The sequence below is a fragment of the Scleropages formosus genome, chromosome 6 (assembly GCF_900964775.1).
Source record: "Scleropages formosus chromosome 6, fSclFor1.1, whole genome shotgun sequence".
NCBI classification, from domain to species: domain Eukaryota; kingdom Metazoa; phylum Chordata; class Actinopteri; order Osteoglossiformes; family Osteoglossidae; genus Scleropages; species Scleropages formosus.
This window is the reverse complement of record NC_041811.1, coordinates 6,863,395-6,935,195: the sequence shown is the minus strand read 5'-3', so window position 1 is coordinate 6,935,195 and position 71,801 is coordinate 6,863,395. Positions and strand designations below refer to the sequence as shown.

The 71,801-nt window shown below is 41.0% G+C and overlaps 4 protein-coding genes and 1 non-coding gene across 5 annotated transcripts in view; 2 read left to right on the top strand and 3 right to left on the bottom strand.

Annotated features, from left to right (window-relative positions):
* LOC114910767 (actin-related protein 2/3 complex subunit 5-like protein) overlaps nucleotides 1-3,569 on the top strand; it is a 6,630-nt gene extending 3,061 nt beyond the window's left edge. Inside the window, exons 2-4 of the mRNA XM_029253206.1 lie at nucleotides 1,185-1,257; nucleotides 1,637-1,813; nucleotides 3,085-3,569. Of these exons, the coding sequence (XP_029109039.1) occupies nucleotides 1,185-1,257; nucleotides 1,637-1,813; nucleotides 3,085-3,147 (313 nt within the window). The 3' untranslated portion in view covers nucleotides 3,148-3,569. The remainder of the gene's footprint in view (nucleotides 1-1,184; nucleotides 1,258-1,636; nucleotides 1,814-3,084) is intronic.
* A 21,696-nt stretch (nucleotides 3,570-25,265) lies between these two features.
* Nucleotides 25,266-32,366, top strand: LOC108922642 (C-type lectin domain family 4 member M-like). The gene is made up of 6 exons (XM_018732875.2): nucleotides 25,266-25,407; nucleotides 28,001-28,102; nucleotides 28,205-29,197; nucleotides 29,908-30,050; nucleotides 31,724-31,824; nucleotides 32,129-32,366. The coding sequence occupies exons 1-6, from the start codon at nucleotides 25,302-25,304 to the stop codon at nucleotides 32,268-32,270; spliced, it is 1,587 nt and encodes a 528-aa protein (XP_018588391.2). The 5' UTR covers nucleotides 25,266-25,301; the 3' UTR covers nucleotides 32,271-32,366.
* Nucleotides 32,367-34,383: 2,017 nt separating this feature from the next.
* Nucleotides 34,384-45,920, bottom strand: LOC114910694 (guanylate-binding protein 1-like). Its single transcript, XM_029252836.1, has 11 exons — nucleotides 45,746-45,920; nucleotides 45,493-45,620; nucleotides 45,215-45,324; nucleotides 39,546-39,789; nucleotides 38,422-38,641; nucleotides 37,938-38,218; nucleotides 37,530-37,730; nucleotides 35,614-35,716; nucleotides 35,288-35,481; nucleotides 34,832-34,912; nucleotides 34,384-34,413 (listed from the first exon to the last, which is right to left on the bottom strand). Exons 1-11 carry the CDS (start codon nucleotides 45,918-45,920, stop codon nucleotides 34,384-34,386), a joined length of 1,767 nt encoding a protein of 588 aa, XP_029108669.1.
* A 7,874-nt stretch (nucleotides 45,921-53,794) lies between these two features.
* Nucleotides 53,795-53,899, bottom strand: LOC114910783 (U6 spliceosomal RNA). Its single transcript, XR_003797788.1, has one exon. It is a non-coding gene; the product is annotated as a U6 spliceosomal RNA (small nuclear RNA).
* A 7,648-nt stretch (nucleotides 53,900-61,547) lies between these two features.
* On the bottom strand, nucleotides 61,548-70,858 carry LOC114910693 (guanylate-binding protein 1-like). The gene is made up of 10 exons (XM_029252835.1): nucleotides 70,669-70,858; nucleotides 70,354-70,481; nucleotides 70,150-70,259; nucleotides 69,549-69,742; nucleotides 66,613-66,852; nucleotides 66,150-66,430; nucleotides 65,397-65,597; nucleotides 62,862-62,964; nucleotides 62,153-62,346; nucleotides 61,548-61,730 (listed from the first exon to the last, which is right to left on the bottom strand). The coding sequence occupies exons 1-10, from the start codon at nucleotides 70,841-70,843 to the stop codon at nucleotides 61,548-61,550; spliced, it is 1,809 nt and encodes a 602-aa protein (XP_029108668.1). The 5' UTR covers nucleotides 70,844-70,858.
* Nucleotides 70,859-71,801: the final 943 nt, after the last annotated feature.

The following is a 71,801-nucleotide window of genomic DNA, read 5'->3' as shown; positions in this document are numbered from 1 at the left end:
TGTTGGTCCCAGCGAGCTGTCAACCATCACATTTTGTTTGAATTGTGCAATGCATTCCATCAAGTCCCAAACAAGACAGTGATTTGGGAGCTCAGCTGGAAAGGAAAGTAGCAGCTCCAGCCCTCAAAGACTGAGTGGATATCTTTGGTACAGAGCTTTGGCGTGAGGCTTATCCAGGAGGCTTTCACTTAATAGCAAAAAATGTATCCAGGTTTTTGGATACTTTAGACATGCTCTACGACTTTTGTGTTTTTCACAATTCCTGCAAGCCACCTTTGTGTCCACTTTCTGGTATATCTCAGAAGGACAAAGATAGATGGAAATAGAGCCTGTAAAGCTGGGGTTGCCAACATGATTCACTGGGTGAGGTCACTCCAGAGGTCATTATTTAATCACTTTGTTTTATTCTGTTGAAATATATACCTGATACTCACCAAAGTATCTTCATGGGGTAGATTGCTTATTACTTCCAAGGCAGTAGGTCCTATAAGAGCTGAAGAGCCTGGAAGACAGTCTTTTCAACCTCTAAGACCTTTTACTTACGTTAGTACAAAATTCAGTCATGGATTGAAGAGTAGAAGTTTAAAAGCAGGTTTACGTACGTATGTTTATCTATCTGCTCAATGGATGAAGATATAAAGACCTATACTAGGTCATTTCAAGGCAGTTGCATCTACTTGCATGGGCACATTTTCTACTTACGTCTACTACCCCCTCTAGAGCATAGGCTACCAACAAGGGACCTCCATGCATCTCTGTCCTGTGCATTTCTCTCCAACTGACCCCAGGTGTAACCCAGTCTCTTGATGTCAGCCTCCAGCTCTCGGTGCCAGGTGTTTTGTGGTCGACCTCCTTTCCTCTTGCCTTGTGGATTCCACGTGAGGGAATTGTCTGGTGGTGTTTGAAGCTGGCTTACGGAGAGTGTGTCCAATCCACCTCCATCATCGCTTTCTTTATTTCTGGCACATTTTCATCCCCTATAAAATGTAGGGAATTGACAATATTGAAGGAATTTTGAGTAAAATTTAAATTGAAATTTGATTTAAAATTTGAAGTTAATTTTTTCATACAGTCAATGTGGTTTCAGTGCTACAGGTGCCTTTGTCTTGAGCCTGTGTTTGTGACCACAGCAGAATAATTTCCCCCTGTTGACCTCTTTAATTCCTTAACAAGATGCAATGCACAGGGGATATGATGGCAGCTTTTCATGTTGCACTGAGGAACCCTCCAATCAACACGAAGAACCCAGCAATAAAGGTGATCAACCTTCTCTTGGTGTATTGCTGATATTGTGATACCTTGCTGGGTCAGTCTGATGCTACTCAGAGCTTTATTGCAGCACAGATTGTGTGCTTACATGAGTGGAAAAGCCAGTCTCTAGTGGGTGTTGACATATTTCGTCCAGTGGTGCTTCATCTCAAGTACATTTGCCAATTCTTGTGACATGTGAAAAACAATTTTCTGCAGTACACTCTCAGATTTATGGCAGTTTGCAGTGGTCAGACTACTGAGATGGTACCTCGACAGTACAAACCAGACACCTAAATGCTTGAAAGCAGCAAAGTCTAAGAGTGATGTCATGGCAGTCTAACTCCCCTTCCTCTGCTCAATCTATCCTTCTCCACCTTTTCGCCAGGAGCGGGCACAAGCCATCGTGCTGAAGGTGCTCACATCTTTCAGGAGTAGCGAGATCGAACAGGCCGTTCGGTCTCTGGACAGGAATGGCGTGGACTTACTGATGAAGTACATCTACAGGGGTTTTGAGAAGCCTTCAGAAAACAGCAGTGCCATTCTCCTCCAATGGCATGAGAAGGTGGGCACCAGTGGGATGGAAGATACGGGTCTCTGAGAGTCCAACAGGTTGATGGGCTTGACCTCATCAACTGTACTCTGAGTCGGATCGTTCCTTGTAACATCTGCTTTGAACTGAATCATCCTTGGTATGCTCAACTCTGGGTGGGAACACCTCTGTTCTGGGTGCCTATTATTAAAAACAGTCTTGAGTTTTTGCTAAATCATTCCTGATGGTGTTTGTTCATCCCTGGAGTTAGCAGGTGAAATGATCTATACTCATTTCCTGATATCGGGTTTTCCCCACTTAATGCTGTCTATGATTATTAATACTACTTATTGTTAATCGGTCTGGATTTTTTGTTTGTCCTGTTCATGAAATTGAGTTTAGGCCCTGACATTTGGTCCAGCATGATGAACTGAGACCGCGTTTGAAAAATATGCAAAGTGGCTCTGTGAGAGAGACAATGAAAAGCACTGCAACTGTGTACCCATGCTCTTAGCTGTGGTCTGGCATTCTATGGTTTTGCTTGCATATTCAAGGGTTTGTGTTTGCAAAACAGTCCTTGCACACTATCACTGTGAGTTAATTTTATTAAATCATTTTTTACAATTTAGATTGTTATAATAACTGTTATAAATTCTGTGTTAATGTTCCTCTGCTTTTTCCTTAAAAGTATTAGGCATGATTTGGGGTGACTTTAGGATGGTTTTGGAACCAATTGGAATTTTCCTCCCTTAGAAATCATGATATTTTTGTTATTTGTTTTCAGGAACAGAGTAGAATCAGCTTCAGAGTAGAATCATATCGGCGTAACAGTTTAAAAGATTGATAAGCCACTGTGGGCAGCTGTATTTCCGGAAGATCAGAAGGACCAGTTGCAACCATGGTGTGTTCCACTTCATAGTATGGAGCGGAGACTTTGAGCTCTGTCTCTGAATCACAAAGGATGCTTGAATCAAAGAGCTGCTGCTTCATTAATGAAGAGATTCCAGTGTGCTGATGGTGGAGTTTCCTTCCTGGACTTGTCTGTCTGAGTCACATCAAAAGCAAGCAATATTCTGCAGACACACAAGACCTACTTTCTGGCTCCTTTTAAATATGTTCCCATGGGACCAACAGTTATCAGGGGACAGAATCCTAACTGACGGCACAGCCTTCAGAGGTACCGCACCTCCTAGCTGTGTCTCAGGCTGTTGACTCATTGCCAGCAGGTGAGGAGCTGGTGGCACTTGAGTTTCAGGAATGGCTGGAATTTTTATATTTTTCTTCTTTTTTTTTCTTCCCCACAGGCCTTTGCAGTTGGGGGTTTGGGATCCATCGTTCGGGTTCTCACAGCCAGAAAGACTGTCTGAAAGAACTGTCAAGAGAGGACAAATACAGACCGAGTCAAGGAAGACCAAGACAGGATATTGTGTTCTACTGAAGAAGGAGCAGATTGCTTCTCCTCCTGAGGATGTCATACACTGAAAGGATGAAGGAACATGAGCATATGCCCATAAATATAAAGAAATATTATTTTAAGGATAAGAGATGCAAAGTTTATATCTATTACGGATGTGGTGTTGGATATTATGGTTAGCTTTGGTTGTACAAGGTTTTGCACATATTCACATTCTGCCTCGTTTTTTTTTTTGGTTTTAAGACAGTTGGAAGTCAATAATAATTGAGTAAAGAAGATTTTAAAAAGTTAACAGTAAGGCTGCCTGAAATATAGCCTTGAGTGTGTTGGGTAAGATGGTGCAGGGTGAGATGTAGTGTGATGTTGCAATCTACCTTAATTTTATTTGGTGAGAATCATTACTCAAGATTTTATTTTTTTTTTTTTCCCCCCCCCCCATCATTCCCCTATTTGTACAGAGAGAGGAGTATGCTTATTATACAGCAGTGAATATGATTGTGATTTTTTTTTTTTTTTTTTTTTTTTGACGGGTTGCATTGTTGGGGTATGGAATTGTAGTTAAGGGAGGGGTTAAAAGCAGAAGTAGGGTTAGGTGAAGCCTGTTCTCGAGGGACATTGTCTTTGTGATTTACAGTTTCACTCTGCTTAACCTGTGCACCAATTGGATGTGGTTTGCTGTCCCATTAATGACTCCAGTCAATAAACAGCGATTAGTAGTGGACTGAGAACCAGCTAGCAGTGATTCACTCGAGGAATGGCTTTGCCCAGCCTGCTATTAAAGTCTCAACTGCAATAAACCTTCCGGATCATCTTGGAGGAGAGTGCTGTGCTTTCTCACATTCTGCTTTGGCCTGTTGTACTGGTTTCCATTGGTTTTTTTCCCCCAGTTGCTTTGCAGACACCAAAGTAACACACAGCCAAGTTATATCCTTTGTGCAGCTGGATATTTATAAGGCAGTACAGCTTAGAAGCTTTTTTCCAAGGTTTCCAAGGAAGAGCTCCTCCTGGGGTTTTTAATAGACAGACCTATTGGTCTGCAATCTTTTCATATTTTTTAATTGCTATACCACCTGCTGGCCCCATTCTTCTATCGGGGGGTGGTAAAGCTCGACACTATGTGCTCTCTGACCCCCCCTTCCTGACAGGGATGATGGTGAAAGGGTTGCCATTCCAGTATGCTCAGCTGAGGTGGGGCAACCTGAAAAGCATGTTTGTGTTGGTGCAGAGACCAACCTTTCATTCTTATGATTCCCTGGTGGGAAGGATGGAGAAGGATCTGTGCAGTCCCTTCTGCTTGAAGCTTCGAGGGTCATGGGCTTCTATTTTCAGCGCTTTGTTCTTGCCAGGCTGACCAGGAGTGTTGCTTTCCTGTGCTCTAGTGCCATGCGAAGAGTGAGCTGAACCTGTCCTACTTTCCTATTTAGGGTGATGTGGACAGGGTCCAAAGCAACACTCAAGAGCTAAGTGGAATAGAGGGCATCTCCATCAAGCAAAAGCAATTGCCAGAAAAAAAGAAGCAGGTTTCCTGGATTTTACTTTATTAGAGGCAAAGCATAGTGATTGCAACTAGTATCTTGTATAAGTATAAGCAAGCCAGTTTCTGTATGTTTGCTGAGGTATCTGTGTAATGGTTTCTGGTACAAGCATTACAGGAATGTAATATCTTAACTAGCTGATATGGCAATCTGCAAGAAAAAAAAAACCATGAACAGGTAGCTCAGGAGGTTAATTGTCAGTTGAATGGTTTCCCCTCCAATTCTAAGGACCTTTAAAATTCTAATTCTTTTGGAAAAGGCTTGTGTGGAATTTCTGTTGCAGGGTCCAAAAACAAGGTCAAGAGCTAATAAATAATCTATTTATAAAAACACAATACATAAAATGACAGAACAGGACAAACAAAGCATGCCATATGGGAAATCATTCTCTCAGAGTTGCACACCTACATTTATTCAAACATTCTTTTTGCTTACAGGTACTAATCATGTGCCACTCCCATAAAGCCAAACAAGCTACAGTTCAGTTCAAATGCAGCTGAAGGTACTGTGCAATCATTTCCTAAGATGAATTCAAAATGCATGATTTGGGTGCCTCTACACAATGTATACTTTGCCTCATACATGTAGCTTAGATTGATGACAAGATCAGGCAAGGTCATGATTCTTCTCCGACAAGTTGATATCTCACTTTTAAATTTCTGACATAATCTAGGCGTGACTTCTGAAATGACTGCAGATGTTTACAAAGGGTGACTATTATTCGATAAGCAAATTTTCAACATGGGCCAAATACAAAGGTGATTTCTCTGCTGCTGCTAAATGTACAGTAACAGGAATACAGTTGCCTTAAAAGGCCTCTTCAAAACTGTGCTGTAGATTTTGTATGGTTTTCAGAAACCACCATAACATGGATATTTATGTCTTTAATATACAAAGCTCTTCACATTATTGTCTTTCCCCAATGGCAGAATCAACACCCCTTTGGTTACAAATATGGTTCTATAACTGTTAGGCTGCTGCCAGCTACCATGACTGGGCAGAGTGACAAATTTCTTGACTATGAGGCTCTGCAGGTTGTATCCTGGTACAGGACACACTGTCATACAGCATTTGTGGAGGAGGGAGGTAAACTTCAATCTTTTGAATCTTATTGATCCTTTCCTTTTATATAGCAATTTCTAAAGAAGTGTCTGCACTTCAGGAAACTTCTCTTTCCTGGCTTTAGAGAGAATGGCTTTAGATGGTTAGTTTTTAACTCTGGTTTAGCAGGGTGTTTCTTCAAACATTTTCTTCAAACCAACCACTTTATTAGGTACTCATGGCTGGTAAAAACTGGTGGTGGTGGTGTAATGCTGTGGAGAATACTTACTTGGCACATATTAGGTTTTTAGTATCAGCTGAGAGCATTGTTTGAATGCCACAAAGTACCAGAATTTTATTGCTGACCAGATACATCTTTTCATGGCCAGTCTATCCTTTATCAGATTGATATTTCCAGCAGGGTAATGTGTCATGTCGCAAAGCACAAATCACCTCAGGATGGTTCCACAAAGAAAGTGCCTTTACTCCAATGACCTGCATAGACCTCAACTCTACGAAGAAATGGAGCACAATGTTAACAGAATGAATGTGCTACCAAAAAATCTACAGAAACTTTATGAAGCTGTCAAGCCAAAATAAACCAAGAACCCTCTGGGATGAGTCCAGCTACTGAATTCATACTGTTCTGAAATCAAAAGAGAGTTTCACATGGAACTCTCCATGTCCCCCATATGAAAATTTCAAATTCAAACTATATGTCCAGTACTGTACATGTCCTGTAAATATGTACAGTACTGTATATACACACTGTACCTTTGACTTATGATTTCAGTTGAAAAACCACAAATGACATTTTTACAGGAGCTTGGAGATACCGTACTGTCCTCTACACAGCCTTAGTGGTTTGACAGTCAAACTCCCAGCCTTCACACGGCTCTGAAGACAAGTGTTTCTTTTGTCCACAGGTTTAATGGTTTTAGGCAAGGGTGAAACTAGAGACAAAGAAATGAACACATAGTATATCAATAACCCATATCCAAGTGAATATACAACCACTGTACAATACTACTGTACAAAAGTAAATATGCATTACTTAAATTAATCCTTACAGATTCGCCCTGATTTATGAAACATTCTCAGAGAATTTCTAAACAGTACCGTACTTCCAGAAGGTAACACCATCAGTGAGTTAAGATAACTATCCAAATTAAAACATCTCGTGACAAAATAAAGACTATAACATTAATAAATCCATCCATCTCCATCCATCTTCCTCCGCTTATCCGGGGCTGGGTCGCGGGGCAGCAGTCCAAGTAGAGTCTTCCAGACTTCCCTCTCCCCGCACACCTCCTCCAGTTCCTCTGGGGAAACCCCAAGGTGTTCCCGGCCAGCTGGGAGACATAGTCTCTCCAACGCGTCCTGGGTCTGCCCCGAGGCCTCCTCCCAGTGGGACATACCCGGAACACCTCACCAGGGAGGCGTGCAGGAGGCATCTGGAACAGGTGCCCGAGCCACCTCAACTGGCTCCTCTCGATGCGGAGGAGCAGCGGTTTGCCAGAATCTCACCCTATCCCTAAGGGTGCGCCCAGCCACTCTGCAGAGGAAACTCATTTCTACCGCTTGTATCCGCAATCTCATTCTTTCGGTCATGATCCAGAGTTCATGACCATAGGTGAGGGTAGGAACGTAGACCGACCGGTAAATTGAGAACTTCGCCTTACGACTCAGCTCCTTCTTCACCACAACAGACCGGTACAATGACCACATTACTGCGGATGCCGCACCAATCCATCCGTCAACCTGCCGCTCCATTTTTCCTTCACTCGTGAACAAGACCCCGAGATACTTAAATTCCTTCACTTGAGGGAGCAACTCTCCCCTAACCCGGAGGGGGCAATCCAGCTTTTTCCGACTGAGAACCATGGCCTCGGATTTGGAGGTGCTGATTCTCATCCCCGCCGTTTCGCACTCGGCTGCAAACCTCCCCAGTGCACGCTGCAAGTCTTGACTTGATGAAGCCAACAGGACCACATCGTCCGCAAAAAGCAGAGACGAGATCTCGCGGCCACCAAAACAGACACCCTCCATTCCCTGACTGCGCCTAGAAATTCTGTCCATGAAGATAATGAACAGAATCGGTGACAAAGGGCAGCCCTGGCGGAGTCCACCATGCACCGGGAACAGGTCCGACTTACTGCCGGCAATGTGAACCAAGCTCCTGCTCCGGTCATACAGGGAACGAACAGCCCGTAGCAGTGAGCCCCGAACCCCATAATCCCAAAGTACCTCCCACAGGATGCCACGAGGGACACGGTCGAATGCCTTCTCCAGGTCCACAAAACACATATGGACTGGTTGGGCAAACTCCCATGAACCCTCCAACACCCTAGTGAGGGTATAGAGCTGGTCCAGTGTTCCACGGCCAGGGCAAAAACCGCGTTGCTCCTTCTGAATCCGAGGTTCGACTATCGGTCGGATTCTCCTCTCCAGTACCCCAGCATAGACTTTTCCAGGGAGGCTAAGGAGTGTGATCCCCCTATAGTTGGAACACAATCACCAGTCCCCCTTCTTAAAAAGAGGGACCACCACCCCGGTCTGCCAGTCCAGAGGCACCGCTCCCAAGCTCCACGCAATGCTGCAGAGGCGTGTCAGCTAAAACAGCCCCACAACATCCAGAGACTTGAGAAACTCAGGGCGGATCTCATCCACCCCCGAAGCCTTGCCACCGAGTTTTTTGACTACCTCAGCAACTTCAGCCAGGGTAATGGACGAGTCCCCCTCCGAGTCCCCAGCCTCAGCTTCCTCTACGGAAGGCGTGTTGGAGGGATTGAGGAGATCCTCAAAGTACTCCTTCCACTGCCCAAAGACATCCTCAGCTGAGGTCAGCAGCACACCACTTCCACTGTAAACAGTGTTGGCGGAACACTGCTTCCCCTTTCCGAGTCGCCAGACGGTTTGCCAGAATCTCTTTGAGGCTGACCGAAAGTCTTCCTCCATGGCCTCACTGAACTCCTCCCAGGCCCGAGTTTTTGCCGCGGCGACTGTCAGAGCCACGTTCCGTCTGGCCCGCCAGTACCCGTCAGCTGCTTCAGGAGTCCCATGAGCCAGCCAGGCCTGATAGAACTCCTTCTTCAGGCTGACGGCATCCCTTACCTCTGCTGTCCACCACCGTGTTCGGGAATTGCCGCCGTGACAGGCGCCGGAGACTTTATGGTTGCAACTCCGAACCGCCGCCCCGACAATGGAGGTGTGGAGCATAGTCCATTCGGACTCAATGTCCCCAGTCTCCCTCGGGACCTGGTTGAAGCTCTGTCGGAGGTGGGAGTTGAAGACCTCTCTGACAGGGGCCTCCGCCAAACGTTCCCAACAGACCCTCACTATGCGTTTGGGCCTGCCAGGTCTGTCCAGCTTTTTCCCCCGCTATCGAATCCAACTCATCACCGGGTGGTGATCAGTTGACAGCTCAGCCCCTCTCTTCACCCGAGTGTCCAAGACATATAGCCGAAGATCAGAAGAAACGACTACAAAGTCGATCATTGACCTCCGACCTAGGGTGTCCTGGTGCCAAGTGCACTGATGGACACCCTTATGCATGAACATGGTGTTTGTTATGGACAAACCGTGACTAGCACAGAAATCCAATAACAACTCACCACTCGGTTTCAGATCAGGGAGGCCGTTCCTCCCAGTCACTCCCCTCCAGGTGTCACTGTCACTGCCCACGTGAGCGTTAAAGTCCCCCAGTCCCCAGTGGGAGCGCTTTCCAGCACGCCCCCCAGGGACTCCAAAAAGGCCAGGTACTCTACACTGCCACTAGGCGCATAAACACAAACGACAGTGAGAGACTGTTTCCTGACCCAAAGGCGCAAGGAGACGACCCTCTCATTCACCGGGGTAGACTCCAACACATGGCGGCTAAACTGGGGGGGCTATTAACAATCCCACACCGGCCCGCCGTCTGTCACCCTGGGCAACGCCAGAATAGTGGAGAGTCCACCCCTGGTCGAGAAAAGTGGTTCCAGAACCCAAGCTGTGTGTGGAAGTGAGCCCGCCTATATCTAGATGGTATCTTTCAACCTCCCGCACCAGCTCAGGCTCCTTCCCCGCCAGTGAGGTGACATTCCAAGTCCCAAAAACCAGAGTTGGCGCCTGAGGTTTGGGTCGGCTGGGCACTCGGCCCCCACCACCGCCCAAATCACAACGCACCAGTCCCTTATGGTCTCTCCGGCAGGTGGTGAGCCCACCGAAGAGCGGCTCCACGTCATGGCTTCGGGCTGAGCCCAGTCAGGCCCCGTGGGCATAGACCTGGCCACCAGGCGCTGGCATGCGAGCCCCCCCCAGGCCTGGCTCCAGGGTGGGGCCCCGGTGGCCCCATACCGGGCGGGGTAAACGAAAGCCTTGGTTTAACTGTCATCATAAGGGGCTTTTGAACCGCACTTTGTCTCATCTGTCATCCAGGACCTGTTGCCCTACCAGGGGCATATAGCCCCAGGCAACATAGCTCCTGAAATCATTCAAGCACTCAAACCCCTCCACCACGGTAAGGTGGCGGTTCAAGGAAGGGAACATTAATAAAGTGAAACTGAATTGAAACATACAGGCGATGCTGTTGCAGGGCTGAGGATGGAAAAGATTCCGAGAGATTAGGAGAGGAGTTCACCATTTGCACTGACGATAATAACAGAACTACTTCCTACTTCCTGTGAGAGATGAAGCGTAAAAGTCGCAGTATTACGTAAAATATACAAGAACTCACCAGTAGATGGCACCAACTCACATTTCAACTATTAAGAAATGAAAAACAATTTACGTTTGACACTTGCTCGAACTTCAAACCCAAAAAGAACTACAATCAATAGGCTGTAAAAGGGTCAAGTATTGTTTTTTCCATTTGTCCCAGAAGATTTGGTATAGGTGTTGAACCTGACGCCACTGTTGTTTGTGGAGGTTTTTGACCCAATCTCCAACTGGAGCAGTAGGAGTTGCCACTTTCTGTGTGAGAAGTGTATTGGATGTAAGTATGAATGGGTCGTCTGGGTCAGTTGACACATGGATAAGAGGTCGAGCATTGATTATTGCAGCTACCTCCACCATCAGAGTGGAGAGTGCCTTTTGTGTCAGCTCTGAAGGTCCAAGCTGTCTAAACATTGTGTCTAGGATCCTTATAGCAATGCCAATCATCCTTTCCCATGAACCACCCATGTGAGAGGCATGGGGAGGGTTAAACTGCCAGATGCACCTTTGGTCTGAGAGGAATTTCTTGATGTAATTATTATCAATGTTGGAAGAAATGTTGAGCTCTTTACAAGCACTGACAAAATTCATCCCTCTGTCCGAACGAATGAGCTTTACAGGGCCTCTGATGGCCAGGAAACATCTGAGAGCATTAATGAAGCAGGACGTGTCTAAGGACTCAATAAGCTCAATGTACACAGCTCTCACACTCATGCAGGTAAACTATCACAACCCACCTCTTACTACGTGCATGGCCACCTCTAGTACTGTGCTGACACTGTCCATGGGCCGAAAACGTCTAAGCCGACATTTGTGAATGAGGGGTCAGTGGAGACACGATCTACTGGGAGGTCAGCCATCTTTTGGGTTTGTAGCTTCCCACAAAGTTTATGGCATGTGACACACTCATGAATGACGCGACAGGCACACCTTTTGCCACCTACTATCCAAAAGCCAGCAGCACATATGGCACCCTCAGTGAATAGTCGTCCCTGGTGCTGTACTTTCTCATGATGATATCTGACTAATAGGGTTTCAATGCGGTGTTTACCAGGAATAAGAAGTGATTTTTTCACTTGATTTGAGGTCTCCTTCAGCGACCAGCGACTCTCAGAAGGGCATCTTCATCTATGAGGGGTCTAAGCCCTTAAGAGGGCTGGTTTTAGGGAGCTTCTCTTTTCTCTCCAACACAAGTATTCTTGGGCATATTCTTCTCTTTGAACAGCTTGAATGATGATCTTTTCAGCATGGAAGAGCTCTTCAACTGATAATGCTAGGGAGCAGTAATGCCAACCCCTGCAACTTGGTGCTGGTGTTGTTTGGGTTTTGGAAAACTGACAAGACATATGGACAAGATGTGCAACTGCATGTGTCAGTGATTTCCAACTGGAAAATTTGGAGAAGAACTGTGATCCAAGCTGTTTTTTCAACTTAATGGTGCTCATTGTAGATATTTGAGGCCGTATATCGGGATTAGCTGAAGGATCCACAAGTTCATATGTGCTCTCTTTCAGTGGGCTCTGAGAGAGCTCTTGCAGAAATCTTGGTCCATAAAGCCAACTGGTATCTGAGAGATGAGCAGCATTGACAGACCTGGTAGCAACGTCTGCTGGATTTTCTCCTGAGCACACATGGCACCACTGGTTTGGTTGTGAGAAGCAATGTATCTTCAGGACTCGGTTTGTGACAAAGACATAGAAGCGCCTGGCTTCATTATGGAGGTAGCCTAGTACCACCTTACTATCTGTATAGTAAGTGGTAGCATCAAAGTGCATATCTACTTCTTCAGCAATGAATTCCGCAAGCTAGGAATTCAACTGCTAGGACCGCTGCACACAGTTCAAGCTTTGGGACTGTGTGTTCAGGGCGTGGACTGAGCTTGACTTTGCCCATGATGAAGCCAACATTATTGGTTCCACTGGAGTCTGTTAGCTTAAGATAGGCAACAGCAGCTTTCGCCTTAGTTGACACATCTGAGAAGATGCATAGTTCCCTTCGGGCAGCTGTTGAAGGTGATATGTCTGTGTAGTGTCTTGGAATATGAAGGCTACTTAAACCTCCAAGTGAAAGTCGCCATCTGTTCCACACATCTTCCATCTCTTTGGGAAGTGGCGAGTCCCAATCACCATTATGGCTGGTGAGCTCCTAGAGGATAGCCTTGCCCTGAACTGTTACTGGGGCGAGAAAGCCAAGAAGATCGAAGATGCTATTGATTGTGGATAACATGCCACGGTGAGTGAAGGGTTTTGCTTCATCGGCTATTTCAAAGGTGAAAGTGTCCGATCTCAAATTCCAATTTAAACCTAGACTACGTTGTGTGGGCAGCATGTCAGATCCAAGATCAAGGTCTTTGAGGTCACTGGCATAGTCTTGGGATGGAAAAGCCTCTAGAACCTCTCTGCTTTTAGAGGCAATCTTGTAGAGCCGTAAGTTGAAACCAGAAAGGGCCTTTTGTGTCTTTCTGAGGAGATCAACTGCAGCCTCAACTGTGGGGAGAGACCTTAGGCCATCATTGACATAGAAGTCACGATTAACGAAGTGCTTGACCTCAGCATCCCCATCTTGAACAGACTGGCGGAGACAGTAGATGGCCATGGCAGGAGAGGGACTGTTCCCAAACACGTGAACCCTCATACTGTATTCAATAATATCTTCAGATAGGCCATTGTTAGGGAACCACAAGAACCTCAGGAAATTGTGATCATCTTCTCTTACAAGGAAACAGTAGAACATCTGTTCAATGTCTGCTGTTATGGCCACAGCTTCCTTGCGGAAACGTATAAGCACTCTGAGAAGGCTGTTATTCAAATCTGGTCCACACAGAAGAACATCATTGAGCAAGACACCGTTGTAACAGGCACTGGAGTCAAAGACCACCCTGATGTTGCCCAATTTCTTTGAATGATGCACACCAAAGAGTAGTATGTACTCTTCACTTTCTTTGAGAGGGGTGCCACCACAGTGTGGTTGTTACGAAAGGCCTTCTCCATAAAGGTGACGAAGTGCTGTCTCAATTCTGGATTCCTCTCAAAGTTGCCCCTAAACGATAGCAGTCGTTTCATGGTCCTCTTGTCGGGAAGTCGGCTCCTTGGGACTTTTAAAGGTAATGGAGCCACCCAGCTGTTACTTTCATCTTTCTCCAGCCCTTGTTCCATTATGTGAAGGAATTTCATGTCGTTAATAGATGGAGCCACCTTGTCATCATCGGATGTTCTCCTGAACACTGCATGGCCAAGCTGTTCCTGTCTGTGACTGTTGATAAGCTTGTCTGTGGAACAAACCCTATCATTATCAATGTACTGATAGTGTCTAGGATTCTCTTTAACATGAAAGACATACAGACAGGGTTAAAAGATGGAAGGCCATCGCTGTTCTAGCACGTTGGTGCAGAACATACTCACAGTTGTGGACTTATGAATGCCATTCAGATAGACATCACCGACTATCACCCATCCTAGGTCAAGCTTTTGGGCATAAGGGGCATCATGAGGTCCATTCACTTACTTGTGGATCTTATGCACTTGCATAATGTCACAACCCAGAAGAATCATGACAGGTGCCTCTGGCACTAACTCTGGGATGAGGTCTGCCAAGGGTCTGAGGTGAGAGTAGTAGCAAACAGCATTAGGTGTGGGAATTTCTGCTCTGTTGTTAGGGATGTTGTTGCACTCTAGTAGACTTGGAAAAGGGATTCTCACTTTTCCATCTATTAACTCGATTTAGTAGCCAAAAGCTTTTCTTCCAATTATCTTTGTCACTCCAGAACAAGTTCTGAGGGTATATGAAGAAACTGGGCCCTTTTCCTTGAACATGTCAAAAAACTCAGAGCGAGCTAATGACTTGTTGCTTTGCTCGTGAAGGACCACATAGACCTTAAGTGCTTTGTCACGATGGCCATTGGGAAAGATCTTAACTAAACAGATTTTTGAGTAAGATCTATTGCCGAGATCACCTCCACAAACTTCAGTGCAATGAGCTGTCACTTCTGATGTTAACATGGGGTCTTCCTCCCCCCCATGCTTTGGTGAAGGGTTTGGTTCCTGAGTTTTTGGTGGTGGGCCTGGATGTAGTGCAGAAATGTATCTCTCACTTCCACACTCTGAGGATGTGACATTATATTTACAGACCTTAGCTGTGTGTGATGTGTCTAAGCAGCACTTGAAATAGATACCTTTTTCCTTCAAATTTGCTATGCGTTCTTCCAAGGGCTTCTCATGGAAGGCATGTCATTTCGGAGCAAGTGGGGCCTCTTGTGAATAGGACATAGTCTTTCAGTATCATCAGTTCTGTTTTCATGTCTTTCTTTGCTGTCAGGAGCAGGAGACAAGTCCGTCTTGTAAACTGAGATTTCTTTCTGTCTACTTGTTTTCCAAATGCCTTTGTCTGCTTTAGAAGGTGGCTCACCTTGTGCTGAGAGTTTGAACCCTGGGCCATTTCTTATTCTAGCTTGCTGACAGATGAAGCCAACTAAAGCTGAAGGAGAGGGGAAAGGGACACGATATGTCTCTTTATAGCTGGAACCATATAATAGCCACTTTTCTTGTAAATTGTATGGTAATTTTTGGACAATAGGGTTGATGCCCCAGGCTGTATCCAGGTATGACAGTCCTGGAAGGTTTCCATCTGCTTTAGCTGACTTCACTTCCATAAGGGGGTCAACCAATTCACAGAGCTTAGAGTAATCCCTACTTGAAATCTTAGGAAAACTCTTGACATATCTAAACAGTGCACTTTCAGTTACTTCTGGAGCACCATAACACTCTTTCCAGTCTGTCCCATATCATTCTGAGACCCTTATGAGGCTGGTTAATATATACTGACCTCATGCGTTTAGCATGTTCAGTTGACTCTTTCCCCAGCCATTTGACAAGCAGGTCCATTTCCTCTCTAGGTGTCAAGTTCAAGCCAATGACTGCATTGTGAAAAGAACATTGCCAGGCTCTGTAGCTTTCTAGTTGGTCATTAAACTAGATCAGGCCAGCGTTGACTAGTTTACAGCAAGCAAGGTATCTGACAAAGTCTGTAATGTTTGAATTATATCGTGCTGGGGAAACTGAGATCGGGGCATTGAAAAAGGAAGAGGGCTACATTGCTTAAATTTTGTCTGATGTTTGCAATGGTCCTTTTGCTCATTACTTGGGGGTTGAGGCACATCTGAAGTGAACTGTGGTGGTTGGGATGATCTATTAGTGTGCACTGTATTGTGAAGATCAGCATCGTCTGGACCATTCTCTGTTTTGAGACGTGAAGCGGGAACAGGGCTTGATGCTTGTAGCTCTCTGTGAGGCTGTATAGATTCATCTAGAGTAGATGGATCTATGTCTGGTGCTGATTGTGTGATCTTGTATGCATTAGACTGGTCTACGTACTCTTTTGTCCACTTCATAGGATCAAGAGGGGTTGCCTCCCAGTGAAGCTCATGGCTGCGTTGCTCACTCATGTCATGAGCTGCCTCTAATGCTTCAGCTTCGGCTACTGTTTCAGCAGTTTCTCTTTCTAATGCCATTCTGTCCATTTTTGCCTCCAATTTGACTTTTTGCAGCTTTATTCTCATTTTCTCATCTACGTATGCTAAGCGTGCCTTGGCTGCTTCCATTCTGAGCCCTGGTGACAGCAGCTGCTGCGTGTGTAGATGAGCCACTTGACCGCTTGGATGAGCAAGACGCACATGATCTAGTTTTCAGTGATGGTGCCAACTCCATTGTCTTCAACAAACTTACTTTGTGTCACTCTGAGCTCCTCACTACAGAGGGAGGTTTGGCTTATGGCATGCAGGGACATCAATGCCAGGAGGGGGCAGAGCTGGTCATGGAGGTATGTATGTTCTCCAGAAAGAGCTGATGGATTTAAAGCATATATTAAATGGATAAATGTAATAAATTCACTTGTTCAGTTAGATTTAGTTTAGTTAGATTCCACATTGTCCATGTATACAGGTCTGCAGAGTTTAACAACAATGTCAGAGGGGCTTGAATAAGTGAAGTAATCAGCTTATTTAGTTCAGTTAGGCAAAAAGGCACTCAGTCTGTAGCTGCATTGGGATGCATCCGTTAATAGTCCTGCTGAAAATAAAACTTTTTTCCACTCTAAATTTAAAGAGGGATCAAGTGGAGGAGCAAAAGGGCACTTGAAAACTATGATGAAATGTAGAGCTGTGTAAACATCTGTAGACCTTGCTCTGGATTTTGCATGTTTTTGAAGATTGTTAAAAGTCTTAGGTTCACTTTAGAAATCAAGAATAATTCATGCGGAGGACTCAGCACTGAGTAAAAATAGCTACGGCAATAAATAATTGCTCATATAAAATGAATAAAATGAATAAGCACATAAAAATCAAACAAAGTTGACATTTAATCATTTAATTAAAAATGATTAAATGTAGAACTGTGTTGCACCTTGCTCTGCTTTTAAAATTTAAAAAAAAAAAAAATTAAGTTTATAACAATGTAGAAATATTAAGAATAATTCAGGCTGAGAACTCTGTATGGAATAACACAATATATATACAATGGCAGTGAATAGTTGCTAATGTAAAAATTCCGCATCAATTTTAGATTTCACTTTAAAAAACTGATAAGAAGAGCATAAGGTCTCAAAAATTAAAAAACATGGTGGTGAAGTACTCTTGCCCCACCCGTTATACCAGATGGAGGAGCAAGAGGGTGCATGAGTTGCAGTGCTCGGGTGCAAGTCGGGGCAAAGCGCCCACAGCACGCTTTCACACCCTAAAAACAGGCCCCTGATGCACCTGCTCCACAAGCCAAGCACAGATGGCCCCTCAGCTGGACAGTGACGGTAACAAGATCCTGGAGCACCTCGGGGGCTCTTCTAAACAAACTGAAGTGGAGAAAATAGGCCAAACAGGTGATGCCAATGTGGTACTGGGGTTCATTCCAGAGAATCTGACTCTCTTTGGTTGGGGAGATGGGGGTAAAACCTCCCCCATCATAGGATGGGATGATTTGTAATGGGTGGGGAGATGACAGCAGCTGCATTGCCAAACCTGGTCCCTCCCTCACTCTTTGCTCTGGGACTCAACACAATACTATGCCGTAGATGAAGCTGTTGAGTCACGGAAACAAGGCCCTGGTGACGTCAGGGAGACATCAGAGCCCCAGTCACCCACCTACATGCAGTATGTGCACAATATAACCCTAGTGAACAGCTTTGTCTTTTCTTAAACAGTCATAATGTACACTGAGGTACACTGTATTGTATTTTGTGGGAACCACTCAGGTTTCAAACTTGCGTTTGAAACTCAAGGCCATCACAGCAGGGCTTCTCATCGCAGATAAACAGACATGAAATTCTACATCCTTACAAACAATAACTTTAGAAAGCAGATAAGTGATGAAAACATGCAATCAAAATAAATACATGATTTCGAAAATGTTTGTATTCTTGAAAATCACTACCTTGGCCATTCCCAACACAAATTGCCAGTGTACGATGTTCTTCTGCAGTGAAAGTACTTGTTTGGAGTTGTACCATGGGAGGCTTATTTAGAATGCTCCCTGCTGAGGTATCACTGTCGGCCTATGGGATGGGATGGGATGGGATGGGATGGGATAGGGCAGGATTTATAATTCCCTGCAGAGAAATCCAGATACAGAGCTGCTTAACATGACACATAACAACAAGTTGCACAATTACATCTGACAACATAATAAATGACAAAAAAAACTACAAATACAGCACAAAATTGACTTATCACACATCATCTGAAACCACTTGTCCCATACAGGGTCGTGGGGAGCCGGAGCCTAACGCGGCAATACAGGGCGAAAGACTGGAGGGGGAGGAGACACACCCAGGACAGGACGCCAGTCCATCACAGGGTACCCCAAGCGGGACTCAAACCCTAGACCCACCAGAGAGCAGGACCTGGTTCAACCCACCACACCACAGCACCCCCAAAATTGACTTGTATAAATCACTATTACAGAATACAATAAAACAAGTGTAAAACTTTAAGGTCATAGGGAACTTCCCTGCTTCACGGTGTTGAGAAATAAAACAGGCCCTTCAGTGGCATTCTGGAGGGTGATGGCTGCTGGTTTAAAGGACTCCCAAAGGCCTCTCTTAGTTCACTGTAGGACGGAACCACTTAGTATGGTTTACTGCCACCGCATTTTCAATCTTTAATATGAAAAGTATTTGGGGACAGTTTATCCTTGTATCTATCCTTCCCTAGCAACTAAAAAATTAGAGCTCTGTGTACAATTTCTAACTGTCAGATCTGTGATGGAATCTCCTTGAAAACCTTTCATCTTTGAATCTTTTTGAAATGATTTTTTAATAACGCTACAGCGGAAACAAAATGCCTCTCCAGTGAGGTCCAGTGGGGAAACTCTGGAAGCAGATGGACTATCGATGACGACCACAGTCAGCTCGGATCAGAACCATGACAACTGGAGACACAGGGATAAACAAACAGAAATGGGAACAGGCTGGTGCTGTGTTGAACACAATTCATAGTGACAGGGTCCTGCATGACCTGCTTTTCCTGTACGGTCAGAGAAACCAGCTGTTCCTTGTGAAACACACACATTCAAACCCTACATGGGCAAAGGGAGAGGAGATAGAGATGTAACAATACTGTGTGGAGAGTACTGGTGTATTCCAGGTCAGATGGCTTGGAGGACTATGGGAACACACAGAAGGAGAAGCGTTATTGACATTTGTGGTGCCTCGGTCCTCAAAAACACCTATATACCTCAAGTCTTCCAGCTGACCTCGTGTAGGTGGCACACGATAGACCCAGGCTCCTGAGGTCGTATGATTCACTTTTCATATACTGTTCACATACTTGCATGATTCCACAAAATATATGTATTATTTATTTATCTATTTATTTACTGTATTATCTGTTTAAACTGTATAATTTCCTATTTTTACACTTAAGTGTTTGTGTTTTATATTGTTGTCTGAAGTACTCTGGGAGTACCACTATAATTTCGTTGTATTGTACAATGTCACAATACAATGACAATAAAGTCTTCAGTTCAAAAATATTCAGGCACAAATGCAAATACAGTAAATGCATGCAATTGTAATGTTTATTAATTATTTAATTGTTGGGGAGGGGCGTGGTGATACAGAGAGGGGCGTGGTGGCGCTGTGGGTTGGACTGGGTCCTGCTCTCCGGTGGGTCTGGGGTTCGAGTCCCACTTGGGGTGCCTTGCGATGGACTGGCGTCCCGTCCTGAGTGTGTCCCCTCCCCCTCCAGCCTTATGCCCTGAGTTGTCGGGTTAGGCTCTGGTTCCCCGCAACCCCATATGGGACAAGCGGTTCAGGAAGTGTGTGTGTGTGGTTATACAGCGGGTTTGGCTGGGTCCTACTCTCTGGTGGCTCTGGGGCTTGAGTCCTGCTTCGGGTGCTTTACGACAGACTGGCATCCCCACCACTCCAGCCCTGCGCCCCGTTTTACTGGGTTAGGCTCCGGTTCGCTGCAACCCCGCTCGGGATAAGCGGTTTCAGACAATGTGTGTGTGTGTGTGTGTGTGTGTGTGTGTGTGTGTGTGTGTGTGTGTTTATTATCATCATTTAACTATACAGAGGCAGGTGTAACATAAATTGGCCAACTGTCACACCACATAGCAGATATAAACCACACATAGAAATAGAAACACAGACATATTACAAATGTACAGTATGATACAAAGATCATAATAAATACAAATAATATAATGTCGGCCACTGATCTGTGAGGGAGAGGTAGCTTCAGTTATCCATAGGATAAAGTGCATATGTGAAGTGGTTAGCAGATTTGTTGTATAAACAAGTATCAGTGCAATTACTAAGGTAGTGTAGGAATGAGAACTGCCTCTGGACTCAGAATTGGCAGGTACAAATACCACTTCCTGCTGTCATATGCCTGAGAGAGATACTTACCATGAATTATGTCAATAAAAAATGACCCAAGCTGTACAATGGATAAGATAAATCAGTGTAAGCAGATGAACACTGCTAGTTACTGTAAGAAAAGCTTCAGATTAATAAATAAATGTGAATGTAGTGGTTCATAGATATATTATGGTGATACTAATCAATGTGATTTTAGTACAAAGGATCAGATATGAGTAAAATCATGCTGTTTATGAGAAAGTACACACACATTTCCTGAACCGCTTGTCCCATACGGGATTGCGGGGAACCAGAGCCTACCCGTCAACACAGGGCGCAAGGGACACGCCCAGGACAGGACGCCAGTCTGCCGCAAGACACCCCAAGCAGGACTCGAACCCCAGACCCACTGGAGAGCAGGACTCGGTCCAACCCACTGCGCCACCGCGCCACCGCACCCTCCCTGTGAGAAAGCAATATAAGTTTATCTGAGCAGTGTGGTGTTTGTTGTTCAGTAATCTGATGACCTGAGGAAAGAAACTGTTTCTGTGCCTGGTGGTGTTGGACCACATGGTATGGTACCATCTACCAGGTGGTAGAAGAGCAAACAGTCCACGGCAGGGTCTTGAGTGGTCTTATTTTACACTGCCTCATTGTAATGTTTTGGAGAGGAGGCAGAAAAGTATCATTGAGTGTTTGTTGTGTCTCAACAACCTGCTGCAAGGCCTAGCAGTCACAATTCACATGTAACTATCGTTGATAGCAACTTTTAGGAGAGAAACTTGCTAGTAGGAGAGGATCTTCACCAGGTGTTGCTGAAGTATGGCCTCACCTCAGATTCTCTAGAGAACATCCGCACAAGCACACTGTGTTTCAGCTACTCAGTCATTTTCATGGAAGTCACTGGCATCTTCCCTGTCGGCAATGACAGCGTATTGGCAAGAAGGGGCCGGAAAATCCGAAGGCACATTGGCAGGACCTTGGAATGCGGCCTTACCTGTTTCACCTGTCGGTCAACTCCTCTTTCCCACAATGCCCCCTTCTCTGGTGTCTCTGTTGTCTCCTGCTGCCACATGCTGTGCTGCACTCAGTGGAGACATGATTTATCTGCTTATTACCTGCTACTTCTCCTAACTAAAGTTTCTCTGCAAGGTCAACAAACTGATTAATAAACTTTTTCTGACATCAGAAAGTTTCATTCTCGCTTCATCATCATAAAGTACACTGTTGATGACTCTAATTCCTACATTTACTGAAAATATGAAGTGGATGTTGAATATGAAGTACCAAGACTGAGTTGCTCTGAGTTTGCTCTGTGCTGCTGTACTTCTCCCCATCTTCCTTTTCTTCCCCTGCTGTATGTTTCTTTATTTAATCACACACACACACACACACACACACACACACACATTTTCTGAACCGCTCGTCCCATACGGGGTTGCGGGGAACCGGAGCCTACCCGGCAACACAGGGCGTAAGGCCAGAGGGGGAGGGGACACACCCAGGACGGGACGCCAGTCCGTCGCAAGGCACCCCAAGCGGGACTCGAACCCCAGACCCACCGGAGAGCAGGACTGTGGTCCAACCCACTGTGCCACCGCATCCCCTAATTAGTAATTAATTTAATTCAATTTTTTTGCATTTATGTTTGTTATCTTAGTTGTCCTTCTAACTTTAATGCATAATGTTTTTTGCAAATATGTGTTATATATGAAGTTTCTCATTTGCTTTATCTCCACTCATACAAAAGAACCAAGCTTGTCTTCAGGATAGAGGGCTATATAAGAACAAATTGTATTACGTTGTAATATCGCAAGGCGTTCAGGGGAGCTCTACTTCTTGCACTGGTGCTGCTAATTGCTGTTGTGATCACCATGATGAAGCACTGACAAAACATCCTTTAACCATCTGGCTGGTTGCTGCATGTTGGCCTTCTGTAATTTCATTAAGACTGGGGTGGAATGCTTCTCTGAGAGCTGCTGGAACGAGGCTGAGGGTGGAAGGGTATGGATGTATGTATGTATGAGTGACCCATTGTAAGTAGTGTATCTAGTGGTGTAAATCACCTTGGTGAATACGGTGTGTGGGCTGATAACACTACATAGTATCCATTGTAAGTCACTTTGGAGAAAAGTGTCTGCTAAGTGAATAAATGTAAATGTAAGGGAGTATTAGGAGCACATAGAGAAACCCCTGCAGGCTCCAGCTCCCATATGTTGTGGTTTACTTGCAATGTTCATTCTTCTTAGAACAGAAAACCTACTTATCCTTTTTCATCAAAACCCCATTGATTAAATATAGAAGCCTTGTGGGACCTTGCTCTGACATCCTGCTGAGTGTGTGACTGTCTCTCCTTGTACCCAGTTGACCCTGGACTGTACTTATTCCCAGTTGTATCCAAGATCTGTTCCTAACCCTCCAGGGTTTTGAGCACACAGATCTCAACTTTTATGGAGCCAGAGCTGTTCCTGAGTCTCCTCCCTTCCAGGAAGCTGGCAATCTTCATGCTCTCATTAATCTTGCTTGAGTAGTGTGAAGAAGGCTAAGCTGCCCCCTGCTGCTGAGATGGCAACAGTGCACCTACTGCAGAGCAGAGGAGTATTTGAAAAGAGGTGAAAAAATTTAGAATCTGAATCTACATATTTTTGTAATTTTGTCAGTTGGCAATAGCACATTTTAGCAATCATTTTAACTTGTACATATTAGTACACAAAGTATAAAGGAAATCTTGTGCTGATTCTGAGTCAATTCTATAAAACTGTAATGCAGTTGGGGCTTTGCCGGGTCCCGCTCTCTGGTGGGTCTGGGGTGCGAGTCCTGCTTAGGGTGCCCTGTCCTGTCCTCCCTTCCCCCTCCAGCCTTGCGCCCTGTGTTGCCAGCTTAGGCTCCGGTTCACCGTGACCCCGCTTGGGACAAGTGATTTCAGACAATGTGTGTGTGTGTGTGTGTGTGTGTGTGTGTGTGTGTGTGTGTGTAATGCAGTTTTCTAAGGAATATAAACATTTATGATTTTTGCTGAATCTTTGAACCAAAGTGACTTTGGAATCAGTGAGTTCAAGTTCAGTGGTGGGAAAGAATAAAAATATCATCGAGAAGTGTGGAATCAGCTGCTTTCATCTCACACACAGAAAGTTGTGAAACTGCAAACAAGGACATTAAAATCATATAGGAATTTATTCTCGCAATGGATGGCTTCAGTGCTTCTGGGCTGAATTGGGCTTTGAATAGTAGTCCAGTCTTGAAAGGTGAAGACCAATGGGTAGGGAACAATAAGTCTTACGAAGTCCTCCTTCTTCACTACAGACTGGAGAACAATGGCGATAGGCGTGAGATACTTAAGAATGATCAGGTTGTAGGAGCAGTGCTGGCATGACCACAGTGACCACACTTCCCTTCAGCCATGGTGGTTCCGCCTTCACAAGTTCATCCTATCGCTGGTGAAACTGCGAAGCAAGCAGTTCTAGTTCTCTGGAAAAAGTACATTAACTTGCAGGTTAATAATTTTCTGTGAGAACTTGTGATAAACTGTCCCGTGATTACAGCAGGTCACTGCGGTCTATGCTGTCAAAAATTGTTTTTCTTATGGAATATATAGTGATGTAGTTATTGTAGTTTCTGTCTATCAGAAAAGAAAGTGGCCTTGGAAACAAGGAAAGGTGAAAACCCCCTGCCTTCCTTGTCTCTCTTCAGTAGGTTCTCACTTTTCATTCTGAGTTGGTGGAAGAAATTCCCTCTGTCCATCAGAGCTACTGAATCCCTGCCCACTTTCAATGATCTCAAACCCGTCTCTTTCAAACACATTTATTTCCTGATCACCTATCTACATAAGTTAGTCACCTTTTGTTATGAACTTCTTTGTGTTTTTGTTTAATTTTCTATTCTACAGGAGCAAAACTGAGGAACAGGATTATTTTCTGCAATATTTGCGTCTTAGTGTCTAATGGTCTTCCTCTAGTGGGAAATACACTTTGCATACTACAAATTGTCACTCTAGAAAAAGGGGTCTGCAAAATTAATAAACATAAATGTGAAACATTCAGGCAACCAGATGGAGCATAAAATTTTCTTTTTCTTAAGAAGGTGTGTATTTATTGTGAAATCTGTTACTGACACACACATATACATTGTTTGGATCCATATTCCTATGCAATATTGTCTTCCAGCACACTGAAAACCGTGTAGAGTTTAGGGACTTAAAGTGGAATTCACAACTGTTCTTGGAAAATCTTGCATACAGCCAGAATCTTAAATTAGCCATTTTACGAGGAAAGAACTGCTGATTAATGGATTTAAACAGAAACGAAAGTCAAAAAACTGACGGAAGTTTCATGAAAAACTAAAGTTACCTCTGAAGTTATGTAATGTGACTTCTGTTTTCCAGTTTAGAACAAAATAAGTACAATTCTTCAAAGAAAATTTACTAAATTGCATCATAATACTCTTTTATATGCGTAAACATCTTGAAAACTGTACGTTTTTCATTTCCAGTAACTTAGCATATTTATTCATAGCTTTTTCAAAACTATTGACCATATTTATGTTTTCACCAAAAAACATTTTTCAAAAACTAAATTAAGGCTGGAGTGTAAAATATGTCTGATGGAAAAGTCAAATACAATATTGAAATTTAAAATTTTCATTAAGTACTATACAAAATTTTGTTCCACATTTTGAACATATTCAAAACCACCAAGCCTAAAACGACAAGCTTTCTTCAGTTTCAGTCTCCTCCTTATCTGTCCAAATTTAGAAATGTTTATTAATCATTATTTATATTTTATATGTTTCTTAGATAACAAGTAACACTTCATCAGTTTTTCTGTAACTCTTGGGTTTATTTCCTGCCCGAGGTCAATTGATGTCAGCTCACATTTTTCTGACCCCACCTCCTCCATAAATCACAATATAACTTAGATCCACGAAGTGGCACGATTTACTTAGTGAAGAAGCACAACTTGGCAGATAATCCAACAGTCAAGTAGTTACAGTGATGGAATTACACAGTGTTAATTCAGGCAACTCTTATGAAAACTGGACTAATGATCTCAGAGCAGACAGCCAGACTCTTAAAGACAGCTCAGGATGTCTAATATCAGGTAAATCTTCAATTCACTTCTGATATTCTTCATTTCAATCTATATCTTTTATTTTTAGATGTAAAACAGGTCTCTTGTGCCTCACTTTTTCAGAAAAAAAGTTTATTTATACATCAACTATTGTGAAGTGGGCCTACACTAAGTTAGCCATCCTATGAAACATCACACTCAGAAATAACCATTGATTACTAAAAAGTTCTTTATTAAAATATTTGTGGGATTTAGTACAAACCATTGCATAGAAATATGTCATTGGCACTGTCAACAATGCTTTTGATTGATTAAGGTTTGCCTTTGAAAGTTGTCTCTTGCTATCACAGTCTATTTAACTCTATATAAAAAGTATAGTTTTCCATTTGTTTTAATTGTTACAGTACCATTGTAGGCATTGCCATTACTGGCACAGGAATTCTTTACAGTTAGTGCCTTGCATTTAATGTCAGGCTATAAGAAACATTTGTACTATTCATTTGTCAGCACTCAAATCTGTGTCAATATCCATGGCAGCAGATCATGTCAGTTGTTATGATTCGAGTTCAAATAGACATATAATGCCCAGCGAAGGTCATACACTTCTAACTAACATATCTGGTTATCCATGTATATAAATACCTGCTCTTTACCTCTGCCAGTATCTAGTAATCTTTAGTGAACTAACTGGAGTCAACTTCTTCTTTATTTCACTCTGACACCAGTGTAACATCCTGCCTCAACTCTGCTCTCAGTAGGATTACAAAATAAGGGCGTGGGAGACAGGGTTCCAGAAACAAAGGCTTTATAGCACCTCAGCATGACTCAAAACCTACACTAATGGGCTGCACACAAATGTCAGCCAAATTTCAAAAACACACAGAATAATACGGGGGTCAACAACAACACAGTTCCATGAATACCCTTTAAACTATTTAGAACACATGCAGAATAGCAATGCATTGTCAGAGAACCACATCTCCCCCGTCACTGCTACAATGTGTTGTTTAGTTGTTTTGCTGTATGCCTGTGTTAAAGCGCTCTGTGTCACTACGTGAGAAGAGCGCTCTATAAAAAATAAAAATAATAATAATAATAATACACACATTTCAGAACCGCTTGTCCCTTACAGGGTCACGGGGAACCAAAGCCTACCCGGCAACACAGGGCGTAAGGCCAGAGGGGGAAGGGGACACACCCAGGACGGGACGCCAGTCCGCCACAAGGCACCCCAAGCGGGACTCGAACCCCAGACCCACCGGAGAGCAGAACTGCGGTCCAACCCACTGCGCCACCGCACCCCTATAATAATAATAATCATTTCTAAATAAAAAGTAATTTGTATTAATTCAGCCATTCAAACAGCTATTTGCGTTTACTAGAGGAATTCTGCATAAGTAACTTTTCAAAGTATCTACAGCAAGAGCAGAGGGTAGGAATGATGCCGCATCCTTCAGGTTACATGAACATCTTTTAAACTATTATCACACCTACTACCCTAGGTATTAGTATTATTATACACTTTCTCCACACCTTAGCAATTCAACAGGAACCAGAGGACTATTCATAACTCATTTTGAATGACTCTGAAAAACTTTTGTCATTATTTTTATTATTATTCACTGGGGGGACGCAGTGGTGCAGCGAGTTTGGCCGAGGCCTGCTTTGTGGCAGGTCTGGGGTTCAAGTCCCATTTGGGGTTCCTTGTGATGGACTGGTGTCCCATCCTGGGTGTGTCCCCTTCCCCTCTGGCCCTACACCCTGCACTGCCAGGTTAGGCTCTGGTTTGCCATGACAACAAGTGGTTTCAGCCAGTGTGTGTTATTCATTAACTTTGTTAATAATTAAAATGTATTACTTTAGGATGGCAGGGGGGTGCAACAGGTTAGGCCAAGGCCTGCTTTCTAGCAGGTCTGGGGTTCAAATCCTGCTTGGGGTGCCTTGTGGCAGACTGGCATCCTGTCCTGGGTGTGTCCCCTCCCCCTTCAGCCTTGCGCCTTGTGTTGCTGGGTTAGGCTCCAGTTCACCGCAACCCCGCTCAGGACCAGCGGTTTCTGACTGTGTGTGTGTGTGTGTGTGTGTGTGTATACTTTAAAATGTAAGATGTCTAAAAATAAATTCTGATATTTTCACAAACTGATTGGGTGCCATTATGCCATGTGTCAATTCAGCTCAGCCAACATAACCTGTGTGACAAGATACTTCTTGATAAGTGAAGAAAGATATATGTTCATCTCTGGTGTATATTCCAGTGTTTGTAACCTGAGGAGCCAGTGTATTCTGAAAATTTACATTAAAATCTGTTTGCTTTGCATAAATGTTACTGACAGCCAGTTCAGCGCTGCAAAACCAAAGAGGTTCCTCAGGAACCTGCAGGGGGGTTAGATCTGGCCTTACTGTGGTATAAAATTTTCAGTATCTGTAAAAAATTGTTTTCTTCTGTGATGATCTTGATGAGATGCTCCATATGTTAATTATGTTAATAGAGTATCCAACATGATGTCCGTAACTCTACTTAAATATACTACTTAAGAAATCAAAGTTGTTCAGTGAAATGCTAATTAATACTTACCCAACAAGTGAACACCCATTCAGTCTTTCCTTCAATGCTTGAAATTTGCAGGATCCCTGCCTACACGAAAACGACTCTACAGTGTGGGTGCAATATCCCTTGGGCTGATGTGTGTTTTTCTTCTGGCTGCCCTCACAGCATTGTGTTTTTATTGTGAGTATTCTTTGCCTGGTTACTATTTCTTACATCTAGGCAAGAAAAGTCACAGATTCATTATGTAAGGCTGAGTAAATTTACATTTCCCGTTTCTCATAGATAAAAATGTTCTTTACGATATTGAAACAAAGAAAAACACCCTTAAAGCAGAAGGAGACCAACTGCATTCTAGCTATAGCAAACTGAAAGCAGGAGGAGATCAGGTAGAGACCAGCTACAAGACACTGAAAGAACAATTAGATCAGTTGAAAACCAGCTACAACATGTTGAAAACAGAAGGAGATCAGCTGAAAACCAGCTACAACACATTCAAAGCAGAGGAAAACCAGCTGAAGACCAGTTACAACACAATGAAAGCGGAAAAAGACCAGCTGAAGACCAGCTACAACTCTCTGAAAGCAGAGGGAGACCAGCTGAAGACCAGCTACAACTCACTGAAAGCAGAAGGAGACCAGCTGAAGACCAGTTACAACACACTGAAAACAGAGGGAGATCAGCTAAAGACCAACTATAACACACTAAAGGCAGAGGGCAATCAACTGAAGACCAATTACAACACAATGAAAACACAGGGAGATGAGTTAAAGACCAGCTACAACACACTAAAGGCAGAGGGAGATCAATTGAAGAGCAATTACAACACAATGAAAACAGGGGGAGATCAGTTGAAAACCAGCTACAACACACTGAAAGCAGAAGTAGGCCAGCTGAAGACCAGCTACAATACCCTAAAGGTAGGAGGAGATGAGTTGAAGACGAGCTACAACACACTGAAGACAGAGGGAGATCAGTTGAAAAGTGGTTACAATACACTGAAAGCAGAGGGAGACCAGCTAAAGACCAGCTATAACACACTGAAAACTGGAGGAGACCAGTTACAGACCAACTACAACACTCTGAAAGCTGAAGGAAATCGCTTACAGATCAGCTACAACACACTGAAAGCAGAAAATGACCGCTTACAAACCAGCTACAACACACTAAAAGCCAACAATGACCAGTTAAAAACCAACTACAACACACTGAAAGCACAAGAAAGCCAGTTACAGATACTTTACCAAAACTTCACTGAAATGATAAAACAGCTAAAGAGTGAGTAATTTACTTATTCTATTTATATAACAGAGGGGGGCGCGGTGGCGCAGTGGGTTGGACCGGGTCCTGCTCTCTGGTAGGTCTAGGGTTCGTGTCCCGCTTGGGGTGCCTTGCGGCGGACTGACGTCCTGTCCTGGGTGTGTCCCCTCCCCCTCCGGCCTTACGCCCTGTGTTGCCGGGTAGGCTCCGGTTCCCCGCGACCCTGTATGGGACAAGCGGTTCTGAAAATGTGTGTGTGTGTGTGTGTATATGCTAATGGGGGGGGTGTGGTGGCGCAGTGGGTTGGACCAGGTCCTGCTCTCCGGTGGGTCTGGGGCTCAAGTCCTGCTTGGGGTGCCTTGCGACGAACTGGCATCCCGTCCTGGCTGTGTCCCCTCCCCGTCCAGCCTTACACCCCGTGCTGCCGGGTTAGGATCTGGCTCCCTGCGACCCCCGTATGGGACAAGCAATTTTAGACAATGTTCGTGTTTGTGTATATGATAATGCCATAAATCTGCATTTTACCTTGAGACATGTTTTACCAATATAGGCCTTACAGTTCTATTAACTTTTCATTGTAATGGTACTGTTTTTACTGAAATGTGTACATACACTGAGATGATTATCAAGTAATTCTGCATGTTGGTAAACAAGACACTTCTGTGATTTAGGGAATACCATAATATAAGTCATAAATATGCTGGACAAACTGTTCCTTTCATCTGCAGAGAAAGAATGTCCTATGGGCTGGGTGGATTTCAACTCAAAATGCTACTATATTTCCACTGAGAAAAAGAGTTGGGATGACAGCCGAAGTGACTGTATCGCCAGAGGAGCAAACCTGGTGATCATTAAAAGCCTACAAGAACAGGTGAATCCAGGGAACTAACTGTGAGATTTAGCCCATTCGTTGTTGGAGTGTTTTTTTTCTTTTTTTAAGATTTACAATCCTTAAATTAATATGTATTCATTTAATTGGTGCTTTTCTCCAAAATGACTTACAATGTTAAGCTACTTACAACAATTTTTCCATTTATACACCTGGGTAATTTTTACTGGAACAATTTGGATAGGTACCTTGCGCAAGGATACTACAGCTATAGGTAGGAATCAAACCTGTGACCTTTCGGGTGTAAAGGCAGCAGCTCTAACTATTATGACACCAGTATTTACCTATATCCAAATAGTTACCCACAGATGTCACAATTAAATAGGAGTTGTATGCTGCAGATAATTATGGTAGATAATTAGTGAAAACTGTTTTAACATACACACACACACACACACATTTTCAGAACCGCTTGTCCCGTACGGGGTCACGGGGAGCCGGAGCCTACCCGGCAACACAGGGCGTAAGGCCTGAGGGGGAAGGGGACACACCCAGGACGGGACGCCAGTCCGTCGCAAGGTACCCCAAGCGGGACTCGAACCCCAGACCCACCGGACAGCAGGACTGCGGTCCAACCCACTGCGCCACCGCACCCCACTGTTTTAACATACAATTTTTTACAATTATCCTCAAACATAAACTTAGTGTTAAAATGTTTGACACATGCAAATGCTATTTCTTTTAACAAATTCCACTTTTAAATTAACAAAATAGGAGCAAAAGTCAAATAATCAAACAACTCAGTTCCAAAACAATTGTCTAATAAAATATTTGAATATGAGATAAACAAATTTCACTTCCCCCACCCTTGAATGAACCAGGTCAATCCAGGTGTATGAAACTATAAACTAACCTCTGATCTGCCTTACCAAACAGAAACTTGAACCCTTTATGGTCTTAATGCACAGCCTGTATGCAGGTAACACATATAATGCAATATTTCACAGTCATGGAAGAGTCAATAATGTTACTGGTAGGAATACAGACTGGTAACCTAAAGGTTCTCTGCTGAAACCCCACTCTAGTCACTGCTGTATTACCTTTGTATAATGCTTTTATTCTGAACCGCTCCAGTATAAATACATGGCTGTATAGGCTGTATGGGTGTGTGTATGGAAGTACAGCCAGGGCCAGAATCAACTGTTGGTAACCACTCAAATGGTTTTCTAGGGAAGGGAGGAACAAAAGAGACAGCGAGGACATGCTAATGGATCGCCAAAAGTGAACGTACAGTGTAGTTGTACTGTGTGCTGTTATTTGTCAGAAGTGGGAAATATATATGATGTAAATCACAGTCTAATGGACAGAAATGGCAGTATAGCAAATTATTAACCTGTTGCATGAGAAAATGGTATATGTTTTCACAAGCCACATTCTGTCAGGGATGGGTGTATTTACAACCTTTCAATTTATCCATAGTGTAAGTGACTCATGGTAAAAACAAACTGGTGACATTTTAATTGTTATTTTAAAATTAATTGACTCTTTTGTTGAAACTGAAATGAGACTTTCCTTTTTGGCAACCTCACCATGAAGACCTGCAGTATGGTTTGAGTCACACCTATAAGGCTATAGCTGTGATCTGCAGGTGCTGTCAGCTGATCCACCTACTGCTGGTTTTAAGTTTTTACTGTGTTCTTTGTACCACTTTTCAGAATTTTCTCTTTACACACAACAAAAGAATCTGGATTGGTCTGTCAGACAAGGAACATGAAGGAAACTGGAAATGGGTGGATGGGACACAGCTGACCACAAGGTGAGGGAGCTGATATAATCAACTCATTCCACACCTGGGCTTTGTGAATTGTTCAAGTGAAATATTAAAACATAAAGCACCTCAAAAACATTATTAAATTATAGGACCTCTTTCTGATATCCTTGGATTGAAATGTTAAAATGAAAAAGGAAACGAATCCTGAAGCCACTTAATAATTGTTATAAATATTTTGTTTACAGTTTCACGCTATGCTAAATGGGACATATGTTCCCGTACATATAGGAAGAGCTCATATCACATATTGTTCTTTGTATTTATCTAATTGTTGCATTGTTGTCCTCAGCTATTGGGCAAAAGGGGAGCCGAACGATCATCATCAACAGGAGGACTGTGCTGAACTCAACATAAACTTTGGTGCGCCACTTAACTGGAATGACCTGCCGTGCAACCAAAAGTACCACTGGGTGTGTAAAAAGGAAGCTTGACACTGATTGAGTGCAAACACACAATGCCACATTAGTACCATCATCAGAAGATTCATACACTAGCATACTGCTGATATTTGCTGTTATGAAATCATGTCATGCAAAAAATATATATTAAATGATTTTTATTCGATCATGTGATTTTATTTATTGTAAAAACAAATGCTTTATTTGGATTAGACTGCTTAATACTGTATTATATGTAACATCTGTTTAAAAGTAAAAAAGACAGTTTCACATAAAACAGTTTTCAGCCATCACGTTGATGATATAAAAAGTGAGTGATCTGTGCACAGGTGTAAAAGTTGTGATCTTCAGATTGCATAAAAATTGCAAAGGGTGTGGCATGAAGCCAGTGAGAGCAGAATCATGGACCTGGAAACAATGCCGCTTCAATCAACTAGTACTGATGGCATTCCAATCCTTCATTTTCTTCAATGCAAAAGTGGATGTAGACTGTGGAACATTTTTACAAAAAATATATATCAGATGAGGGTCGATACAAAAAAGATTCCTGTGTCATCATTTTGTACTATATCTCATTTACATTAATTCATTTAGCAGACACTTTTGTCCAAAGTGACGTACATCTCAGCAAAAGTACAATTTATGCATTACATTAAGAGAAAGCGGCATAGCTGCAGACATGTGAGTCTCAAGTAAACCTAGTTTGTTAGTTACCACTTACTGCACTGAGGTTCATCGTTCAAGTAGGTGCATAAAACACAGGATATATAAATCCTGACACACACACACACACACACATTTTCTGAACCGCTTGTCCCATACGGGGTTGCGGGGAACCAGAGCCTAACCCGGCAACTCAGGGCGTAAGGCTGGACGGGGAGGGGACACAGCCAGGACAGGACGCCAGTCCGTCGCAAGGCACCCCAAGCGGGACTCGAGCCCCAGACCCACTGGAGAGCAGGACCCAGTCCAACCCACTGCGCCATCGCACCTCCCCCAAATCCTGATACCCTCCTACCAATTTTTTTTTCTTTTTTTAATATTATAAAATACACAAATAAGCAAATACAACGCCAGAGTAGTGGCTAAATAAAAATCTCATCATATTGTCATTTCTGAGTATGTAACTAAAGGTAGGGTAAAGAATTTCTTTTGCTGCTCTGCTTACATCACCACCCTCTTCAACTTGTCTAAAATATTTCTGCCAAAAGTCGAGCTCTCAGAAGTACTGCCATATTATTTCAATTCTTCCATCTCTTCACTGGCAACCCAACACATATTCAGCAACTGCTGAACTCTGCTCAACACTCAGTGACTGCTTATAAAGTACAAGACATTTTCAGATGCTATAGGTTGGCTCATTGCCTAGCCCCACTGTGTTTCACTAGGTGTGATACATGTGTTGGTATGACACACGCTCTGACATCAAACACTTCACCTTGCCTGGTGGATGTTCAGTCTTCATGGGTTCTTGCAAACTATGCCACACATGCATACTGCACTTGCTAACATGTGTTCAAAACCATTTTTTAGAAAGTCTCAGCCATAACATCATCTTGTAGATACCCGTGTAAAATTTACAGAATAAGCTGATATCTCACACTCTAGGCAATTCCATCCTGTCTCTCCAAGAACTGAACTCATCCAAAGTCAGTAAAAGGGCTAGAAAAATCATTGTAGACCCCTCACATCCAGGCCACTTCCTCTTCGAACCTTTGCCATCTGGCCGGCGCTACAGAGCACTGAGCACCAGGACAGCCAAGCACAAGAAAAGTTTCTTTCCTCAGGCCATCTACCTCATGAACAGCTAAATCCTCCCTGGAAAGTAAACCAGTGCAATACACAACGCTATTTAAATTTAGAATTATATCTATTTATCACATCATATGTCTTACTCACATTCTCTTGCATTTGTATAGAACATACCTGTACCTACATATGTCTAGTGACTATTTTTTGTATATTGTGTACTTTATATTTTTATATATTTTTTATCCTTTATTCACACATTCTATCTTCTTATCTGTGTCTTGTCACTGTCATTCTGTCTGTGCTGTGGAAGTTTCTGTCACCAAGACAAATTCCTTGTATGTGTGAACATACTTGGGAATAAAGCTCATTCTGATTCTGATTCTAAATGTCAGGTTCATACATGGCTTTTCTCCTCCTCCAGTTTCTGGAAAAATATGTCTTAAAAACAAAAACACACTTAAATGCTTTCAAAGGATATGTCATTTCTTTATTAATTTTGTAGAAACACTAACTGACAGAAGAAGAAACTGTATAAAAAAAATATTTTCCATGGATTCTCAAGTCTACTTCAAGATTCTAATAATTGTGTATTATATTATCTTTGCCAAAATAGATTAGCTTTGTATTTTGCAGATCATCTTGGTATTATTTTATATAGAACCACAACCTTAGTGATTATGGTAATACTTAAATCAAATATCTGACACCTGTTCAAACAGGCTTCACAATAAGATACAACCTTTTTCATCAGTTTTCTCTGTAAACCCTGATATATCCTTTGCTTTGGTGGTGTCTTGCTTTGGAGGAGTATGTTTTATGAAAAAATACTTCAGAAATGTGACCTTATTCTTTAAATCCTCAATAGCAGCATTCAACAAATTGGCCTCCTTTTCAAACCCCTCCTCGAGTAAAGCTTTCTGTTCCTACAGAAAGAAAGAGGGAGACATTTACACTACATGTTTACCTTAAAAAAATAGATAAATGTGCCTTACAATTACACAGTCTGTCACAAGAGAGTAGTATTCATTACTATAATTTTCAGGATTTACATTTACATTTATTCATTTAGCTAACACTTTTCTCCAAAACGATGTACATATCAAATAACAATACAAGAAGTGCATTATATCAATGGAGGAGAAATTTATCCTGCAACACCTCAAATCTAGAGGTTAACATATTCTTATCTATAGGGGAACAAACTGCAGTTAATTAGATTTTAGGTTAGTTTTAGAATTTTGGAAGTTACAGTGCCATCTATTACTGGTATAGAAACAATAATGAAAATATATAAATACCACAAGTCTCCTTTCAAGAATCCTTTCATTTTCTTCAATCATTGCCTTGCGTTCCTTCTCCATTTTTTCCTCTAATTGCTGTATATTTTCCTTGTGTGCCTTTTGTACGTCTAAGAGTCTTTGGTCAAGGATTTCTTGTTTTTTCTTGGCTGCCTCTGCTTTAAACTTCTCCAGCTCAGCACGCGCTTTCTCCTCTAAAAACCCCACAAGATCAAATTATTTAACTGAAAAACATTGCAGTTGTCCAAAGAATTAACCAAATGGTTAAATATTGAAATAGATGATATCTCACAGTTTTATAATATATTTAATAGTAATCCTCTAACCTGCTAGTTTCTTTTCCTGTTTCGTCAAATTTTTGTCTGCCACAAGAATACATGACTCCATTTCTTTCTTCTGTTTCATGAAGGTCTGCAAAGTCTCTTCAGCCTGGAAAAATAGTTTAAATATTAGCATGTAAGTATACAATCAGTGCCACCATGTGTGTCTGAACAAGAAAGTAACTGAATGAGAATCACTCACTCCACTATCATTAACTGCTTGTTCAATTCAGAGTCTCAGTAGTCCTGTGCCTATACAGAAAGCTCAAGGCCAAAGTGTAAGTAAGGTACACCCTGGATGAGATGCCAATCTATCTCAGGGTTGCTACAGACACATTCGCAAAGGAACCCAGAGGAAACCCCCACAAACAAACTCCAAACAGATCAAACCTACAGCCAAACAGCCTAGGTGCTGTGAGGCAGTAATGCTGAGAAGAACACATTTAATTTAATTTAAACATTTAATTGTAGAAAATAGGTAAATAAATGATATAGGAAATAAATTATTCCAAGTGACCGTAAGTGAAGACCATTTGAAACTTGATTTGCCCATAGATCCATAGTTACTTTTACCACTAGTTCACAATCAATAAAAGTTTAGCAGCTGTCATGGAGCCTGAGCTGTGGATATAAATCCCTTTCGCCTCCACTGACACGTTTCATTTCTGACATCTGCAATTACCCAGGAGATGCAAAAAAAGTCATGTCTGACATCAAAATGGTTTTGAAGGAGATTCATCTCTGTCTGCATCTGGCATCATTGTTTGCTTCTCATAAAAGGAGACTATTTGCTGGCTTGTATTGCGGATTTTACAAAGTGTGCATTAGTTTTTCTGCCTCTTGATATGGCTATTTTATTTAATGTTATTGATCCAGTGTATGTTGAGAAGTTCCTGGCATGCCTAGCTTTGAGAACAGTCAGTATTTCAGTGTTTTCATCATACTCTGCACCTGAGTCCACCATCAGTCCTGGAATGTGTTTATTCTTGCATGATAGTACCACAGGTGTCCCATAATATATTTGCCAGATAACTTTTGTAAAAACTCAGGATAAAACTATATTTAAAAAAAAAAATATGGAAGACAAATATCATTTTTATTAACTTCAAACATTAACTTTACAACTGCTGTAAAAAAATCTGTTGTCCTAGTAATCAACTCTGACACTTCACAGATTCATTTCATAAGCATGTGCTATCATGTTCCAGCCTCCTTCAACTTTTTTTTTTTGTTAATCTACATGCTGAAAAGGTTAACAATAGAAACATTCCTTGGTCTATTATTTCCTCGGGTTCTGTAAAAGTCTCAGATAGATGTATCATATATAAATGTAGACTCTTCATTTTTAAATTTTTATTACCTTTGAAGTTGAAACTAGTTTAACATTACTGGGAATAATACAAATTAAAAAACATATTGCCTCCACAAATTCCTATTTAATACTGATTGTTCACAGCATGCAGCACTTTCAAACACTAAGCAGAAGATGTAAACATTGAAAGTGAGTTGCATCAACCCAGACCCACATTCCTGTTCTGATGCCCTTTACAGCCAGTTAATGTCAAGTCAAGGAAATGCATTTCACTTTTGCTCCACAAACACAGAAACTTCAGAAAATGGATAAGGCAAGAAAATCAATTTAAAAGCCTAGAAAATATTCCTTGAACTATACCTTTAAAAATTTGCAGCTTAAGTTTGTATAACATAAGTGTGCCGTATGCTATGTCTTGTGACTATAACAGCTTGAATTACAAACAAGCTAAAGTAACTGCTAAAGTAACTTACAAACTCAATTTTCTCTGGAATGCTAATAATAATGCAAGTAAATAAAAGAAGTAATAAAATGTTAATTTCTCATAGTGGATCACCAAATGATTATTTAAAAAAAAAAAAAAAAAAAAAAACTTTTTTTAATGCAATACCTTTGTGCCTTTACCGGGCCTGTCTCTGTATTTCTGAATGATGCTGTCCACCTCGATCCTAAAATCAGTGTATCCTCCTGGTCTCATGTAGAACTCCTGGAAAATGTCTCTCCACAGCTCCTCCAGCAGATCATTACAGAACTTGTAGGAGAGTTCCTCATTCTCCTTACATTTTCTGTCATACTCCTTCTTTATGTTCTCCTGATGTTAAAGGAAGAGGACAACCTTCTCAGATTGACATGTTTAATGAAATGATTTTTTTCTCTCCTGCACATCACAGACAGAGACATTACTAAGACACTGATTTTAATGGATTACCTGACTAGTGAACATTTCCTACATGCTGGCAAAAGCAAATTAAGATGGATCTAAAATGGTGTAGTCTGAAGAAAGTTTAACTGAAAGTACCATGAGAGCTTTCTGGTAGAGTTGGTCTGTATCCTTGAATGAGCGCTCCATGAAGAGCTTCAGGGCCTCCTTCATACACTCGTCATGAACACCGGAGACCTCCTGCTGAGTATTAGTGGGCAGAACTACCCGCTCATCCAACAGATTTCTGTAGAGGTTGTGAGAAATTTCCACTGCAGCAGAGTTTTCTATATGAGCCAGGACATCCACTGCATTCTCCAAGCAGGGGACCTCTCCGCTTCGAATGGCGTCCACATACGTCAATACCAGGGTGCCAAGCACTGAGGCCACGGAATCACAGTGGAAGAAAGAATACAGAAAAAAAGGAAGAAAAATGCAGATTATTTTTATTCTTTTAGCTATGAGGTGATGTACGATAAACAAAATATTAAACCAACAATTATTTAAGCAGCCATTAGCTTAGTAGTAACATTATAACAATATTTTCTGTTGTTATACTACAAGCTTACCAGCTAAGACTTACTATTTCCAGTGACTGTGACATCCCCCACAATAATTTTCTCCTTTGAACAGTTGAAAATGTAACTGCAAAAGTCATTAGTCTGTTTGACAAAGTCAGGATCCAAATCACTGTCTCTCAGTTTCTCTAATTCCTTCAGTTGACTTCTGTTGCCAGGCTGGTAAAAAACAAAGCACTTCCGGCTGGGGAAGTAATTCCTGATACATTCACGAGGAGTATTGCCCTGGGGAGTTTCTGGAGAACATTTTAAAAACTAAGAAACAGATTGGAAAAGTTTTTTCTATAATTTTCTTATTTTTCAAAGCAGGAATTTTTTTACAAATTCAAAATTATGATGATAATTGATAATTTGGTTTAAATGTAAAGCTATCAGAAAATCCAAACACAGACATAGACCATATAACTTTATCCTAAAATATATCATACATTATTATTATTATTATTACCACCATTAATTGCTTAGCTGGGACTTAAATCAACAACAACTGACAGCATTTGCTCCCTTTATATACAGGGGGTACAGCTTGTAGTGGTTACAGTTACTGCAAGCTTTTGGATTCAAAGGTCACAGGTTCAAACCCCCTCTAGCTGTAGTACCCTTGAGCAAGGTACTAACCCTAAATTGCTCCAGTAAAATTACCCAGCTGTGTAAATGGGTAAATAATTTTAAACTTGTAACTGTAATAATTGTAACCTCAGCATTGTAAGTTGCTTTTGAGAAAAGTATAGTAAATTGAAGTGAAGTAAATTAATAAATGTATCATTTACTAAAGAAATTCAGTGCAAATACCTTGATCAAAGGTACTGCAGCAGTTGTAGGGAGATACATTTTTAAAAGCAACTTTGTAAGTTACAAGTTCATGTCCTTTACTGGTAAATGTTTAGCTATTTCTGCTTTAGTTATTTTTACTACTTCTATAAATGTAAGCGTAACAATGTTTTATATGTAACATAATTACTATACTTATAGACAACTGTTTCTGTGTTTAAAATGATTAAAATATTCATCTGTTCTTGGAAATTACTTATCCAGTTAGATTCGTCTGCATCCATATCCAGCTCTGAAAATATGGTCAAGGTACATTATGTCTACAGTACCACTTTGCTGGCCACTCACACATTCACACCAGTTCAATAGAGAAGGCAGAAGAATTCTCTGAAATAATGTTATTCTTACCCTTTCTCAGTTTGAGAGAGTTCTCCAGATACCCATCAGGTGTGACCTTCTTCCCATCTATATCCAGTTCCAGACTGAAGTCTCTTACAGCCCACACAAATGATGGGAAGAAGCGCATAAATTCATTTGATGCCTTTTCCTTATCCTCCTTACTGGATTTCACCCTGATGAATTCACTGATCTCTGTTACAAAGCTGACACACATTGTCATTAAGGAAAAACATGGAAGATATCAGACTTGCGAAAAAGAAAAAAAAAAAACTATAATGATAAAATAGTTCTCAGAAATGTTTAATTTGGGGGTGCAGTGGATAACTAACAGGTCCATAAGTTTTAATTTATTTACATTTATTATTTATGCAAAGTGTGATCTACTTTGTATAGTCTCCTTATATTCCTCCATTGATTTTCAGTAACTGCTCAAACAATACAGTGCTGCAGTGGTCAAATGATTTCGTCTCTGAGAAGCCAGGCGAAATCATCGTTATCAAGCATATTCTCTTCAGTCAGAACCATATCCCATGCTGCTGAACTGAAATAGTAGAAATCCGAAAGTCTTACAAATTTAGGAGCTTTTAATGTAACTCCTTGCTTCTTTTCACTATGTGCTTTCCTCAACTTAAGTCAACATCCAGCAATCCCCACAGACCTTTAATTGCATTCTCATCCTTCTATTCCATCTTTCTCCTTCCAAACTGGTGACATTTTGCCTGGCTTTTCATAGTCAAAGTCAATTCCATCACCTACAAGTTCTTAACATTAACCTGCCTTACCCATGCAAGGACTTCCAGCAAAGCCACATTCCTTGCATTTCAACTCATTTTTGAAAGTGAAATCTCCAATGTTCTGCTCTCACCACCTGCTCCCGTGATCCCATCCTTTCCCTTATCATGTAGTCCATTTCCCCACAACTCACTCCTTTTATTTCTTCCATCTTTAATTCCTCACTCTCCTCTCATTGCTTCTCATGTGCCTTTAAAACTGCTCACGTCTTGCTGCTGTTTAAAAAAAACCTTTTTTGGACACAAACTCAGTCCAGAATTACAGGCTGTCTCTTCTCTTTCTAAAATCTTGGTACGTGCAGTTTACAACCAGTACCCAAACTTCAGCCTGCAGAAAAACGACTGCAAAAGTTTCTGCTCTTTTCGATCTACACCTCCTTCCTCTGCCCTATCATTGCCTCCCATGGATTCAAATACCACTGCTACGCTGATGATACCAAATTCAGAGCATCAGACATTTCCGAGCGCTTCACTGCCTGCCTGTCGGACATCTCTGCATGGATGTCTGATCTCTACCTACAGCTCAACCTCTCCAAAACAGAGATCCCACATCTCCCAGCTGGCCTGTCTTCCTGTCATGGTCTCCTGATAAACCTGGACAACTCACTCATTTTGCCTACCACTGTCACGTCCCATGGGGTTACTGCCCCTCCTGGTCAGAGGCGGCGCCACTCAGTGCCACTAGGTAACACTCACCTATCACCTCACAGTCTCATAGGACACGGAGGTATAAAAGGAGCCAGCGGAGCAGAACCACTTGCGGATTCTTAATCAGCGGTTCTATTGTGCTCTCTTGGCAATTAGTAGTCTCTTGTTCCCTCAGTCTGTTTCCTAGGTGTTCATGTTCCAGTCCCGAGTGCCCGTCCTGTCAGTTCCTGCCTCTTGTTCTCCAGTCCTGGTCCAGTGTTCCAGTCCGGTATTTCATCACGTCTCGGGGTTGCGCTCATACTCACAGAGTAGCGTTTCACTGTTCACCGTAGTTAAAACACAGTGTGTGTTTCCTGGTCTCATGTTTCCTGTTTCACTTCCACCGAGTGTCTTACAGTACGCACAGTGCACTTTTAACATCACCCTGCACATGAGGTCATTTTACGTTTCGTCCATGTTCGGACGTAATAGCAACGCGCATCCGTGTCGGACTCCCGTCCGGACGCTACAACCACCTCCTCAGGTAAGAGTCTGAGTGATTATTGACTCAAGTCTATCTTTCTTTCAGCACATCAAAGCTACGACACGGACCTGCAGATACATCCTGCATAACATCCACAGGATCCATCCTTACCTCACAACCAACTCTGCCCAACTACTTATCTAGGCCATGGTGACATCCCATCTGAACTACTGCAGCTCTCTCCTGTCTGGCATTCCCACTACTGCCATCAAACCTCTACAGCTGATACAGAATGCTGCTGCCTCAGTTGTGTTTGACTTGCTGAAGCATTCCCATATATCTCCTCTACTCGTTTCTCTACACTGGCTTTCTATAGCTGCTCGGATCAAATTTAAGACCCTGGGTAAAGCCTACAAATGCATCAATAGACCTGCTCCAAGCCATCCACATTGACTGATCAACTACTATACCCCAACCAGACTGCTATGCTCTTCCACATCTGCCAACTTGGTGGTCCTGCACAAGAAAGGTAATGTACAGAGCTTCTTGGTTCTGGCTCCATTGTGGTGGAATGACCTCCCCCTCTCACTCAGAACCGCTGAAACTCTGTTCACATTTAAAAAGGGTCTGAAAACTAATCTCTTCCAAACTCACTTCGCCCATGATCTTTTAAGTTCACGTAAGGTGTAAATGTTCATGCACCATAACTTTAAGATCATGCCTGGATAAGCCTTTACACAGCTATTCCTGTAACGTACATAAATGTTTTGATGTATCGCAAAAAAAAAAAAAAAAATTAGTTAGAAGGTGATCAGGAATCGTCGATTTTTATGCAGTTACTCGCGTGATGAACATTGGTGCATATGGTGGAAAGAAAGAAACTAACTATTTAAGAATCATACGTCTGCAACTATGTTTCTTTCTCCTAATGTAATGCACATATTGTATTTTCCATGAGATGCACATCGCTTTGAAGAAAAGTGTCTGCTAAATGAATAAATATAAGTATAGTAACCTTTGCCCCAGATGATTCAGGGAGATGGATGGATTCAGGGAGAGTCATTCCACTGAGACCACCCTCCTTCCAGTGCCAGAAGTTCTACAGTGAGTCAGAGCTGTCAAACTATCCTCAGTTTTTTTTAATGGAATTTACATTTATTCATTTAGCAGACGCTTTTGTCCAAAGCGACATACATCTCAGCAAAAGTACAATTTACGCATTACATTGAGAGAAAGAGACATAGCTGCAGACATGAAAGTCTTAAGCAAACCTTGTTTGTTCCCTACCACCTGCTGCATGAATTTGGTGCTGAGCCCATTAATTTTCTCCATCCACACCTCTTCCCTTGGCTCTGTTGTGGCATCTCACTAGTACACTGATGATTCTGAGCTATTCCTCTCTTTTACCTAGGTGACACAGATCTATCAACTCATATTGCAGCTTGCCTCCTGGACATCTTTGCTTTGATGACTGACCATATCTGTAACTAGTCTTTCTAAGATCCTCCATCTCCCAGTAGGTCCATTTGTCTATCTGTTGGGAACTCTGTGGAACTAGACCTTTTGCTCATTTCATACACTTCATCAGTCATTAACTTGGGACATTACATTTTATTTAAATCTGTTTCTCCTGATGTATTGAAGCCATAAGCTGATCCTGCAGGTACCTCTTGCATAAAATTCACAGAATTATCCCCTATTTCACAACACAGTTAACACAGCACTATTGTGCTATCTCCCCTGGACTACTGTAACTCAATGTGGTCTTCTAGCTCATGCTATCAATCGTCTTCAGCTGATAATGCCACAGCACAGGTAGTGTTGTACAGTCCACCTCATACCAACAAAACAGCTCTGACTCGTTGAGGCATAGACTCCACAAGACCTCTGAAGGTGTACTGTGATATCTGGCACCAAGACATTAGCAGCAGATCCTTTAAGTCCTGTAAGTTTCGAGGTGGGGTCTCTGTGGATTTGACTTGTATTTCCAGCACATCCCACAGATGCTCAATCAGACTAAGATCTGGGTAATTTAGAAGCCAAGTCAACACCTTGAACTCTTTGTCACATTCCTCAAACCATTCCTGAATAATTTTTTGCAATGCGGCAGGGCGTATTATCCAGCTGAAAAAGGCAACTGTCATCATAGAATACCGTTGGCATGAAGGGGTTTACGTGGTCTGCAACAATCTTTAGGTAGGTGGTACATGTCAGAGTAACACCCTCATGAATCCCAGGAACCAAGGTTTCCCAGCAGAACATTGGCCAGAGCATCACACTGTCTCTGCCAGCTTGCCTTCTTCCCACAGTGCATCCTGCTGCCATCTCTTCCACAGGTAAATGATGCAAACGCACCCAGCTGTCCACATGATTTAAAAGAAAACGTGATTCACCAAACCACACCACCTTCTTCCATTGCTCCATGGTCCAGTTCTGATGCTCACGTGCCCATTGTACGCACTTTTGGTGGTGGACATGTAACACACGTGTAACACGTGGTGTAATGTTTTGTTCTAAGACCAGTAGGTTCGTCTGTGGAGGTGTAAATAAAGGACCACTTGATTTGGCAATTATTAAAATTAACTATTAAACTTTACCAAAAACTGTGCTTCTCTTGTTTTCTCATATACATTATTTTCGGTAAAACATTACTTTAAATAACATGAAACTGAACTCTGATAACTTAAAGCAACAAGGAAAAAAAAAATAATAATTTGCTTACACACAATACATACATACATACATACATGATACAAATTGTAGCAACTAAGGGCTAGACTAAGGGTGCACCCCAATATAACTATTAGGCATACCCAAGCTAACACTTGTTTGACAATTGGGGTTTAACACACCAGACCAGTGAAACAATCATATTTGGCGGGACTTCCAGTTGTGCTCTCACCCTACTGGATGATTGACCCAGTCAATCAACTCTAAGAAATTAGGAAAAAATAAAAATAATTCCTCTCTATTATAAAGTTATTTCCCTTAATTTATGTGAAATCTGCTAATCGTGTAATATATTGTGCAATATATTTACAGGGTTACAGATAGAGGTCAGCATGGGTACTTTGACCGGTCTGCAACTATGCAGCCACGTACGCAGAAAGTTGCAATGCATTGTGTGTTCCGACACCTTTCTATCATGGCCAGTATTAAAGTTTTCAGCAATCTTTGCTACAGTATTGCTTCTGTGGGATCAGACCAGATGGGCTAGCCTTTGCTCCCTATGCGCATCAGTGAGCCTTGGGTGCCTATGACCCTGCCACCAGTTCAGCAGTTGTCCTTCCCTGGACCACTTTTGGTAGGTACTAACTTCTGCATACCAGGAACACCCCACAAGACCTGCCATTTTTGAGATGCTCTGACCCAACTGTGTAGCCATCACAATTTGGCCCTTGTCAAAGTCGCTCACATCCTTATGCTCATTTTTCTTGTTTCAAACACATCAAATTCAATAACTGACTGTTCACTTGATGCCTAATATATCCCACCCCTTGACAGGTGCCACTGTAATGTCATAATCAATGTTATTCACTTCACCTGTCAGTGGTTTTAAAGTTGTGGCTGATCAGTCTTTATTGTGTTTCATGTTTGGTGCCAAACCACAACCAATTTCAGTATGCTATATACTGGCTATAAAGAGTTCCGAGCTATGAGTAAATAAACTAAAGACTAAATAAAGTTTATTAACTTAAATGCACATGATCTGACATAGAAGGATACTGCAAGCTTAGAAGTGCTTCATTGTCAATGATGCCAATGCTGTTATAGACCAAAGTACTGCTCAGTAAGATGGCCAGAGCAAAGATCCAGTGGTCATTTTTCTGATCTCCCTGTAACCAGATTCAAAAACCATCTTGTACTATGGTGTTTCAAAATGTCTAGTTTACATGCAAAACTATTACTTGTTTTGCTTTTCATATGTAAACCTACTGTATGGATGTTGTTTTGTATTAACATTTAGAAATTATTCTCCTAATATTTAAGTAGAAGATCCACACCTTTTCAACATCTCCCAGGCCCTCAGTATCCAGTAGGACTAGAGTTTGACCTTTTCTGCAGGGGTGAGGAACACACCACATCCAGATGCCCTTCGTCTTGGACTGGACAGTGGAGCCCAGAGGGAATCCTGAAACCAAAGATAATACCAATGCACTGCTTTATATAAAACTTAAAGAATTAAATAAATGAGAATGTTTCCAGTTGAATGTTTTTTTATGTGTAACCTCCATCCCAAGTCCAACCCAGGCTTACCTGAATTACTCTCAGCCAGTCTGTTCATCAAATAGGACTTCCCAGTGCGGTACTTGCCCACAATGGACACCACAACAACAGGCTGAGTGATGGAGCTCAGAATCTCTAGAGCTTCCTGGTTAGTTTTCAGCTTATTCTCCTCTGTGTTCTCAATCAGACAGATTGGATGGGCCATCTTCACTGGACCTCCCTGTAACACAGCATTCATGCTGCAGGATTCATTTATGACTGTAAATTGCCGTACATGTATGGCTAACCTGATGAGAGTAGTGTTTTTTTCATGTCTTAGTAAAATTTCCATTTTATTTCTTTATGGGATTAGCGCATTTTACCATTAATAAATTAAGAATTTGTTTTAATTACTTAATAGAAATTTACTTAGACAAACTTTCAAGCATCATGTCCACTAACTGAAAGAGTTATGTGGGGCTTTACAAAGTCATTGTAACCAGTACAGAACTAAAATACAAAGAATTATTACTTTAACAAGTACATAGAGAAACAACAAAACCAGGAATTACCCTTCTGGTTATTCTATACTATGCAATATTATTAGAAGATTACAATAAGAAATACTAAGTAATGCAGTAATAAGTAAAATGACTTTGCTAAGGTACATCCAAAATAAATAGTATTTTCTCGAAACTCTAGAGCAAATTAAGTGATTATCAAACAGATTTCCCAACCATAGCGATTTTTAATTTGCATTACCTTTTCCACTGATACCCCTGTTTCATTCTTCTGCTGCCTCTTTGACCACTCCATTGAATCCTCCCAAATAGCCAGTTTCTTTGGTTTCCCTGCAATTTATAATTCAATTCATAATTAAAAACAGAAGCAAACTTTGCATAGACCTTAAGATGTAATACTTGTCAAGTATATTGAGATTATATAGAGCCTGGACTATGTAGCCAGGGTATCTTAGGTAGTACTGGTCAATGGTAGGGGTCTCTCAGGCTTCTTTGTTCTTAGGGGTCCTCTATGGTCCCTGAGCATAGCACGGCATAGCATTGCAGCGTAGGTAACATTTCCTGGTGTTTTTGAAATACAGACATGGATCCTTTATTTGTAGGAAATACTGAAATATAAATCTAATAGAGCTCACAGAGCAGAAAAGAGTCAGGAACTGAGGACAGCATAGGGGTGGCATGGTGAGTTGTGTTACTATCTCAACAGAAATGATACTCTCGGTCTGTTTCTCCTGGACCTGTGCTTACAGCCAGCACACCTCCACTTTCCCCTAACACACGGAGAGCCACGGTCACCCTACCATTTTCCCCCTAAGTGCCCCCAGTGGTTACACACATTTAACATTATTTCCCATAATGCAACTATTTACATTGAATCAGTAACGCGGGTCGTTACAATATCTTATTTTCAAACATCTAGTCACTGTGTTCTCATGTAAAGTGAACCTCTTGGTTCCCAGTTTTTTTCTTTCTTTGGTAATACTTTAGATTTAGTTTCATGCTTAATAGGTAGCTATGCAGGAACTGACGGAGAACAGTGATACATAACACTGCAGTTACCGCTAATAAATAATAAGGAAGAGTGATTAACTAATAAGTAGGTAATAGCATACTGATGTTTGGGGTATCAATTAGGTATAAGTATCAACTATAGCAGGCTGGGTAGCCAGGTGTTAATTTGTTCTTAGCCAATCAGTGTGAATCAGAGATGAGCAATAACGTACCGAGTGTCGGGGGGAGGAGCAGACGGAGAATGAGAGGTTGGCGGGGACAAAAAAAAAAAAAAAAAAAAAAAAAAAAAAAAAAAAGACTAGGAGGCACGACGTACTGGTTGCGAAGTCTCACAATGCGTTGCTGTTGTTCATCAAATTCAGAGGTAGGGGTTTCATAATGTGTAACTCTATAAAACGGGAACGTGAGCTGTGTTTGGTGCTGTCTTCACTTATTCTATTCAACTACGCGAGCACTACCAAGCGGTGGACCTCAGGCTAGTTAGTTATCACCCGCGCTAAGCCTAAGGAGAGAGAGACTGACTTTTCATTTGTTCCCGGGGTTTCTGAGCTGCCACACTAGCGGTTGTAGTAGAGGTGCGCGAGACTCGCCACTGCATGCCGGAGGACCCAGTTTGCTTCTGCACGCGGACAGAGCGTCGGGGGGGGCTTATTCATCGCACCGATCACGTTTAGACAGAGGACTGGCGACCACGACGTTAAAGCAGCAATACAGAATTTAAATGAAATGGACATTATGGTGTTTTAAGCATTACACAGCAGTCAGTTTCACTTTATGGAAAGTGTAATTGAAATAAAATGGAAACACTAATACTATAACGATACACGTTACTGATGTTTAGGCGAGAAGAATTATTTATTACACATAGTTGTATTCTGGGTAAACTATAAATGCAGGGTTCAACCACTAGGGCAGTTTATGGGGAAACTAAGGAGGTGATTGTGTTTGTCGCTGTTCAGACAGTTTGGGGTCGCTAAGCAGGCTGATTGGAAGCGTAGCTCCCAGAAGAAATAGAGTGCTGAGATGGAAAGTATTCTTTTGTGTGACGGTGTTCCATAAAACGTTTAAGATAAACGCTGCTCCTGCCGTTCTCTTTCGCCCCATCCGAACCGAAAGCGCCGCGCGTCACAATACACATTTTTGTTTATTTTGTAGACGCTTATCTTCGAAGCAACTTCCAATAAATTCTATGTTATCAGCCTACACACCTTCAACAAGGTGGCTTACACTGCTAGATACACTCTTTACAATGGGTCACTCATTCATACTTTAGTGAAACACACGTATGGGGATAGGGCGAAGGACGACGCAGAGGCAGCAGACTATGTGGATGTGGTAAGACCTAAGTAATTCCTAAAGGCTTACCATGATTTTCACTTCAAAATACTGTTCCAGAAAAGTAATTCGTGAAGAACGGTGTGGTAACACTTAATTCATTACTAAGGGGTTACCAGGATTTTCTTAACCTAACCCTCAGTCATTATTTAATTTAGTCAGAGTAATAAGGAGAGCCGTCCCAAAGAAAACGGAGGTAGAACACATGGAATCTGTATAAATTTTATAAGGTAAATTAGCTACTGGTGATTTTCTACAAAACGCGGTTGGTTAAAGAGCGCAACAGATTCATTTAATTGATGGCAGTATGGAGAATTTGATCTTAATGAGTGATTTAGTTATTTCAGTATGGTGATATGGGACATAGGGTTCAAAATACTCTGACCAAACCACCTGAAGTAAAAGTAATCTGAAAATTGTATTGTGAATAATAAACAGGACCGTATTGCCATAAGTAATTGTGACTGTTGCTGAGTAGTAAATTCATAGTTATTTTAAATGAGCGTCGTGTAGTACTGCAGGAGGCATACATTTAAGTTATTAGTAACTATTAATTATCTAATTGTTACCCCAAACATCAGTATGTTATTACCTACTAATTAATCACTCTTCCTTATCAGCAGTAACTGAAGTGTAGCACTATTTGTTCTGCATTAGTTCTTGCATAACTACCTATATGAAATAGTATTCGAAAGTGTTACCCCTTTTTTTTTTAATATCAAGACTTTTTGTAAGTTTTGCTGATTAAAACTATTGGCGACTCTAATCACTTTGAACTAGTCCGATAAAAAATGTCCAGCTGCATAAATAAGTAAATCAGTTTAAGTCGCTTTAGAGAAATGCGTCAGATAAATTAATAAATGCAGAAGAAATGGAATGTAATATTTGCCTAGAGGTTTCAATATGTCGGAGAATATTCATAAACTAAGCCCATGCTTATAGTTTAAAGACTGATCCACAATTAATAAGATCCATAAATAATACTCGGCAAGAAATAATTACAAGAACAATACTCACACTGAAGCAAAGTAAAAAGTACCAGCAAAAAGAAATCAACAGTCTACATTTAAAAACGTAGAGCCTACAAACATTACATAAAAATATAGAAATTACCCACCTTAAGAGACCACAGAACTAAAAGATTTCTCTTCAGAGCCATCCTTTTATATCCTGACACGCCCCTTTTGTTCCACGTTATTATTGTCTTCGTTTCATATCCAGGTCTATGAAGTACTCAGTTGAGAACATCAAAAATGACTAAGGGGCACTACCCATAATATATGTATAATCACGCAATACAAGCTATTGTAGCACTTTGAACACCCAACTGAAAAACGTGTGTGTGTGTGTGTGTTGTTTACCATATATAGTAAATAAATCTATCCATAGATAGATATTAAATTTACCTGTACATAGATATAAAAGCTATGTTTTATTATGTCTAGCTTAGTCTAGCAATTAGTAACAGTTCCCAGTTACTAGAATAAGCTTCCAGCAGTTGACAGAAAGCATCTCCAACCTTGAAAAGCAAACTGTAGAAACCGCCACGCCTCATGCCATGGACACATGTACAGGAATGAATGGCCAATAGAGGACGCTGAAAGCTTCATAAACAGGTGCAGCTCTCAGCTTTACTGGACCCCCCATCGACATATTTTGCTCCTTCTCAGTTCACAAATGCAAATTGCGACTCCACTATACTAGGCAGCGAATACTATAGAACATTATTATAGCTCATCATGTCTGAAATAGAGGTACAAGGGCTGTCTCCATCATAAATATTACATAAAGAATATCTAACCTAATAATAGCATGATTAAAACAGTTTTCTGTTTTTCTGAGAACGAACTCAGTTTGAACCCATGCCCAGTTGCACAGCCTAGATACTCTGAGGCACCACCGTTGCCTAATCCATGTCTTTGATATTGATTTGGTTCTCTTTGCTTAAATATTTCCTAAACTGTTCATTGTATGGAAACTGCATCTTGGTGTGGAACAGAAAAGTTTAATGTTCCAAGATCTTTCTACCACGTGTCACAATTGGATCCAGTGGCTTCATTTTCATTATAGATCCATGCCCATGTGTTGTTTTTGTGTTTATTCTATGTTTTAGCCTCAGTTTGTAGGTTGATGGCATTATTTTGCATTTACCAAACATTAAACCCTTCTAAATTTTGCCAAACATATAAAAAGTCAGGTATCAGATAATGACATTTTCTCTATCTGCAACCTTAATCAAAATATGGTGACCCCAAACACTGTCTGAACCACTTGTCCCAGGGAGTCAGAGCCTAACCTGGCAGCACAGGGTATAAGGCTGGAAGGGAAGGGGACACACCCAGGACGGGACGCCAGTCCGCCCCAAGGCACCCCAAGCGGGACTCAAACCCCAGACCCACTAGAGAGCAGGACCTGGTTCAACCCACTGCACCACCATGCCCCCTTTGACCACAAACAAATCTGTCCACATGTCTCATTTCCTCCACTGAACAAGAGTCATAAGTTTTATAGTTACAGTACCTGCAGTCATTGCTGTTTGGAGTTTGTATCACTACTGCACGTTTCTTTTGTGCTGTTTTGAATCCAATGCGGTACATGTGTAATGCAGCAATAGTATTAGTATGCTACTGCCAAGTACTGAACAGAGGAAAGTGGAAATAATGAAGCTGTGCCCTCCCAATCAAGAGTTAACACACACACACACACATTTTCAGAACCGCTTGTCCCATACAGGGTCGCGGGGAACCGGAGCCTACTCGGTAACACAGGGCGTAAGGCCGGAGGGGGAAGGGGAAACACCCAGGACGGGATGCCAGTCCGCCCCAAGGCACCCCAAGCGGGACTCGAACCCCAGACCCACCAGAGAGGAGGACCCGGTCCAACCTACTGCACCACCGCGCCCCCCCTGTGAGAAAGCAATATAAATTTATCTGAGCAGTGTGGTGTTTGTTGTTCAGTAATTTGATGACCTGAGGAAAGAAACTGTTTCTGTGCCTGGTGGTGTTGGACCACATGGTATGGTACCATCTACCAGGTGGTAGAAGAGCAAACAGTCCACGGCAGGGTCTTGAGTGGTCTTATTTTACACTGCCTCATTGTAATGTTTTGGATAGGAGGCAGAAAAGTATCACTGAGTGTTTGTTGTGTCTCAACAACCTGCTGCAGGTTGTGCACCTCCTGGGTGTGTCCCCTCCCCTTCCGGCCTTACGCCCTGAGTTGCTGGGTAGGCTCTGGTTCCCTGCGACCCTGTATGGGACAAGTGGTTCAGAAAGTGTGTGTGTGTGTGTGTGTGTTTTTGAGAGATTCTTCTTTGCTTCAGTTAGGTATTTCATGATGACATTGCTATTAAATCATCACTTACATTTATTCATGTAGCTCCAAAGGAAGTGGTACTGATTTACCTATTCATGCAGCTAAGCAGTTTCTTCTACTGGAGCAGTTTAGAGGAAGTACTTTGCTAAAGGGTACTACACCTGGGATTCAGACCTGAGACCAGCTATCCCTGGTACCACTTGACATTAGTTGTAATGTCAATACTGTGCATAACAGTAAGTTAGAGAGAGGAAAGGCACCGAAATGTACTGTATGCATGAATACTTACTGAAATGACTGAAACAAACAAAATATTTTGCTTCAGGTTAGTGCCGCAATTCACATTTTAAGCTGCCAAAGAGAACTAAGTATTAAGTTTAATTTTAGAACTAATTAGACTGAATTAGAACTGAGAATTAAGGACATGCCCCATTTGATGAAGATCTGTTGCCCAACTGAAGACCAAGTTGCCAGCCTCAGGATCAACACAAATCCTGCAGAAGGTGACTGACTCAGCTAGTGTGCAAACAAATTGTCACACAATTATCATTTGCGTAACTTACATACTTCAGTGATTATCTAGAAAGATGAGAGCTGTGGCTAAAGGTTAAATAGTTATCAGATTTTGTTTTGCATTTTTCAGCTGAACTTCTTTGTTGTGGTGATTATGATAAATCTCACACAATCTCTCACTTAGTTTCGCTAACTGCTTGTCTTTGTCAGGGTTGCAATGATCCGGAACTTGTTGTAGAATCACTGGACATGAGGCTTGGATAAAAATTCAATGCAGGGTATGATGAAAAGAAACCTGTTAACAATTTTCATTGCTTAAATTCTATTTCACTTTATGTGGAGCAGCAGTGATTTTTTTTTTTTTTTTTTTTTAAAAAAAAACCTTTAGTCCCTGTGTGATTTTCATATTTTGGTAAAATTTGAGTGAACTTTATGGATTGGAGATTAGACATAGTAAATTTCATAACAGAGATAAAATTAGTGACACAGGTAGAGACAATATGTACCTAAAGAAGGGAGAAATCAATACATTTTCTTTTAATTTATTTTTGCAGTGGAATAATTGGTTTCTATTATTTTATTAGGGGGGGTGCGATGGGTTTGGCCTGTGCCTGCTCTCTGCCAGGTCTGGGGTTTGAGTCCCGCTTGGGGTGCCTGCGACGGAATGGCGTCCTGTCCTGGGTGCGTCCCCTCCCCATCCAGCCTTGCATGCTGTGTTGCCAGATTAGTCTCCGGCTTGCGACCCCGCTCGGGATAAACGGTTTCGGTCAGTGTGTGTGTGTGTCTGTGTATTGTTTTGTGCTGTTTTTACAGTATGCTCTCCAAAAACCCAGCTCTTCATTCAGCAGTTCAGTAAAATTTAATTGAAGTAAACCATAAACTTTTTGGGACTTTAATGTTGGGCATGTGGTACGTTATGTTCATTTATTTAATTTTTTGGTGTAGCATCTGATAATTATTCATGATCAGTGCCAAGTTATTAAACCCCAGGATTTCAGAGTTTCATAAGGCTGCTTATGTTGAGGGTGTGATGATCTTGCACATCAAGAACATTCAGGTATGCAAGAAGGTAGCTTTTTCATTCTGCATCTGAACTTGAATTTCTTTTTTCAAATGTTTATCACATTTTTGTAGTGCTTTAAATTTTTTTAAAGCTCTCTGACATGTAGGAATTGTACTTTTTCTTTCACTTCACTTTGCTGTCACGGTTCAAATGCACACCAAAGGTATAATCTTTATGAGGTAGTGCTGCAAATGACATCATGATGCTTGTATTAACTGATGCCATTATAGCACGGTTTTGGTCCCCACTCCTGCCCATTATTTTATCTTAAAATTTTTTCTGACATACCTTCATACATTCATGTCTATACAATCCTTTTGACACTAAAAACTGTCTAAAGATACAGCCTCACTGGAATGCTTCAGGAATTTGCATGTCATCCTTGTGCAGGGGCTATGCTAATCTTCTCTGTATCGTTCCAGTTTTAGTATATGTGCTCCTTACTGGAGCCATATTAATGAAGAAAAAAGTAGAGGGAGAGATGATTACTATGGGACAGGTACTAGTTTCAGCTGCTGCCTCTGGACCCAACAGTTGCAGGCTTGAATCCAACCTCCAGCTGTAGTACCTTTGTGCAAGGTACTTACCCTAAATTGCACCAGTAAAATCACCCAGCTGTACAGATGGGTAAATAATTGTAGGTAGATTAACATTGTAAGTCGCTTTGAATAAAAGTTAGCTAAATTACTAAATGTAAATTAGAAGGCATGACAACTAGTAAGTCTTTAAGCAGTGGCAGAGAAGAAACAGAAGGGTATGTAATCACAGTGAAAGGTTAGAAAGCAGGGCAAACAGCCAAAATACAATCATGTATAGAAAGTTTATCACTGTCTGTTGTCTCAGAGCAGGACCATTTTTTCCTAAATTCACCATTACTTAATTTAGCTTATGCTTTTCTCCAAAGCAACCTACAGTATTAATCTATTTACCCATGCAACTTTAGGGTAAGTACTTTGTTCAAGGGTATTAGTGCTAGACGTGAGACTTGAATCTGCAGCCTTTGGGTTCAAAGGCAGCAGCGCTAACCACACCTAAATGCTGACTTCAGACTGTCTTCTAAAACATCATTAAACCGGTCAAACTGGATTTGTTAAAGCCAGGTTCATCTCCGACAACATATGTTGTGGCTTTAATTTTACTTCATTGCTGGAAAGCAAGAACTGACTTTAATAATCTCTCTTGATGCTGAAAAGGCGTTTGACAGAGTAGAATGGAGTTTCTTATTCGCTATCTTGGTAAGACTTAAAATGAGTAACAACTTTACCAATCTAAGGAAGCTCTTCTGTTGAAATCCTTTGGTGCAAGTTAACACAAATTGCTTTCTGTGAGACAGTTTCTCTGTCTCCTTACTATTCACACTTGTGATCAAACCTCTAGCAGAAACAATTAAGAACAATCAAGACATATCCAGTATTAGGGTATATAAAGAGGACTGTCGCATTTCTCTATATTCTGATGATGTACTGTTACTCCTGAGTCACTCTCAAAGATCTGAACCAGGAATAGTAAAGGTGATATCCTACTATAGTATAGTTTTAGATTAATTTTATAATCTCTCTAAATTTCTGGGCGCACAACTGAATACCCTTCTCGAATCTACCTGGAGTTTTCCCTTTAAACGGGCAAACTTTGGTTTTAGAAACCTAAGTATCTTTGTTACTTCTGATCTCAGTTGCCATTTAGGAACCAACTACATGACACTAATTAACAAGATTAAAGAAGACCTAGCCTCAGACTTCTTTACCTGTTTCAGTGTTTGGTAGAATCAACACTCTCTACACACACACACACACACACACTGTCTGAACCGCTTGTCCCCTACAGGGTCGCGGGGAGCTGGAGCCTAACTCAGTAGCATAGGGCTGGAGGGGGAGGGGACACACTCAGGATGGGAGGGCAGTCCATCACAAGCCACTCCAAGCGGGACTCGAACCCCAGACCCACCAGAGAGCAGGACCCGGTTCAACCCCCCCCCCCCCCCCCCCCAACACTGTCCAAATTAATGTTAATCATTTTGGCATGATGTGTAAATAAAAGGTTTTATTTCAATAAAACACATTATAATACGACAACATAAGACCATAAAACCCCCATGCTGTACTGGAAGATGGTGCATTGTCTTATCAAATCTGCATTTATAATGAAACAATGTTGTTATTAAAAGCTTATGCAAGTACATCACTTCAGATATTGAAATTAACATTTTTTTTAAACATTTGAGGTCCAGGGAATCATGGATAACCTATATAATTACAAGGCCATACTAACAGGTAACTACAATCTGTCAAATAATACTATCTTATATTAACTCAATTCAATTTTTTTTTGATAGCATGCTCTTCTCACGCAGTGACACAGTGAGTGATTGGTAAAAAGAAACAATAAGTAAAACTCAAGTAATGTGTATATATAATCCAGATTAAAAGTGGAATGGAATTGTGAAACACTACCTGTTCTTCTTCTTCATCCTGTTGTCTTCTCTGGTAATATATGATAAACTCAAGTCAGATGGGTTCCTCTTGAAAGATCCCCAGGTGTTTCCAAGCCAGCCATAAGATATGATCCCTCCAGTGAGTCCAGAGCCTTCTCCAGAGTCACCTCCCAATGGGACAGTATAACTGGTATATCTCCATTGGGAGTCGACTTTGGTGAATACTTATGACAAGCACAAACTACCCTTACTGACTTCTCGGTCTGGAGGAGCAGTAACTCTCCAAGGCTCTTCCAGATAACTCAACTCATCCCTTTGCCACGGAGGGTGAGCCCACTGGCCATGCAGAGAAATCTCATTTTGCCTGTTTGCATTTGCAATTTAGTTCTTTTAGTCATTAAACCGAAGATCATGATCATAGGTGCACATGGTGATCATTTCACAGCTCTACACTTCTCTACACTTGTCTGCAACATAAGACTTCAAGACACATAAAACAACCAGAAAAATGATCATTGACTTTTAGACCAAGGTACTTTGGTACCAGGCACACTGGTGAGCCTCTTTCAGTTCAGGTATGGCTTTTGCTAAGCACAACCTGTGACAGACACAGAAGTACAGTAACTTTTTTTGTGTTGGGTTCTGATTTGGCAAAAGTTGTTCCTCCGAGTCACACCAGTCCAAATTCACCATCATTCCCAATGTGAGCACTGAAGTCTCCTAGCAGGACTACAGAATCAAAAGAAAATATGCAAAACTTCTTCCTAGATTCTCATGGTATGGGAACACAAGTCAGGAATGGTAGTGCAGTGAAAGGGCCCCTGAAAAGATGAGTAGTATATACAAGGGAGTATCTGAAAGTCTTTGTAATATTAAGATATAATTCTCCAAGGGAAAGAGACTGAAGCATTTAATACAGCCCACATCTCACTAGGACTCTCACTCTCTCACTGAAACCACTTATCCCAAATGAGGTTGTGGCAAACTGGAGTCTAACCCAGCAACATAGGGTGCAGGGCTAGAGGGGACACACCCAGGATGGAACATGAGTCTATCACAAGGCACCCCAAGCAGGACTTGAACCCCAGACCCATCAGCAAGCAGGACCCAGCCAAACCCACTGTGCCACTATACCCCCCCTTACTAAGACTCTAGGCATGATATCCATATAGATGAACATTAGTCCAATACAGGTAGTTGTTCATCAGTAATTGGAAATAAACAGTAAAAATTACAGGAACAACCAATAAACGAACAATTTCAAATAAATACTGCTAAATGAATCTAAAATGCAGTCTACTACAACATGTAATATGCAAACAATCTTTCACCCTCAGTACAAAGATAATGTCTGACTCTAAAGCAAGCTTTTAAAAGAATTATCCATTTGCTAACTGCAACAATAATATATTCTTCTTATACAGAGTAAACAATTGAAATTTAATCACATTAAAATATTACAATAAACTACAAAGGGAATCTCAGTTTCAAATATTGTATCACCTGTTTGTATGCTGGTTCTAAGGGAGGTGTGGTGGCGCAGTGGGTTTGGCCAGTGGCCCCTGTGTGTGGGTTTGGGGACCTAGTCCTGTTTGGGGTGCCTTGCAATGAACTGGTATCCTGTCCAGGGTGTGTCCCCTCCTTCTTCAGCTTTGCACCCTGTGTTTCTGGGATAGGCTCTGGCTTGATATGACCCTGCTCAGAGCAAGTAGTTGCTGACATTGGTTGGGAACTGAATAAAATGCAGCAAAGCATGAGTTCTGGCAAATGCTAGTTTACCATTTCATTTTGTATATCCCTGCAGAGCTTCATAGCTGAAATATTGCCAAACAAAAAGTAAAGTAAAGATTTGGAGCAGTACTTGTCTACAGCTGGGGCCCCTAGTGATTCACATCACTGATGCACCAGTGCTCTGAATTTCATTGCAAGACAGGACACTGTGAGTCATAACACATTTATTCACTAACCATTACAAACTCAAACATTCAGATTCTCTTCCTAGGTGTCATTTTATGTTTTTCTGCTTCTTTCATGGAAATCTACACCAGAATCTTTAGATTCAGTCTCATCAATGGCAAGACAGAAAGTTCAACAGAAGCACAAATACCTGTTTTGCACAGGTGTCTTGAGACACATCATGCAGGGAGATAAGGGTTTCTCTGCAGGTCATGTTCTGGCCCTGCATTTGCATCACGTATTGCCTTACCATATCTGACTTGAGCAAAACAGTGGAAAACTTCAGTTACTCTTAGATTACTGTCATACAGACATTCATTGATTCCTGGAAAAACTACCTAACATTACAGTGTGAAAGCTGATATACCAAATTCTTGACAGTGTCAGATGAAGGTCTGAAAAACAATAATGCAAATGTGTAATTTTTGAAGTATTACTTCAATACCACAATTTGACACTATACATTACACAGATAGCTGCATATAAAATTGAGAAAATTTCTATCAATATCTTTTTTTAAGCAGATAAAGTAGTGAAAGCACTGGGACCAGTCAGGAGATCAGGGGAAAAGTAAATCTGAAAGAGATTTATTTTGAGACTCTTCTTGGTGTCATGGGGAACAGAGGACACAAGAGAGGCTGGTCCCAAGTGCAGGATCATTTATTCAGAACCAAGGGATCAGATGTGTTGTCAATATCAGGGACAGGCAAAGAGTTTGTCAATCGGCGAACAGGACAGAGACTAGTATTTGTCAAGTCAAGTCAAGTCAAGTCAAGGTCGCAGACAGGCTGGTTATCTGAATGAGATTCTGCAACTGAGAAGAGGCTGATAGGTATTTTTATAGGAGAGTGCTCCGATTAACGCCAGGTGTTTAATCGGGTCCAGGTGCTGCTGGTTGAGGTGCGGGCGTGGTCATGATACTTGGATGTGGAGCGAGATTCAGCAATTCTGAGTCCTAGTGGGAGGTCACGGGAGGTCAACCAAAAAACTTTGCACCTTTGTACTTTTGATTTTGGACCTCTTGTACAGGGAATTAGGAAGAGGTAGAGAACTGTAACCATCAGGCTGGAGCGTAGCAAGTAATCATCTCTTGTAGATATTAGGAAGCAGATCCATTGATTGTTTTGTAGGCTGTAATCTGAGTGTTGAACTTGATACAAACAATTAAAAACAGCCAGTGGAGAGAGACAAGTGGAGATACTGTATTATTTATAGTTAACTTTAGTTACATTTTTGCAAACTTTCAGTTTTCCAATTTCTATATATAATAAGCCTGCACCTTGAGTAGTGCAAAGACAAATGCTGTATCAAAACATGTAGGTCTGTGAAATTTTTTGGATTGTAATTTGTTGGCACTTGTAAATTTGGAATAGATTTTCTTTTTATTACAGTAAAGCTGGCTTGTTTTTCCACTTTAGTTGTTTTCATCCTTGTTATGACTATGTTATGACTGCTGCCTCCCACTAAAACCATCATCCATCCTAATGTACAAAATATATGGACTAGACATCAATATGGACTCTAAGTGGTTTACTGGATACACGTCCACACTGACCACAAATGGATTTGTGTCCTTTTCCAAATACATGGGCATCAGACTTTTTTTCTCTTTGGTCCTCTGACAGCTCTATTGATTTTGGCCCAATATATTTTCAAGTATGCAATTTTTTCCACAAACCTTGGGCCTTAAAGGTACTCTCTATTAAACGTAACCCAGGAAACTGCATTTCTGTTGAATTTTGTAGAAAAAAATACTTAATTTTTAAAAAAAAACAAATATAAAGTTTTATTTGTCAAATATGGCCACTGTAACCAAATGAATATCGAGCATACTGTACATGTCTGAATATATAAAAGTGCAACACTTTCCAGGGGGTATAGATGTATTTTCAGACATTTACGTCTATATGTATTTCACAGATACCATGCACCATGAACAAACTCTATTTCTTAAATGCAGCCCTCACTGGTTTTGGTGGAATATACTGTGTTTTCACACACACACACACACATTTTCAGAACCACTTGTCCCTTATGGGGTCACGGGGAACCGGAGCCTACCCGGCAACTCAGGGCGTAAGGGCGGAGGGGAAGGGGACACACCCAGGACGGGACGCCAGTCCGTCACAAGGCACCCCAAGCGGGACTCGAACTCCAGACCCACGGGAGAGCAGGACTGCGGTCCAACCCACTGCGCCCCCACACTGTGTTTTCAGTTCATTAATTTTCTGAATAGCTTATACAGCCAATGTTATAAAAGCTCTAGCAAACAGACAAAGGTGTAAACTTGGGACAGGAAACCAGTCTATCACATTTACTCCTCAGGTTAAAAACAAAAATTCAAAGATATACACATTGTTTGCAGACTTTCTTTATTTTCATACATTTTATATATTTTTATATTGAATTTTTTTTCCCTAAAATTAGTGTGAGAGTAACCTGTGCAATGGAGGGAACTTGATCTATGTTTACTCAAACAGAACAGGAGTATGGGATCACCTTAATTCAGCTTATTTCCACTTTATGTTTCTAACCCATTTCAGGTGTTCATTCCTGGGGTTGGTGATTCTAACTGCACCAGTAAAAGAAGCAAATAAAAATAGGTTGAAAGAAAATAAACAATAATGCTTAAGCTAATCGAATGAATGCAATTCAAAACCATGATTGAACATGAGTTTATGTAGATAATGTTTTTTGTACTGTTACATTAACTGTAATTTTACTGTAGCTAGAAGATATATAAAAAAAGCAAAAAAAAATAATAAAAAGGTTTTCACAGTAATTTTATTTATTATAGTCTTAATCCATCTTACTAAAGAACCCAACCAGAAAAAAATCAAAGTATTTCTGTATTTTTAGGACTCTTATTTCTGTATTAATTGACTTTCATTTAGTATTACTTTATTATTACTTTAGAATTACAACCTATTGTCCTAACTGTCTTTGTAAAATGAGGAGTTCATGGACAAAAGGCAAATTCAAACCAACAACCCTTGGCAACAGTATTACCAGCAGAGTCACTACAGTGTCCACCTTCAATTAAGGTGTTTTTCATATCATGAATTAATTATACTACCCCACATGAAAATGACCATATTTCTTGGAAAACAGCATTCACTTTTGTAGAATTTCTTCAGGAACAAAATCTGTATCAGACAATCAACTCTTTGTATCAACTCAATGTCAACACTTGATAATTCATAAATTAGCATAAAAGCCAATAATTTTTACTAATTAAATGATTTCTTACTCAGACACTTGACCACTTTACTGTTGTGTCATTTTCTGTATTATTGGGGATTCACTATCGACTTTTTGTGGTCTTTCAAAGACTGGATGCTAACCAAAATTAATAAAACATATCTACATCCCCTGCAATGTTTCAGAAACACATTATTTTAGTCTCTCCCCCACAAAGGGCATTTAATTAAAAAAAGTTTTTCTCTGGGTCTATCAAAGCACTCTGTTCCCGTGTAGAATGTGTAGAATTCTCATGGTGTTCTAGGAATAAGCAACTTAATCTTACACATTTCCAAAGTCATAACCAGTCACACTAAAGACTGCACAGATCCTGGAAACAATAATGAAGAAATGCATGTTTTATGATTATTAATGTCAACAGCTTATGAGTAAACTTGATTATAACAAGACATTACAAACATACCAAAGAATTTCATATTCATAAATGAATAAATGACAAAATCCACCAGTTCAATTTTCCTTTTGTTCATTGATTCTTGAGATTTTGGCAAAGCTGAAAGAAGGATCTTTTAGCTCAGGCCCGTAGTTCTCTGAAAAAAACAACTTCATTTGTTCTTCCTGTAACTCCTCAATAATAGCAGATATCACTTTTGCTTTTTGGTTAAAGCCCTCCTCAGTCAGGGTTTTCTCCTCCTGCAGATATAAAGGAACAGCAGAAATTAGATAGGACTCCACTAACTATGTGCTGATGCAGAATCTGTCCCCAAAGCAGGGGCAGCAGGTAGTGTGCGGTTTGAGCTTCTGTAACTGGATCTGAAGAGTACAGGTTTCTTATTCCATCTCATGCTGTGATACCCTTGTGGTACTTACCTTGAATTGATCCAGTAAAAACAATCCAGCTGTATAAATGATGAATAAATTGTATGTAGCTTAATGTTGCAAGTTGCTTTGCAGAATGTTGGATGTTTCTAGGTTAAGTCCGCAATTTGTACAGGTAATAAAATGTTTAGATTATTTTAAATACACTGTTCTGAAGATCATAAAAACTAATTTGCTGAGTATAAATGTTACACATGTATTTCCAAGATGTAAGGTAATGATGGAAATATAGATACCTGCAGCCTCTTTTCCAGAATTCTTTTGTTTTCCTCAATCATTGTGTTTCGTTCCCTTTCCATTTTCTCCACTAATTGTTGTTCATTTTCTTTGTATGCCTTTTCAATATCTTTGATTCTTTGGTTCAAGGCTTCCTCTTTTTTCTTTGCCACTTCTGCTTTAAACTTTTCAACTTCAGCATGGGCCTTCTCCTCTGGCATGGAAATTAAAACTTTAAAATATCATACGGTAAATACAACTGCAAAGTTACATCTTATAATTCAGGAGATGGAAGTACCAGATTGTGATTGTGTGCTTGGGTAAATGCTTAGGGTACTTTTCCAGTGTTTAGTGTCTGCCGGATTGCGTGAACTTGCCATCTTTGAGTTTCCATTCAGTTCCCCATTTGTGACACCACTGCTCAAAAGACAGGTGCAGGTGGGATGGTGGTGGATTTGCAGAAAACGGTGAATGTAGATGTATAAAAGTGGGTATTTTTATAGTTTGTACATGATTGGGACCTGTGTGTGTTCAGGAGTTTGTGCTAATACTTTGTTCCTAGAATGTATTTTTTATAAAATTCCAATAATTGCAAATTAGCTGACAGAAAAGTGAGATAGAAGGAGATGAACAATATAATTATTTTGTGAATATCCTCCACCCATAGTATGGTTTCAGGGAACACACTAGTCTGTTCAGTTACTACTCCAGTTTTCATGCTTCTCTCACCTTCTAACTTCTTTTGTTGCTCTGTCAGACTGTGGTCTGCCTTCAGAATACATGACTCCATGTCTTCTTTCTGCTTCAAGAAGGTCTGCAAAGCCTCTTCAGCCTGAAACAAACAGAACATATACTTTTAATAGCAGTGATGGAGAAATACTGTTAATGTGCAATTTAATCTTACTTCAGCAAATGTTTAAAAAATGATAGCATTTGACATCTTATGTTTTATTGGATATAGCTAATGTTGGCAAAGTTGTTTGCAGATATTGGTTTAACATTAACATTATAATTGAGAATAAAAAGTAGGCCAGGACTGAGAAACTTGGATGGAGTTGTAAGAATTTTTTAAGATAGCCAGTGGATCTCCAGAAGCTGCGGATGTCATGCAACAAGGCAGATTATTGCACTACATCGGAGCACATGTGCAAGGAATTTCTGCCAACCTCCAGGAAGAATATGGTACACATGAACAAACTGTAGACACTTACTTTACACCCTGGAGAACTGTGGTTTTGAAATTGCATAAACATAGACAGTGATCTCAACCTCGATATGAATTTATTGATGATATTGTAAAAACATTAATAAAAATAGTAAAATGTGTTATTTCTGAGTATTGGAAGCTAATTTGTTAAGAGAACAACTTATGGAAAAATCCATGATAAACTTTTGCAAGAAGGGCTAAATTTACAAGCTCTTACAGTTGCTTGAACTTATGAACCAGTTTAAGCAGAATCACACATTTCTTCATCAACATAATAACAAAGCTAAAGGCATTCATACTGGCTTCACAAGAAATGCAGGACTTACATAGAAAGAAAACAAAAGGGAAAAAAGTACAGTAGTATGACATAGTCAAGGAACAGGCAAAGAAGAACAAGGGAATAATGACAGATGAATACAGAGCTTAAAGAGCAAAATAACCACACTATAAGAAAGCAGCAAGTTATAGATGAGTGTCGGGAAAGAAAGCTCTCAAAAAGAAAAGAATGTTAACGCAAACGAGTGAACAAGAAACTTTAAAACGTGATAAAAAAATCACAGCCTGTTCTAAGTAGAGCCTTCTTCTTCATCAGGTTACCATGAAAATAAATAAACTTTTCAAGTTAGTGGCTGATAGATATTTACACACATACATTTTCTGAACCACTTGTCCCATACAGGGTCACGGGGAGCCAGAGCCTAAACTGGCAACACAGGGTGTAAGGGTGGAGTGGGAGGGGACACACCAAGGACAGGATGCCAGTCTGTCACAAGGCACCCCAAGCAGGACTCGAACCCCAGACCCACCGGAGAGCAGGACCCAGTCCAACCCACTGTGCCACCAAAAGATATTTATATAGACAAAATATCAAAATGATGAAAGTGGAAGAAACTTCAGAATTGTTGAAGAAAGTGTTTGTTTGTTGAAGCAGACTAATAATTCATTCTATATCTATCCTTAAATCATTCCTCAGCTGAAGTGGCAGGAAAATGAAAAGATTCTGAATTTTGGAGAAACTGTCAATGGCACCAAGATGTCCTCAGAGGTATGTAGGTGGTTGGCTCAGGAAGAGAAATCATTCTTTAAAAGTTTTGTGGAGATCAGTGGTTACTGCCACAAGGTTACAGTAGATGAGAAAGTACAACCTGTAGATGAAAGTCTGACACAGGTACTCTTTCCAATATCAACAGCTGTTGGAACTATAGGAACTAAATAAAATGTAAGGTAATAGAATTATTGAAGAGGTGAAGGAAGAATGGATATCAAATATTTTGATAATATCCTAAAAAGCACCAGATGCAAGAGTGTATAGACCTTGGGGAATTGGAAAAGCAGTAGTCAGATGCTAACAGTCATATATTATAACAATTGCTGAAAATTAGTTTTTGCAAAGTCCAAAAAGGTTTTTTGACAAGTTGAGTTGGCCCTGAAATCAAGACACCTGGCAACTTTCATGACACACAGGGGTGGTTACCATTTCAGAAAATGTTCTTTGAGCTTTTCATGCACCACTGAGGTCTGTCAAAAGTCTAAGGAGTAGGTTATGTGAGATCTAAGGGTCATTTGGAACAAAAAGAACAAACCAAGTGTTTCAGTCAAAAAGAAAAGAGATGTGTAATTAAAAAACCTCGCCAGCAACAAAATGAAAATTAATTTCTAAATTTGTGTAAATTTTGAGCATGTTACACTCTTTTCCCATGTTATTAGCCATTATTTAGGGTGAGCGTGAGGTAAACTTAAGATAAGCTTGGAAAAAATGAGAGTTTTTACCCAAAAGAAATAATGGAATAAGTAATTTCATTATCCAGGATTTTGATGTTCACTCAGGTTTCAGGAACAAGTTAAGACTGGTTAATGTGTGATGAATGTAAAAGATTTTAAACACTCTTTCTCGGTCTTGATCATATGCAAATACATCAACTGCCAAGAACATCAATCTACAGTCAGCACTAATATGTTGACAAATATTTTATATTTAAAATGTATTATAGATAATATATATTCCTTTTGAGTCCTTTTACTTTAATACTATTATTAAATGCTCCTTTAATAAGCACCTTTAATCCTTTCTGTGGAGTTGCTTTATATTTCTTAATGATACCGTCCACCGTAGCTCTGTAGTCCAAGTATCCTCCTGGTCTCATGTAGGACTTGTGGTCTATGTTTCCCCATAATTTCTCCAGCAAATCAGTGCAGTGTTTGTATGAGAGCTGCTCATTCTCCTGACATTTTCTCTCGTACTCCTTTTGTATGCATGTCTAAGGACAGAGAAAGACAGAGCAGGAAGACTTACACTTTTTTAATTATTTTTTTTTTCCTGGTCATGAGACAGATACTGTATATTAGCACATTCATTTTAATTCAATTCAATTTATTTTTTATAGAGCACTCTTCTAATGCAGTGACACTGAGCGCTTGGCCGAAGGCTCCTAACTGAATGCTTATTGTAAAATTCATCCTTCTATCACTCCATCTTCAATAACCACATGTCCAAATCAGGGTCGTGGTGGTCTAGAGCCTACCCAGATCACGAGGAAAAAGCTGTACACCCTGGACACAATGCCAGTCTAACGCAGGCAAGTCACACACACATAGTCACTCACCCATTCACACACTAAGAGCAATTCAGAGTCACTAGCTCACTTGATCTACATGTCTTTGGGTGGAAATCCATGCAGACACGAGGAGAACATGGAAAATCTACTCAGACAGATTAAACCCACGTTATCTCACACCACCCAGGTGCTGTGAGGAAACACTGTGCCACCCCAATTTTAAGATGAATATGTTGAATTGCTTAGTCTAAGTACCATGAGGAAATTTTGGTAGCGCTGGTCTTCATCCTTGAATGAGTGTTCCATAAAGAGCTTCAGGGCCTTCTTCATACACTCTTCATGAACACTCGAGAACTCCTGCTGTGTCTCAGTGGGCAGAACTACTTGCTCTCCCAGAAGATTTTGATAAAGGTCATATGATTTGTCAGCTAGAGAGGCGTTTTCTCTCTGAGCCAGGACATCCACTGCATTCTCAAGACAGGGGACCTGTCCACTGTGAATGGCCTCCACATACATCACTGCCAGTTGTCCCAGCACTGAAGCCAAACAAACACAATGGAGGGAACAATAGAGACAGAAATAAAAAAGATAATTTTTTATATATGTCACAAGCCGTACACATCAAGAACCAAACAGTGATTTATACAGCCCATTTATTTACATTAATGTTGTATTGCACTAACAAAATACTTAATTGCCAGTTATCTTCAAACTTAACTGCTTCCGTTGACTCTGACTCCACCTGCTATTGTTTTCTCCTTTGAACTGTCGAAAATGTAACTGCAGAATTCATTAGTCTGCTTGACAAAGTCAGGATCCAAATCAGTGTCATTCAGTTTCTCTAAATTATGATGGTTTCTGTTGGTAGGCTGGTAAAACACAAAGCACTTCCGACTGGGGAAGTAATTCCTGATACATTCGCGTAGAATATTGCTCTGGCGAATCTCTTCAGAGTTTCCTTCAAAGCAAAAATTAACATTCAGAGTAAAAACATGCTTGGCATTAAAAAAGTTAAACTCCATAGCATTACAATTCACAATATTGAACATTATTTTAATCTTATGAGATGGGCATGTAATCCCTTATCACTTAAAACAGGAAAGGTAAGAGTAGTTCAGTTTCAGAACTCCATGTAACAAAGATGCAGAGAAAAATATTTTAAAGGCAAGGGTAATTTAAATGGCCAGATAGCAGGCACAGGAGCATAGTGAGTTGTCTCACATCGCTTGGCAGTGTGTGAACTGGTGACACACTTGCCCTTAGAGAGTGAATGGGTTAGTTACAGTGTATGTGGCTACTCTGCCATAAACCAGCATCCTATCCAGGGTGTAACCCTATCAGCCTCTGTATGTTGGGACACCTTGTAGTGTAGTGGTTCGAACTACTGCCTTTAGATCTGAAGATTAGAAGTTTGATCCCATCTCTGCCTGTAGTACCTTTGACCAAGGCACTTGCCCTAAATTGCTCCAGTAAAATTACCTCTCTGTCTAAATGGGTAAATAACTGTAACCTTCACATTGGAAGTTGCTTTGGAGAAAAGTGCCTGCTAAATGAATAAATGCAATGTTTCTGGGATAGGCTCCTGATCAGGAAACATGATTATTGTATATGTTGTACTTTATTGACAATAGTAAGAAGTTATTACACATTCTTTTAAAATTTTATAGCGCACAGGGCATGCAGGGCTCAGGGAGTGACCAGTCATGAGCTGGTACAAAGTGGACTTACCAAAAGCTAGAAGGGTTAGCTTTTATTAGAAACACAAACAAGAGCTTTCATGGACATGTTTGTTTGTAGGTATATTTATATGTGAATGTTTCTGTAAAAGCAGGGGCATGGTGGTGCAGTGGCGCAGTGGGTTGGACTGGGTCCTGCTCTCCAGTGGGGCTGGGGTTTGAGTCCCGCTTGGGGTGCCTTGCAGTGGACTGGCATCCTGTCCTGGGTGTGTCCCCTCCCCCTCCAGCCTTATGCCCTGTGTTGCCGGGTAGGCTCCCGTTCCCCGCAACCCCCTATGGGACAAGCAGTTCAGATAATGCGTGTGTGTGTTTCTGTAAATTTGTTAACTTTTGAAAATATGTTATGTGACTATTGCTCCTAAAGAATTCTGTTGCAGGTGTAACATTACCTTTCTTTTTATTTAAAAAATTAGACATAAATCTTAAAATTAATTTGTACTTCATGGTCAAATTGTGCTATTGTGCTGCTGTGAATGTCTAACCACACTGAAATGTTCACAAGGTTGCATTAAAGCATTGTGACCAAATGGTTCCCATATATGATTTGCGGTTTGTGTCTGTAGAAACAGAAGCAGGCTGAAACACATCTGGACCAGTTCAGTAAATATAATTATGATAATGAGTACTAAGGGGGCCACAAAGTTACTTTACATGGCTGTAATGGTGTGCATCACAGAAACGTAATTATTATTTGATGGCAAGTACCTTCTCGAAATGTGTAGATGACTCTACTGTTTAAATTTCTCCCACTTATAAAGTAACATTTGATTTACATGACAACTAATGAATTCTGCAATGTCTGAATACCCTTCTGCAAGTCATTAGATAATGCTACATGATCATATCTGTGATATATTGTAAAACTTTTGACCCTAAGGCCTTGCTCTATGTATGGACATATTTGCATTTTCTAGTTATTTACATTTATTTATTTAAGAGACACTTTCCTCCAAAGCGACTTCCAACAGATACGATGTAGTGTTATCAGCCCACACACATTATTCACCACAGTGACTTACACTACTTACAATTAGTCACTCATACATACATTAGTGGAACACACTCTTTCTGTTACTCACACACTATGGGGGAACCTGAACAGCATATCTTTGGACTGCAGGACGAAACTGGAGCACCTGGAGGTAACCCACGCAGACACAGGGAGAACATGAAAACTCCACACAGACTGAGGGGGGATTGAACCCACATCCTCTCACCCCACCCAGGCACTGTGAGTCAGCAGCACCACCGTGCTGCCCCTAAATGTACTATCTATCTGTATGCCATTGTGAACCTGTGCTGTTTATAGAGCCAATTTAAAAAAAATATATATTGTAGCGACCTACGTTACTGTCTTTAGGCGGGAAGATGTGTTTGTAAATAGTTGCATTATGGGAAAAATGTGGAATGTAGGTGTACAAGCAGTGGGGGCACTTCTGGAGGAAATGATGGGGTGACTGTGTTTGCCAGTGTGGTTGGGGAGAGCTTGGGGACACTAAGTAAGTGGGGGGAGGCTGGCTAGAAGTGTAGGTCTTGGAGGAAACAGGTTGTTGGACCAAGAGCATTATTTCTTTGGTGCTGGTGTTTAATTAAACATTCAAGTTGAATGCTTCCTTTATGTCCTTCATTGCCCTGTCCAAACCCATGTTGCTGTACACCACAATATCTTTTTATAATAATATTTTGATGGTAACAACACATTCAAGCATGTGGGTTCAACACATTCAGGATGTGGGTTCAATCCCCCCTCAGTCTGTGTGGAGTTTGTATGTTCTCCCTGTGTCTGTGTGGGTTACCTCCAAGTGCTCCAGTTACCTCCAGTAGCACAATTAATCAAAATAAGCTTGTAAACTTAAAAAAAACTGTGGTTTGAAAAGTTATGGGAAGGGTTCATTAAGATATTTTTTTTCTTACTTACCCTGCTTTAGTTTGAGAGCATTCTCCAGATACCTGTCAGTTGTGACTTCCTTCCCATCTATCTCCAGTTCCAGAGTGAAGTCTCTCACAACCCACACAAATGAGGGGAAGAAGCGGATAAATTCAGAGGAGGCCTTATTTTTGTCTTCTGTAGTGGATCTCACATGAATGAGTTTTGTAAGTTCTGTCATATACCTGGTACACAGTACAATTTGGGAAGAGACACTGATACTACTTGACTGCATTTTCAGGCTGAAATCATCAATATGAGGGTTTGCAACTATGAAGAGTCCAGTGGATTATGTCACAGAGGGTACCAGCTTTGGAGTTAAGAACACCCTTGAGCAAGAACGTATTCTAAATGTGCTCCATAAAATACATCCAACTATCTAAAGGTGTAAAAGGGAAAAAAGTGAAAAACCAATGACTAATAAAGCTACACAAATAAGTGTTTGTTCCCTGTTTAAACAAATACATGTAAATTTTAAATTTAAATAAATACATTTTGGAGCTAAATTTCATAACCAAGTTTCATTATCTTTTGAAAAAAATTAAGTAACCTTCTACCGTACTGTTATATTTAATCTGTTATGAGAGGATACTGCAGTCTCAAAAGTTCTTCATTGTCGATAGTGCCCTTGGTATTGTAGACCAAGGTACTGCTCAACAGGATGGCAAGAGTAAATACGTAGCTGTCATATCTCAGGTCATCCTGCAAAAAAAGTCCTGGAGTTTAATTTTGGCGTAAACATTAATCATATGCTTTACACCTAAAATTTTCTTGTGATTAAGCATGAACTCCCCACCTTCTCTACATCCCCCAGACCTTCAGTATCCAGCAGGACCAGAGTTTGGCCTTCTCTTCTTGGGTGAGGAACACACCACATCCAAATGCCTTTTGTGTTGGACTGGACAGTGGACCCCAGAGAGAATCCTGAAACAAATGATAGCATACTGTAAAAACCTGGTCTATTTTTCAAGCATTTGCAACAAATGACTGAATATGTACCTTACCAATCTAAATTAAATGACTTATCTAAAGGACAAATTTGCTGAGATGTGTATACTCATACACTTATCCGTATTTGTATATGTCATCTACAGAAGCTTGATAAGCATACCTGTACGCTTCCCAGCAAGTCTGTTCATCAGGTAGGACTTCCCAGTGCGGTACTTGCCCACAATGGACACTACCACCACAGGCTGAGAAATGGAGCTCAAAATGGCCAGAGCTTCCTGGTTGATTTTCACTTTATTCTCCTCTATGTTCTCAATCAGACAGACTGGGTGGGCCATCACCACAGGATCTCCCTGTAACACAGCAGTCATGCTAGAAGTGAAGAAGGTATGAAACAAGCACTCCAAAAACTTACACAATGAGTACCAGTTGCACCTAGCTTCTATTCTAAAGCATTTCCACAAAAATAATCATCTGAACTTGAAGCGCTGTCTGTAAAGATGTATATATTTTTGCAAGAAACCTTTCTAAATTAAATTTGCTTTGTATACATATTTACAATCTAATAAAAACAAAAACAATATTTGCTTTGTTTTATTGTACAAATTTGACCATAACACAGATGCATTTAAAGATTTAACTCAGATGTCAGTCAAAACTTTGCTGTGCTCCTAGAGTTTTTTATTTTTGTATAACTTTGCCTGCAATGAATTTCTTAAGAAAGAGATACCTGTGCAGTATAAGATGTTCTGATAGCATTCACAATTATCTTCAGTGATGAGTTGTAAGTTATTAATGAACTGCTATGAATCACCAAATTACTTTATTTCTTAACTGACACTTCAGTCCAAATTAACTATCAGTGTCGGATGTCAATATATACTGTGTATATATATATATATATATATATATATATATATATATGGGATTTGAAGATGTGACTTCCAAATTCAGCAGCTGTAAACACTCTGCTGCCTCTACATAAATGCAAATACTTGTTCAAGAATACAGCAATAGTAAAGAACAGAACCCCTTTCCTTTGGATTAGAAGCCCATATCTTTATTTGACTGATGCTTTTTGCCAAAGCAATTTACAGTTATTCCCCCACCTAGATCATTTTCACTGGAGCAATTTAGGGTAAATACCTTCTTTGAGAGTATTACAGCTAGACATAGGAATTGAACCTACAACCAGCAGGTCCAAAGGCAACACTTCAAACCACTACACTCCCAGCTCTCCCTAACCATTACATGAGTTGTATCCACCCTACCTAATGTTTAGCAGCACAAAGACAA

Bases quoted from the DNA above. Each gene is read 5' to 3' on its own strand.
- LOC108922642 (XM_018732875.2), top strand. From the start codon at position 25,302: ATGGAATTACACAGTGTTAATTCAGGCAACTCTTATGAAAACTGGACT. The intron at 30,051-31,723 runs GTGAATCCAGGG...ACCACTTTTCAG, and splicing joins TTAAAAGCCTACAAGAACAG to AATTTTCTCTTTACACACAA. The intron at 31,825-32,128 runs GTGAGGGAGCTG...TGTTGTCCTCAG, and splicing joins GGGACACAGCTGACCACAAG to CTATTGGGCAAAAGGGGAGC.
- LOC114910694 (XM_029252836.1), bottom strand. From the start codon at position 45,920: ATGGCCCATCCAATCTGTCTGATTGAGAACACAGAGGAGAATAAGCTG. The intron at 45,621-45,745 runs GTAAGCCTGGGT...CTTTGGTTTCAG, and splicing joins ACTGGCTGAGAGTAATTCAG to GATTCCCTCTGGGCTCCACT. The intron at 35,717-37,529 runs GTATTGCATTAA...CTATTTTTCCAG, and splicing joins GGCCCGGTAAAGGCACAAAG to GCTGAAGAGACTTTGCAGAC.
- LOC114910693 (XM_029252835.1), bottom strand. From the start codon at position 70,843: ATGGCCCACCCAGTCTGTCTGATTGAGAACATAGAGGAGAATAAAGTG. The intron at 69,743-70,149 runs GTATCCTCTCAT...ACTGTGTACCAG, and splicing joins GAAGAACTTTTGAGACTGCA to GTATATGACAGAACTTACAA. The intron at 61,731-62,152 runs GTATCTATATTT...TTATATCTGCAG, and splicing joins TTCTGGAAAAGAGGCTGCAG to GAGGAGAAAACCCTGACTGA.